The 69,006-nt window shown below is 56.5% G+C and overlaps 2 protein-coding genes across 3 annotated transcripts in view; one reads left to right on the top strand and one right to left on the bottom strand.

Moving 5' to 3' along the window:
* The window catches only part of RGS4 (regulator of G protein signaling 4), a 5,573-nt gene extending 518 nt beyond the window's left edge, over positions 1-5,055 (top strand). Inside the window, exons 2-5 of one of the 2 annotated variants that reach the window (XM_070396032.1) lie at positions 2,637-2,741; positions 3,024-3,085; positions 3,449-3,615; positions 3,898-5,055. In XM_070396032.1, coding sequence (XP_070252133.1) covers positions 2,637-2,741; positions 3,024-3,085; positions 3,449-3,615; positions 3,898-4,137 — 574 coding nt within the window. In that variant the 3' untranslated portion in view covers positions 4,138-5,055. The remainder of the gene's footprint in view (positions 1-2,636; positions 2,742-3,023; positions 3,086-3,448; positions 3,616-3,897) is intronic. The other variant, XM_070396033.1, reaches the window with a different exon arrangement.
* Positions 5,056-21,075: 16,020 nt separating this feature from the next.
* Positions 21,076-55,958, bottom strand: RGS5 (regulator of G protein signaling 5). The gene is made up of 5 exons (XM_070397440.1): positions 55,825-55,958; positions 37,332-37,442; positions 32,148-32,209; positions 27,283-27,449; positions 21,076-25,524 (listed from the first exon to the last, which is right to left on the bottom strand). Exons 1-5 carry the CDS (start codon positions 55,866-55,868, stop codon positions 25,363-25,365), a joined length of 546 nt encoding a protein of 181 aa, XP_070253541.1. The 5' UTR covers positions 55,869-55,958; the 3' UTR covers positions 21,076-25,362.
* Between the last annotated feature and the right edge of the window lie 13,048 nt (positions 55,959-69,006).

Genomic DNA, 69,006 nt, shown 5'->3' with positions numbered 1-69,006 from the left:
GGCACCGGCTGGGAAGGCTCTGTGCTGCTGTGTGGGCTGAGGGTCCCTCCCCGCCTGTGTTCCATGAGCAGATGCTACAGTGACTGCAGCTCCAGACCACACCCCCTGAGCCGGGTCACAGCAGGGCTCAGGCTCAGGCTCAGGCTCAGCGCTCAGGGCTCAGGCTCAGGCTCAGGCTCAGGGCTCAGGGCTCAGGACTCTGGGCTCAGGCTCTGTGGAAGGTCTCGCCCTGCAAACACAGCTTTATCATGTGCTGTGTCTTTAAAAGAGTCAGTAAACGCTTCCAGGGAATGCCTCTATACTAGCCAGCTGAAGTGCTAATCTTACTGCGAAGGGCAGGAAGCCGTCTGTGACAGAGCACCCTCTTCTCATCGCCCTGCAAATGGCAATCACCTTCAGTTCAAGTTGGGAATCTCCCAGAAGGCACCGTGTTCTGTGCCTTCCGGGCGCAGACTTTCCCCGGGCTCGGCCACTCAGGAGGAAGGAGATTCCCTGCTCACAGGCTCCGGGGGCTTTGACGGGAAGCAGGAGGGTCTGACAGAAAGTGAGATAGTGGTCCCCCAGCGACGCCTGACCCCAAGGAGCAAGACTCCAAGCTTCACTAACTCAGAAAACTGTGCAAAGCAGGGGGTGGGCGGCAGGTGTGGTCACAGAGGAAAGACTGCCCGGGGGGTGGGGGTGGGGCGGTGGGAGTAAACCCCAGGCAGAGGGTGAGCTGCTGGTCTGTCCTCTCCAGGAGCTGCAGATCAGCGAGTCCAGCACTTCATTCCAGCTCTGTGCCTGGGCTCAAGGTCACATTGCTGTGTGTGTGTGTGGGGGGGGGGGGGGGGGGGGGGTGCGGGCGGAGCAGATGCAGGTGTCCTGGCTCCAGGGAGCCATGGAGTCCTCAGGGCTTTAATCCTCGTGTGGCATGTGCTGTAGGTCAGGCATGGGCCACCTCTGCATGAGGGGACGGTGTGGTGATCGGTACCTGTCAGAGCTCAGCAGGCCGTTCTGGCGAATGCTTCCACTGATAGGGTCCCCTTAGCCTCAGTCCCACAGCCTCCTCGACGCCCTCTTCTGTCATTACGGAGGAGCCTGACCGGGACCAGGTGGGGAGGCAGAGGAGGGAACAGTCCTGTGAGGGAGGGAGGACACTGCTAGGGGCAGCCCCAGAACAGCGAGAGTCCCGTTTCCTGGGGAAACGCCCCTGGACACGCCCCTGACAGCACGGCCGTGAGATGCAGCTTATCACCACGGCTCCGCTTTCCTCCCTCTGATAGCCATGCACTTCTTTTCAAATGACACTTCTCTTATAAAGTGATTTCTGGGCTTTTATAATGAAGGAGATCCAAGCAAAGGAATATCTATATAATAAAAGCCTAAGCGACGGTTACAGCGCAACGACCAGAACGACCAGTCACTATGATATGCACTGACCAGCAGGGGGCAGACGCTCAACACAGGAGCTGCCCCCTGGTGGTCAGTGTGCTCCCACAGGGGGAGCACCGCTCAGCTAGAAGCCAAGCTCACAGCTGGCGAGCGCAGTGGCGGTGGCGGGAGCCTCTCCTGCCTCTGTGGCAGCACTAAGGAACAGTGAGTTGAGCAGTAAGGAGTAGTGAGCAGGTGGGCGGTAAGGAGCAAGGGGTCCTGGACTGTGAGAGTGATGTCCTCCTGTCGGCTCAGGCGGGCCTAAGCTGGCAGGTGGACATCCCCTGAGGGGTCCTGGACTATGAGAGGGTGCAGGCCAGGCTGAGGGACCCCCCCTTCCCAATGCACAAGTTTCATGCACCAGGCCTCTAGTTAAAGAATAAGAAGGTTGGGCTGGAAGGTCCTTGTCTCTGAGTCCTGTTCCTATGATTCTCGCTTGCTTCTCTGGGTTCTTTTGAAGCCCCCAGTGCTCTTTAGGGTGTAAATGTCCCTGCAGTGCAGAGAGTACAAAGGAAAGCAGTGCAGCTGAGGAGCTGGGGCTCACTGTCCAGCCCCTCTGCCAACGGCACACCTGGCGCAGGTGCAGGGCGCAGGTGCAGGGTGTAGGGCGCAGGTGCAGGGCGCAGGTGCAGGGTGCAGGGCGCAGGTGCAGGGCGCAGGCGCAGGGTGTAGGGCGCAGGTGCAGGGCGCAGGCGCAGGGTGTAGGGCGCAGGTGCAGGGTGCAGGGCGCAGGTGCAGGGCTCAGGTGCAGGGTGCAGGGCGCAGGGCGCAGGCCCACCTCCCTGGGCTGGAATCACAGGCCTCCTTCCCCAGTGCCTGTGCATCCAGGGCCAGCAGCCAGCGGTGGCAATAGCAACTTCTGTCCAGGAGGTGGCACCACAGGAAGGGACCCTGTCAGCCCCTGCAGCTTCCCAGTTCCTAATCTCCAAGATCGGCATGTTTTCAATGGGCTTCTGTTGAAGGTCACACCTTCTGTTGAAGGTCATACCTTGTGCTATTGGTGAAAATGACAGGCTCCTGGAGAGGCTGCTGCTGGTGGAGGGTCAGCCTCCCAGCACCTGGGAAGGGCGCTGCTGTCTGGGCTCTGTCCTGGGTCCCAGGCAAGAGCATGGGGGCTCCTTGTCCTGGGAGCTTGCGCACCTCCAGCTCCCTAAGTGCGATGGGCTCTCGCAGCCGGGCGTCTTTTAACGAGAGCCCAGGACCACTATGTGTTCCCTTCTGTGCAGCGCCAAGGACATGAAGCACCGGCTGGGGGTGCTGCTGCAGAAGTCGGATTCCGGTGAGCATGGCTCCTCCCACAGCAGGAGAGACAAGCTGGTGGTCTGTCCCAGGTAAGAAAGGTAGGGGAGGGCTGTGGGGGGAGGGGGAGGGCCCTGGGGGAGGGAGGAGGGCCACGGGCGGGGGGGGGCGGGGGTTGTCTTCGGAAAGGGTATGGTAGAGCTGTGGAAGTCACGGCCTCAGTTAAGCTAGATGTAAGTAAGAATGTCCTTGGAGGGGTGGCGGGGGAGTGTGCTCTAACCAACACCAGGCTGGGCTAAGGGCGGGAGAGAAAATACCTGCACTTTATTTAGGATCTTACGCTTCCTCCCGGCATTCAAATTCTTCTTCTCTAGGGTGAGCCAAGAGGAAGTCAAAAAGTGGGCTGAATCACTGGAAAACCTGATCAGCCATGAATGTAAGTCTGACCACCCCCTCTGGATACATGCATCTCACACAACACACGGCAGGCTTAGGGGAGTCAGCCTGTTAGGCGTGTGACCCCGAGCTTGGTCATCTGCAGTGGGTGGTTCATCGTGGGTAAAGGGTAGAGGAAAACTCCAAATATTGAGATTTCTTGCAGAATCAACTTCAGTTTCTCTTTCCCAAACCCACTGAAGCAGGGTGTGCAGCTGGGATCCAATAGAAACAGACAGATTAGGGTTACCTGGCCCAGGTGACCCCACAAAAGCGGGGTGTGGGGTGGCTCGAACCTGCCCTGTTCCCTCCAGCGCCTGGGCTCTGTCACCAGCGGTGACAGCTCAGCTCTCTCCGGTCACAGGCGGGCTGGCGGCGTTCAGGGCGTTCCTCCGGTCGGAGCACAGCGAGGAGAACGTAGAGTTCTGGCTCTGCTGTGAGGAGTACAAGCGAACCAGGTCGCCCTCAAAGCTGCGCCCCAAGGCCATGAAGATCTACGAGGAGTTCATCTCGGTCCAGGCGACCCAGGAGGTGGGTGCTCGCAGGAGTCTGGTGGCAGGAAGTTCCCTGGGGGTGGCATTCGGTCCTCAGCCCTGCAGGCCCCTGACTCAAAAAAGGAGCCGTGCACCCACTATTATCAGCTTGACCTCCACGTAGGTCGGCTGAGAAAGGCCTTTGTCAGAGGACCGCCGGGGGTTCTGCTGGATCCCCCCAGCATGTGGGAGAGAGGAGACCCGACCTGCCCACACGTGCGGGAGCCCAGCTCTGCTCCCCGCCCTCCCGGCGCCGTGCTAACCGCCCCTCCGCCCTCAGGTCAACCTGGACTCCGGCACCAGGGAGCAGACCCGCCGGAACCTGCTGGCGCCCACGGCCACCTGCTTTGACGAGGCCCAGAGGAAGATCTTCCACCTGATGGAGAAGGACTCCTACCGCCGCTTCCTCAAGTCTCGCTTCTACCTCGCGCTGGCTGACCCGTCTGGCGGTGCGTCTGAGAAGCAGCAAGGAGCCAAGCGCCCGGCGGACGGCCCCTCTCTGGCCCCCGGGAGCGCCTAACCTCGCGCGCGGGGCTGCAAGGCCGGACTGCACCGGGGCCGCGGCGCGGGCTGGTCTGTGGGCAGCGGGTGTCCGCATCGCAGCCTGGTGCCCACACTGCCTCCCGTGCCGCTCACTAGATGTAGTGTCTGTTCCACACTCCTCCCCGTCGTCTCCCGCATTTTCTTAGAGGCCCTGCGAGCGAGTGGAGAGGTGGTGGCAGCTCTCTCTGCTCAGCCGTTTGGCCTCAGGGTGGCAGGGGGGTGAGTCCACGTCATGTGACATTCACAGGCTCCAGGGATTCTGTGAGCCAGGACTTCCTCCATAGCTAGGTGTTTAGATGAGTTTGATCTATTGTGTATTCACGTGTGTTCACGTGTGTACATGTGTGTGTGCACGCAGAGACACACGTTCCTGTAGGATGGACGGAGAAGGCCAGGGTGCTCATCACTAGTGCGAGGTGCTGTGCGCCTCGGCTCTAAACCAGCCCCGGGAAGCGACATTTTAAAAGGGAGCTCATTTCTGTGAACCGAAAAGCCCGGGAGCCGCTCCTGAGTGGGTCCTGCTCACTGCGCCGCGTGGGGCTGGGGCGGCCGTTCCTTGGCACTGAGACCGGATGAGGCGCAGGATGAAAAGGGTCGTCATGGTCGGAACTGCTGCAACTTCGAGGCGCAGGAACTACTTGAAGATTTCTGTTATTTATGATGTTTTGTACGATGCTTTCACTGTCAGCGTTATCCACCGAGGTGCAGGGTCCCCGAGAGGGTCATGAGTGGCCAGGAAGCCCTGTCCTCATCCTCCTGAAACCACGCCTGTGAGCACCCAGGTGCCCCCTCCTGCCCGTCATACGAGTGAGCACCGTGTGCTCTGAAGCCACGGGCTCAACGTGAAGCGCCATGGTGGTGCCCGCGACGCCGTTGTATTAAAGATGCATGTCTCCGTCGGACCCTGCTGGTCTCTGGCAGTTTCACTTGCGTGTCCCGGGTCCCCCATCGTGTCCCCATGTTGCACACACTTCACGGTTTCTCTAGGACCCAAGCGCGTGACTTAGACAGTCCGGGGGTCAGGTGGTGCCGGACTGGCGGAAGCCGCCTCCCAGGCAGGTGTGCGGGCCGCGGAGCGAGAAGCGAATATCTAGGTGACGTTTCCCAGTGTGCTTTTCAATCGAGTGTGGTTTTATTTCGTCAGCATTTCACGTAGAGCACCTGGTCATGCCCTGCGGGCCAGCGCCCCACTGTGCCTGCCCATGTGCCCCGGGTGGGTGCTGCCCAGGAAACATGCATCTGTTTTTGTTTTTTATATTTTTACTGATTTCAGAGAGGAAGGAAGAGAGAGAGGGGAACATCGATGATGAGAGAGAATGATCGGTAGGCTGCCTCCGGCACGTCCTCTACTGAGGACTGAGTTGGCAACCGGGCATGCGGCCTGACCAGGAATGGAACCGGGGACCTCCTGCTTCCTAGGTCCACACTGAGCCACGCCGCCGGCAACACGCGCGTCTTACTAACAAGGGTCGGCACGCCCTGCACGCGAGCTACCTGCGTGTGCACATCGGCGACCGCGGGCCAGGAGGAGCCGAGGGCTGGGGTTGCTGGAGAGGCTGGCGCGCCCCTCCGTGGGCAGCGGGGGGAGAAGCAGAGCATGAATAGTGTGTGCCCCTCGGTTCCTGCCACCTCTGCTACCTTCGGCCACACAGCCAGGGCCATCGTGGCTCCAGAGGCCACGATGCTCAGCGGGTTTGCAGGGCGGAGGTCACCTCTAGTCCTGCCCTGGGGAGGGCGGGGGCAGCAGGCGGGGGAGGAGGCAGAGGGCTGCAGAGTCCCGGGGGCGAATCCCTGACACACGGAATGTTTGCCTTCACGTCCCGGCTCCCATGTTTGTCGCCACAAGCCCCGCTTCCTGAATTCTTGCTTCTCACCGTGCAAGTCACACGTGGGAGGCGGCAGGTGCGCAGGGTCTGAAGCCGGTTAGAGCAGTGTTTCTCAACCTTCTGGCCCTTTAAATACAGTTCCTCATGTTGTGACCCAACCATGAAATTATTTTCGTTGCTACTTCATAACTGTCATGTTGCTACTGTTATGAATCGTAATGTAAATATCTGATATGCAGGATGGTCTTAGGCGACCCCTGTGAAAGGGTCGTTTGACCGCCAAAGGGTCGCGACCCACAGGTTGAGAACCGCTGGGTTAGAGTAACAGACCCTTTTACGGATCTGATGAAGCGCTGGACCTTCTCCGGAGAAAAAGACACAAATAAACCCAAGTCTCCTAGTGTTGAGAGGAAACGTTTACAGTCCCAGCTCAGCACAGGTGAGTGCCGGTCCCCTCCCCCAGGACAGGGCGCCAGGTGCTCGGCTCGCTGGCCGCCAGGGGCAGACACCTTCTCTGGTCTTATAGGCCGCGCAGAGCCCTCGGCCCACCGGCCCACCCTCCTTCCTCTTCGTGTTTGGCCACAAAATAAATAACAAATACGTGCGGATGCTCCTCCTGAAGGCGACCAAGGGCACATTTAAACACTTTATTGTTCAAAGTATTGCAGACGCCCCCTTTCCTCCCAGTGACCCCTTCAGCCCACCCCCGGCCTCCACCCCGCTATTGTCTGTGTTCATGAGCTGTGCATATGTGCATACAAGGTCTTTGGTTCTTCTCTCCCCACCTACCCCTCTCCCCCCCACACCCTTCCCTCTGAGATTCGACAGTCTGTTCGATGTTCTATGTCTCTGGATCTACTTTGTCCATCAGTTTATTTTGTTCACTACATTCCACATGTGGGGGAGATCATGTGATACTTGTCCTTCTCTGACTGGCTTATTCCACTTAGCACAATACTTTCCAGGTCCCTCCATGCTGTCTCAAAGGGTAAGAGACCCTTCTTTATAATATTCCCTGGTGTAGATGTACCACAGCCTTTCATCCACTCGTCTAGAAAAACAATGCTGCCCGCTAAGTGCAGATGGTGTCCAGGCATAAATAACACCTTTCATTGTTATAAGTGTCATCAGTAACACATTTAATTCCCACACCAGCCCTAAGCTGCAGAAGCCGATCGCGGGTAATGCTTCTGCAAAGCCTCTCCTACGTGTACAGGAGGAAACTGAGGCACGGAGGAGGGAGGGCCTGGTCACAGTTGCCGAGTTGGGATCTGAACGAAGACGGTGCACTCACCTAAACCCACAGGTGGGTGGACGAGGGCAGGCCTCTGCAGACCCATGTGGTCAGGGTGGAGCCCAATGCCTTGGCCAGCTCGCCCTTCTCCTTTTGGGGCAGCTGTGGAGACCCCGGTCCAGGCTGTGCAGACACAAAGGACCTCTGGACCCTCCGGAGAACCAAGTGAACGAGGGATGAAGGATGGCGAGCAAAGGCAGGTGTCTGGTCCGTGTTTGTGGGGCTGCTTGTCGGCCTCAGGGCCGCACGCACTCTGAGACCTGCACTCACCATGCACTCGCCACGCCGGGCTCTGCCGCCTGGAGGGGGCCGATGAGAGAGCGTGGACTCAGGACTCACGGCGGTAACATCAGTTTGCAAACAAAAACTGGACTTCGGGAACACCCTTCCCCACAGCACCCCGGGCTGTTCTGGCCACTGCAGGTTAACAGAGCTTCGGTTTTTAAAGTTGGAAATGAGATGATAGAGGAGAAAAGAGAAAAAAAAGAAAGAAAAAAAGGACCTCCTACAAAATAGTCACGAAGATGTCAAGTCCAGTGCAGGGAACAGAGTCAATAATATCATAATAAGTAGGGATGGTGCCAGGTGGGTGTGGGGATATCCCAGGGGGACCACTCGGTAAGGGACATGATTGTCTAACTACAGGGCTGTGCACCGGGAACTCATACACAGTGATAGTGACGGGAACTGTACTTGAAAAAAAAGAACCACCTCCACGGGAAAGCCCTGCATCCGTCAGCCACAGGCAGACTGAGGGGCAGAATGTCATCAGAGCAACACCGGCAGATACACGCTCGCATGACCAGCCGAACCCAAACAGTCTGAAACAGCACGACTCCACTCACTTGATTCGGAGATGATTCCAAGCAGGTGTTTGCTGAGGCCATTAACCTACATGACGACCAACAAAATCGCTGCTTATTACTATCACCCGCTGTTCCAACGCCCATCGCTCTGTTTCTCCGGCATCTGGACGTCACTCAACATCTGGACGTCACTCAACATCTGGACGTGACTCAACAGTGTGCGGGAAAGGAGGGGCCGTTGCTCCTTCATGGGGCGACGCTGAGTGAGGGGCTCGGGAGGGCCTCGCTGGGCACAGAGGCTAACTCTTTGGACGTGTCATGCAAAGGGGCAACGCAGGAGCTGGGTGGTGACGGCTGCATCCCAGGCTTGTCCATGGAGGCGAAAAGCTTGAAGAGGGAACTGGGTTTCCAAGGAAACCAGAACTTAATGGCGGCATCTGATGTTTACGCTCACTGATTGCCAAGCCTCCGCTGAGCGCTCTACATTATTTTATTTAACTCTTAGAACAAAATCGGAACCAAATGCCTTAGTATCTGTCCACAGTAGGCGGGAAAGGTGGGATAAAAAAGCTCAGAAATGTACCCAAGGTCACCAGCGAAAGGTGTGCAGAGCAGTCAGACACGCCACCCGTGGTCTCACCAAGGAGCAGGAGTAGGAGGGACGAGGAGGGGGATGGGCTGCCAGGGGAGAGGAACAGGGAGAAAGAGAGAGGGGGGTCAAGAGGTGGCAAGAGCAGAGGAAGGCAAGGAAGGGAGAGGGAAGGGTGGAGGCCAGAACATGGAAGGGAGAAGGAAGGAGCATGAAGATGCAGCTGTGAGGAAGGACGGAGGCCCAGCTCCCCGGTCTGGGCGGGCCCCTCCCCACGTCCTGCGGCCTCAGTTCCCTCTGTCCCTCCTGAGCTGGGGCAGGGGCGGTCCCTTGGGGACTCGTGACAGGGAGCTGGCAGAGAGGGTAAAAGCTGGGCCAGGCTCCTCTTCAGAATCATCTTCCATCTCCTTTTCTTCCTGGGTCTGAGTTTGCCAGATCCGAACCATTCTCCAGAGCAAGTCCTTTTGTAAAGTAGTTTTTAATGCCGGAGGGAAGACAAAAATAGCCCAGCTCTTCTTCGGTCCCAGGCATCACTGTGGTGGGGGACAGTCATCAGCCACTCGGAGTCACACAGGGACAGGACCCCGGCTCGGGGACACGGGGTCCCGGTCACGTTGCTCCCTCCTCTCCTGCGGGAGGGACCCAGGCGATGACCGCAGGGCCTGGGTGAAAGGGGACTGTCCCACAGGAGTCTGGTCAAGGCAGCAGCTTGTGCAGATGAGCAGAGCTCGGCCGTGGGAAGGGGTGAGCGGTGACCTTCAGGGTTGACTGGGGACGTTGCTTCTGGAGAAAGTAAACCAAGAGCTTTGTTGATGTCCTTTATGAGTGTTATCTGCCAGACCCAGCTTCCTCCGTGCCTTCTGGCCTCCACTGTCTTCTCAGGACAGCGCCCCCCCACGTGGCCGCGAAGGCAGCGGCGCACGACAGGAAGCCGTTCCAGCTGTGTCAGAGCAGAGACAAGGCGCCGGCTTCCTGCCACCTCTGTGCCCAGAGCTGCTCCTCCGCGTAGAACTCGGGGTGCTTGCTGCCCCGCCTCGTCACTCATCATTTTGCCCTTCAGTTTCAGAAAGAAACTGTCAGGCCAGTTTGCAACTTCCAGGTCCAAGTCTCTTCGGGTCCCATCTTGGGAGCCTGAGCTGACCTGGTCCCTCCGATGGTGCCTCCAGATGCCCGGTGGTGCCCGGACTCCTGGAGGCGCCTCTGCAAGCCCCTCCCGCTCCCCCCGGCCTGCACATGGCCGGCCCTGGGTAGTGGCCCTGCTTACTGCCCGGGCCTGACTTCTGGTCGCTCAGCCTCCAGACTGGGACCCTCTAATTCCCTCCAGTAACAGCCTTGCACTCAAAGGTGCACATTGATCCCTCCCTCTGCTACCGGACACAGCCTGAGCCAGGCTGGAGACTGGGGTTCTGGGCTCGGGTGCTGAGCTCCCAGCAGCGTCTGGCCTCACCCTCCACATCCTCCTGCCATGCAGCTCTGGGTGACTGCCTCTGTGTCACCCTCTCCGTCCCCCTTCAGGGGCTGATCCGCTGGCGCTGGAGACCTACCCGCGTGGGAGCCTCCCCGGGCCAGGCATGGTTCAGATGGCGCTCCGGGCCTTGTTCCCCGCAGCTCTTCCCATTACAGCGCAGTCCACTTTCCAGTAAATACCTGAACTGTTTTCTGTTTTTTCCTTGTTTAAAATTTATTTTTCATTTACACTTGACACACAGTATTATAGTAGTTTCAGGAGCACAACACCTTACCAGTGATCAGCCAGGTACCCGCACTGTTTCAATCCACGGTTGGGAGTCCGAGAATGCAGAGGGCTGACTGTACTGGCTTTCTTATCCCCTAATTGGCCCATTTTTTTCTTCAAAATTCTACCTTCACAAATCTATAGGCAGTGGTTCTCAACCTTCCTAATGCCGCGACCTTTTAATACAGTTCCTCATGTTGTGGTGACCCCCAACTATAAAATTATTTTCGTTGCTACTTCATAACTGTAATGTTGCTACTGTTATAAATCATAATGTAAATATCTGATATGCAGGATGTATTTAGGTGACCCCTGTGAAAGGGTCATTCGACCCCCAAAGGGGTCTCGACCCACAGGTTGAGAACCGCTGCCATAGGGGATCAAGACCCATCAACATTCCTCCCTCCCTCCCGCCTTCCTTTTCTCCTTTGTCTCTTTGTCTTTCTCTTTTCCTCACTTTTTTGTTTCCCTTATTTTTAATTGCTTTTTGCATTCAGTGTCGCTGGATTCAGAAAACAAACATTTACTGACCACCTGGTCTGACGCTGCGTCAGCTTTTCCAGAAAAGACAATCACTGAGCAGCAAGAGCATACGGAGTCCTCTCATGCAGCGGGTGCTCACATGAGAAACACCTTACTTAACTTCGCATTCACAGTTCTCTGCATGGGAGTAAAACCCGGTATAAAGCACTTACTCAGGGCCCTCGCCCATGGCTCAATAGGTGGGGCATCACCCGGCTTTGCCAAGGTTGTGGGTTCAATCCCCGGACCAGGGCACACATATAAGAGTCAACCAATGAATGCATAAACAAGTGGAACAATAAATGGATGTCTCTCTCTCTTTCCATTCCTTTCTTTCAAACCAATAAATAAAAAGCATTTGCTAAGCTCTCATCTTTATGACTCAGCCACATCCCTGCTGGTTTTTATAGCCCAAAGTTATGGAAACGTCTCTTCCCAGCTCTGGAACCCTGGTGTGGGGTTGGGGTCCCTTGCTTCTCATAGGAGGCCTCCTCAGTCATGATATCCCTCCTGATTGAAAAATAACACCACACACAGGTATTGGACCAGTCTGTTCCATGCCTCCACCTCTCCTACCAGTCTCGGTGTGCTTTCTTTAATTCTCTAGTTGTAGGACTTCCATTCAGCCAGATTTCAGGCAGTTCTGGATTATGGTTGTTCTGAATTTTAGTTGTAATTTTGATATGGTTGTGGGAGGCGGTGAGTACCGGTGTTCATCTACACCGCCACCTTCCATTTGGCCATTCTTCACTTGAATGAGCTCCTCCGGAAGTGGGACCATTCCAAGTAACTTTCAGGCACATTGGGAAGTTACATCAATTTTTTTTCAGGTGACGGGTTTTTCCTTAGTCAGCTCCTTTTCTCCCTCAAGTCTGCTGACTCTAAAGTGGGGGAAACTCACCCAGGAACTTCGTCCTCATCAGCAAAAAAATGGCTGGTTTTTCAATCTCCCGTCAGCAGGTGACAATGACGAAGCCAGTATCTCACCACAAAGACCTAGGTGTATGGATCACCAGGATGGTTCCATTTAAGACTTTGAGGCTTTAAAATGTGCCTCTTCCCACCATCAGCATCAAGATGTATTGAGAGAGAAACAAAGAGAGTGGGGGGTGGGGGAAAGGAGCTCATTTCCCTTACAAGCTGCAATTGGAACTATGCTCCAATATGTCTCTTTTATTGCTGATAGTTCATCAGTTCTGAGTCAGACAGGGGTGAGGCCAGAGATAAAATGAAGATAAGCAGACCTTGTTTAATCACCAATGAGCCGCGTTTAGGAAAAAGTGCCTGCAACCTGGTCACTTAGCCATGAACAAATTATCATCATTCAGTTCCTTAAATAGGGACAGAAAGTCCTGGACATTTATATCCACAAAATTATAATTAAAGTGGAGACAATGTTCCAGAGGCCCCAGATGGAATGTTGATATCCTTATTCCAAAAATATAAAGAGCCCCTTGCCTGCAGCTTATAAAAAAATTATAGATAACACGAGTCATATTTTCCAGAGACTGGTCACAATTCATTAAGAAAAATATACAGAAATGGGCAGGGGATAGAGTTTTAAAGAATTTTTCAAAAATAGCTGTTCATACTGGAATGGAAGAAAGCAGTGAGCAGGGAGGAGGGATCAGTGGGGGGAAAAGGAATCTGTAATACTTTCAACAATAAAGATAAATTTTAAAAAAATCAAGCAAGCAAGAACTGAGAGGGTGTCTTGAGAATTAAGGTATCTATTGACTGTGAAATCCTAGGAGAGCAGCGGTGAGACACTTATATCAGGGACCATTGGTGGGCCTGTAAGTGTGGGTGCAGTGCTGGTGACCTCAAGTAAAGACACTCTGGAGTGTCCCAGGGGTGTTGCTCCTGGAGTGGAGCTGACAACAGTCAGTGCCCAGTGAACGTATGATGCCACAGGCCATCTTTCACTGGACGAAGAAATAGTTCCTAAGAGAAAACCAGGCACCCCCTGATGGATGTGATTTTGATGCAAGTTGAAACACAATGTCAGGTTTTACTACTGAGATCGTTGGAAAACTGCCTATGGAAAATATAGAGAATCCTATGTAATAAAAGCCTAATATGCTAAGTGTCCGGTTGACTGGTCGGCCGTTCAACTAATCAAAGCGTAATATGCTAATGATACCACTCACTATAACATGCACTGAACACCAGGGGGCAGATGCTCTGACCAGTAAGTGAACTTGTTGCTGGGGTCCGGCTGATCGGGACTGAGCCCTCCCGTGGTTCCTCCCCGGCTGGCCAACCTCCCACTTCTCTCCCTGGCCCCTATCGTGCACTGGTGGGGTCCCTTGCCTGGCCTGTGCCCTCTCGCAATCCGGGATCCCTCGGGGGATGTTGGAGAGCTGGTTTCAGCCCGATCCTGCAGGCCAGGCTGAGGGATCCCACTGGTGCACGAATTCATGCACTGGGCCTCTAGTAAGAGAATAAGAACTTATCCAGGCCTTTTGGATGTGAGCAGACTGTCCATGATCCATTATCCTTCCTTTGGACTGTCAGTCATGATAGCGAGGCCCATCCCCCCTCCACATTCCATGGCTCTGTCACTAACCTCTGACCTCCGACCTCTGACCTTGGAGCCAGGAATCCAGACCAAGGTCCTGCCAGTGGAATGGCACCAACAGAGCAGGCAGAGCTGGGGAGGGCGAGCTGGTGCTCTAAGGGCACCTTCTCCTGTGTTTATGGGCTCAGCGAGGGAGATGGGGCGCCTTCTCCTGTGTGGACAGGCTGCCTCGCTGCTGGTTAAATTGTTCGGTGCTTAGTCATTCTGCTGTGCTCGCGGCCCTTTTGCATGCGATGCCCAGCGCCACCTGTCCCTCCTCTTTTGTGGCTGGATCCTTTTCGGGCCTGGAAGCTCGCCCCTGACACGGGTTAGGTATCGAGAAACGTTAGGGTCTTAGACGTCAGCCAGTGACCACACGTTAGATGACACTTCCTTCCGGAGGCGGATGGATGGGATAGGGCTATGGCATCTTTTTGTTGTTGTTCAGAGACTCATTTGTCTAATTATGCAGCATAATTCTTCTAGAACAATGCACGTCACCATCAGGGGACATCATTTTACACCTGAAATGTTCACTGACTTGTATTTGTCAGTTTTATAGGGACCACCATTCATTTTAAACCTGCGTTACTTTTAGCAACACCTTTGCCTGATTTCTAGGTACAAGGCAGGGTTGCAGCGGCAGGGTGAGCTTGGCTCAGGGTCAGGCCTTAAGACAAAAGGTGGGTAAGAGTGAAGGGAGAGGGAGGTGTGAGCGATGGCGTGGAAGATGGAAGTGACTCAGGAGAGGCGGGAAGTTCTAACAATAGATGCTAACGATGTGGATGTTTGATGATATAAGACACAAGACAAAATTTCCTAAGAAAGAGTGACTACCTTCTAGAAGGCTCCCTGCAGTGGCGTTCCTCACGGCAAGTCCCAAAGAGTTTAAGAAGCTGAAGCCCTGCAGCATGTTTGGAAACCAAGACTCTGCTGCTGTGGCACTGGGCTCCCTCCTCCTGTGCGCTCGGTGGTTCCTGGCCTCGCCAGAGACGGGCAGTTTGGCCAGGGCCTCAGAGCTACCAGAGCAGAGGGATCCTGCGGGCACACGTCCCCCAGGGGGCGCCACGCCCACGGAGCGCAGGCTCTGCTCCCCTGCACCCTCAGCAGCAGCATCCCGGCCGCCTTTCCTCAGAGACGTCCTCGGCGGGGGAGGGGGTGCGCCTTCTCCCGTGGCCCCTCGGGATCTGGGAAGTTCGGCGATTGTCATTAAAGCTCAGGAGTGACTGTTCCCACAGTGGCTGGCCCATTGCCACCCTGAGGCTCTACGGGCCGCGGCCGTGGGGCTGGGCTGAACTGCAGCCGGGCTGGAGAGAATCTGGTTCCTAAACCCCGGGCCAGAGCCTCGACCGGCCAGTGTGCTGTGGGGAAGCAGAGCAGGACTGGCTGCCGTGGGCACAGCGCCTAGCGCTTCAGCAGTCCCCGAGGCCTCAGGGCCACGGGACGGTCCGTGGGCGAAGAGACAGAATGAGGGGGTTCTGCATAGATTTGGGGCAAAGTGAAAATGGGGGGCACTCTGCTTGCAGAATTACAGAAAACTGGGGGGAAGGACTCAATGGGAGGGAAAAAGAGGAAGGTAAGGAAAGGACAGGAAGGAATTCATCCCGAGAAAAACTGATTCCACTCACCCCAAATGGGGCGGTGCACCCCCGAAACAGAGCCACCAGGACTCCCCTGGGAGGGAGGCTGAACGTGGGAGCAACTGCAATATCGTGGGAAGGATTTAAAAATGTACAGGAAGACGCAGAGGTGAGACGCTGGTGAACACCAACAAGACACGAGGGCAGAGCGGCTGGCGGCTGTGGCTCATGGGCGTGAACGTCTGGCCTCCACGCGAGTCAAGTTCCAGCTCCCAGGGAAACGTGACAGGCGGCCCGGCTGCTGCCCCCCGAGGTCACACGGCCTTTTTTAAAGTTGAATTTATTGGGCTGATATTGGTTAACAAAATTATACAGGTTCCAGGTGGACAAGTCCATCACACGTCACCTGTACACTGTGTGGTGTGTTCACCACCCAAGTCAAGTCTCCTTCCATCACCATTTATCCCCCTTTACCTGCTCCTTCCTCCCTCCCTCCCCCCCCTGGTAATCACCACAGTGTTGTCTTGTCTATGAGGTTTTTTTTGTTTTTTGCTTAATCCCTTCACCCAGCCCATAGCCCCTCCCCTCCGACAGCTGTCAGTCAGTTTTCTGTGTGTCTGAGTTTGCTCCTGTTCTGTGTGTGGGAGTCTGCTCCTGTTCTGTGTGCGAGTCTGCTCCTGTTCTGTGTGTATGAGTCTGCTCCTGTTCTGTGTGCGAGTCTGCTCCTGTTCTGTGTGTCTGAGTCTGCTCCTGTTCTGTGTGTCTGAGTCTGCTCCTGTTCTGTGTGTCTGAGTCTGCTCCTGTTCTGTGTGTCTGAGTCTGCTCCTGTTCTGTGTGGGAGTCTGCTCCTGTTCTGTGTGTATGAGTCTGCTCCTGTTCTGCGTGTGCGAGTCTGCTCCTGTTCTGTGTGTCTGAGTCTGCTCCTGTTCTGTGTGTGGGAGTCTGCTCCTGTTCTGTGTGTGGGAGTCTGCTCCTGTTCTGTGTGTGGGAGTCTGCTCCTGTTCTGTGTGTGGGAGTCTGCTCCTGTTCTGTGTGTGGGAGTCTGCTCCTGTTCTGTGTGTCTGAGTCTGCTCCTGTTCTGTGTGTGGGAGTCTGCTCCTGTTCTGTGTGTCTGAGTCTGCTCCTGTTCTGTGTGTGGGAGTCTGCTCCTGTTCTGTGTGTGGGAGTCTGCTCCTGTTCTGTGTGTCTGAGTCTGCTCCTGTTCTGTGTGTGGGAGTCTGCTCCTGTTCTGTGTGTATGAGTCTGCTCCTTTCTGTGTGTGGGAGTCTGCTCCTGTTCTGTGTGTGGGAGTCTGCTCCTGTTCTGTGTGTATGAGTCTGCTCCTTTCTGTGTGTGGGAGTCTGCTCCTGTTCTGTGTGTCTGAGTCTGCTCCTGTTCTGTGTGTGGGAGTCTGCTCCTGTTCTGTGTGTGGGAGTCTGCTCCTGTTCTGTGTGTCTGAGTCTGCTCCTGTTCTGTGTGTGGGAGTCTGCTCCTGTTCTGTGTGTATGAGTCTGCTCCTTTCTGTGTGTGGGAGTCTGCTCCTGTTCTGTGTGTGGGAGTCTGCTCCTGTTCTGTGTGTATGAGTCTGCTCCTTTCTGTGTGTGGGAGTCTGCTCCTGTTCTGTGTGTCTGAGTCTGCTCCTGTTCTGTGTGTGGGAGTCTGCTCCTGTTCTGTGTGTCTGAGTCTGCTCCTGTTCTGTGTGTGGGAGTCTGCTCCTGTTCTGTGTGTGGGAGTCTGCTCCTGTTCTGTGTGTGGGAGTCTGCTCCTGTTCTGTGTGTATGAGTCTGCTCCTTTCTGTGTGTGGGAGTCTGCTCCTGTTCTGTGTGTGGGAGTCTGCTCCTGTTCTGTGTGTATGAGTCTGCTCCTTTCTGTGTGTGGGAGTCTGCTCCTGTTCTGTGTGTATGAGTCTGCTCCTGTTCTGTGTGTGGGAGTCTGCTCCTGTTCTGTGTGTATGACTCTGCTCCTGTTCTGTGTGTGCGAGTCTGCTCCTGTTCTGTGTGTATGAGTCTGCTCCTGTTCTGTGTGTGGGAGTCTGCTCCTGTTCTGTGTGTCTGAGTCTGCTCCTGTTCTGTGTGTGGGAGTCTGCTCCTGTTCTGTGTGTATGAGTCTGCTCCTGTTCTGTGTGTGGGAGTCTGCTCCTGTTCTGTGTGTCTGAGTCTGCTCCTGTTCTGTGTGTGGGAGTCTGCTCCTGTTCTGTGTGTATGAGTCTGCTCCTGTTCTGTGTGTATGAGTCTGCTCCTGTTCTGTGTGTGGGAGTCTGCTCCTGTTCTGTGTGTATGAGTCTGCTCCTGTTCTGTGTGTATGAGTCTGCTCCTGTTCTGTGTGTATGAGTCTGCTCCTGTTCTGTGTGTGGGAGTCTGCTCCTGTTCTGTGTGTATGAGTCTGCTCCTGTTCTGTGTGTGGGAGTCTGCTCCTGTTCTGTGTGTATGAGTCTGCTCCTGTTCTGTGTGTGGGAGTCTGCTCCTGTTCTGTGTGTATGAGTCTGCTCCTGTTCTGTGTGTGGGAGTCTGCTCCTGTTCTGTGTGTGGGAGTCTGCTCCTGTTCTGTGTGTCTGAGTCTGCTCCTGTTCTGTGTGTTCGAGTCTGCTCCTGTTTTTTCAGGCACCTTTTTAGAGGAAAGAATCAGACGGAGGCTTTGTGAACAGGCCTGACCACAGGCTAGGGACCTCTGCCTGTCCACACCCTGCACCTGCTCACACCCGCCAAGATAACCTGGGAGCCAGCCCATCAATGTGGGCTCTGGTGGGTGGGGGGAGGATTTAACAATAAAAGTTGTATTTTCCTATATACCCCCCTCCCCAACAGACACACGTGCATACTGTCATCCATGAGCTTCCATGAGGAGAGATCACCACTTTCTCACAAACCAGCAAATATGCTTTGCTGCTTAGTTTGTTGGCAATATCCCGCGGAGTCTGGTCCATAAGTCAGACTACCTGGGGCCGGAGACCCGACCCTGGGCTCCACCTGCGACACGCACTGCGCCACAGGCCGCCAGGCCTGTGAGCCTCGGGCTGGGTGCACATGAATATCTCCCCCCCACCCCGAGCGGAGTAGACCGCCAGGAGCACGATGCAGGGCCGCTGCGGGCAGAGGCACACAAGCAGCTGCTGGTATTAGCGCATGGAGTTTGAGGTCATTCGGTTTCTGGTTGACCAGTTAGCTGGTCAGGATTCAGTGTCAGTTGGTTAAATTCTATTCTAGACTCAGGACACAAAGGTTCTGAGAAATAAGACATGGTATTTGTCCAGCTCACAGTGAGGAACTGCTGGGCAAAGAGGACAGTGGGATGGAAATAAAACAGATTAGTGCTCACTCCCCAGTGATACCTGAGGAAATGCTGACCTCTGACCACACCCCTCAGCCAAACACTGCAGGCAAGGGGGCCCGACAGGCTCTGAGACAAACTGCGTATTTTGTAGGTCATGAAGTCCATCCGATCATCATCACTGCTGCATGTCATAGAAACTCCATGTAGCCCCACTTTTGCAGGTGGGCAAACAAGCCCAGGTGAGCTCAGGTAGGGAGCCAACGAGAGGGGAACGGTGGTTGTAAGCAGAAAAGCCATTTTTCGGGCTCTGAAGCCAACTATTACCCACACATGATGTTCCGAAGTCCACACTAGCTCTTCAAACAGACATTGATCTGGTTTTTATCACAAAATGCCCTCATGTCTTTGAAGTCTCATCTGCTTCTCTTTTCTGTGAGAGGAGCTAAGATCTGAATAAACCCTTTCATCTGGATTTCAAAAGCCCTTATCCTCACAGTGCAGGCGCTCCATGGGCAGCTGATAGCTGATAAATAAACAGAAGCTCCTCCCGCCGGCTAAAAATACATGCACCCGCCGGCTGCTCCTGCAGGTTCTCAATCATTCCAGAGGGCGGGCTGGGAGATTTGTCATGATAAGAGACCCCCAAATGCCATTAAGCCTTTTTAGAGGATGAAAGCGCAGTTTCAAAGGGGTGAGATGAGCCCCACCCCCGCTCACCTCCTCCTGTGAAATACAACGGTGTTATCATGAGCAGCCACAGCAGCCATGCCGTGAAATCAGCAAGAGTAATTCCGTCTTTTCGGTGGTTAGCAAATTGTCTGGGGATGCGCAGGGATGGAGGACCTGAGAGGCGTCTGACCTACTTACACAGGGAAAGAGCAGAGGCACAGCCAAGGCTGTGGGGGCAGGGCTGCCCGGGCTGCGGGGCGGGTGTGCCTGGCGGTGACCGAGGGCCGCGGGCCGGCAGAGAGGGGCTGGGCGGGGCCTGGGCGCTCGAGAGCATCTGTGCTGTCATGCATCCCAGCTCTGGTTTTCCTCTCCGTCCCCTCTGCTCATCGTCAGTAGACTTGTAAACACAGAAGCGGTGGGTTTGGTTGCTATTTAAAAAGCATTCAAAATAAATGCTCGGTTAAAAGAAATAAGGGAACACCAATCTAGCCAGCCTAACTTATTAAAGCCTCAGGGCACCCAGTCCTCTTCAAGTGTTTTTGATGTTTTCCCAGAATTCTGCTTGGGAGCCAGGAGGGTGAGGGCCTGTGAGGCAGGTGCCCATGTTACAGCCAGCAGCCGCCAGGCGCCCAGAGCACCTGGACAGGGCCTGGTTTGGAAACGTGACTCATTAACACGCACAGGCCTGCCCTAAGGCCAGGGAACTGGGGCTGCTCCTCACCAGCGTGGCCCCCTAATGAAGTTCTGGCCCTGCTTTCACTGTGGGAACAGTTCAATCCTGAGAAGGTAGGGCTTGACCAGAAGGTAGAAAAGCCTGGGATGTGGCCCAGGAGTCTGCCCGATGGGACTGAGTTGGTGCAGCGCACACTGCAGGCTGTGTGTGCCTGTGTGTGCGTGCGCACGCATGTGTGTGTGTGTGTGTGTGTGTGTGTGTGTGTGTGTGTGTGTGTGTTGGGGGGGGGGTCGGTTAAGGTCTTTGGGAAGCGATTTGTGGGCGAAATAATTCCCGAGAGACTGCTCACTGCGAACACGCAGCGCGGGGCGGGAGCTCTGAACGGCCGGCTCGGCGTGGCGCTGGCTCGGCCGGCTCTGCGTGGAGCCCTTTTGACTGGGGTCCAAGCCAAGCATCCCCGCCCGCTGCCCGGTGCACGGGGTCCCCTTGGGCGAGTGGACTGAGCAGCCTGGAGGGTATTGGTCTGACCTCTACGCCTGCTGCTGATTCGCACAGTGGCCTGAGAGCCTTGCTCCACTGTGGGCGACACTTCCTGGTGGAAACTCTCAGAAACTCATTCACGATCATAAAAATGAAAAGAAAAAGAAGAATAAAAATGATTCAGGGGCCCTGCATCATGGCAATGGATGAGAAGCTGTCAGAGACCAGCCAGACCCTTGGGTCTGTCCAGCCACCTGTGTCCACAGGGGCCTCGTGGTCCTTCCTCCATAGACCTGCTCCCAGCCCGGCTTCTTTCTGAGGAAAGATCTGCTCCCCACCCTCCCATATGCTCTCAGCCCTGCCCCTAGTTCAGAGGTTCTCAACCTGTGGGTTGCGACCCCTTTGTGGGTCGAATGACCCTTTCACAGGGGTCGCCGAAGACCATCAGAAAACACATATATAATTACATATTGTTTTTGTGATTAATCACTATGCTTTAATTATGTTCAATTTGTAACAATGAAATTGGGGGTCGCGGCAGTAGGAAGGTTGAGAACCACTGCCCTAGTCAGTCAGGGCACCGAGCCCAGGGCCACAGAACTAGCCCCGGGCGGAGGCGAGAGGATGGCTGTGCAGTGCCAGTCAGCACTGGAGCCATGTGACCCCGGGTGCTCCACCGTCCTGGCTGGGAACAGCAGGGTCCCCCGGAATCCAAGGGAAAGCAGCCAACGGCGTGGAGAGAATGGGGCACGTGGCGGCTCCCGCTCTAGCCTGCCTGCTGGGCCTGTGAGGGTGGCGAGGGCGGGAGCTGTCCCAGCTGGTGTGGGGCTCACCTGGCGGTAGAAGCACAGTGACCAGACAGGCCATCCACCTGAAGGGATTTTCCCATAAAGAATGCTCAGGAGTCAGAAAGAACTCGCAGGAGGCTGTGGCCTGGGTACATATTTAATTAACATATGTGATCGGTTACAAAGTCATGCGGTGCCTTATTTACCAAAAAGCAGGAGTCAGGCAGTACACAGTGTGTTAGATATAAAATCAGAAGATAAACACAGTTCTTCCTAAATGAAATCTGACAATGGGTTTCCAAAACCTTCACTTCCAGCCTTGCTCCGAGCTGCGTCTCCTGAAGGTGAGTTGCCAGGTGCAGCATTTTAAACATTTAGTTCCCCGAGTCCCGATACTGTGACTTAAATGTTCCAATTACTCCGGCCCAGTGACAAACCCCTCCGCACCCCCAGCCGCACGCTGCCCTGGGCGGGTTGGCGCTTTCAGGGCATCGCAGCTCCGTCCAGTACAACTTGTGCGACGGCCAGGGAAGGCGGTCTGCTCTGCGACACCCGTCAGGACACCTCGGACCTCACGTCCAGGACCTGCGTGTGGCCTGGGCCTTGGGTGTGGACACCTGGGTGTCAGAGTCCGCGCTCACCCTTTGCTGTTGATGGGGACAGTGGGCTCCAGGTCGCTTTTCTCTAAGCAAGACGCCCCAGGATTTCGAGTGGGGCTCCTCCCCGCTGTGCTGAGTCGTGCAGTGCCTTCCTGCGACCTGCACCTGGACCTGGACCTCGAGGGGAGGCTGCTTTTCAATCCCGAAGCCAGCGGCTCTGACCTGTCTCCTCCGTGGGCCCACACTCACTTCCTCACCACTTCCTCTCTCCTTCCCCTCTTCCCACGACCCTTTCTCTCCCACACCTGCTCCCTCCCAGGCACAGGGTCCAGGGCCTGCTGCAGGGAATGACTTCCCTGAGAAATGGTTAGCCTGCGACGTGACTCTCCAATGGTGGGATGTGTGAGGGGCGGGCAGCGTGGCAGAGCCCGGCGGGCGCTCGTTAGTTTACCCGACGGGCTGCTGGGCAGGCTTCCCTGAAGGTCCTGGACGGCTGGTGCTCATTCTCTGGGAGACGGTGGTTGGCTCCCGGCTGAACGGGAGTGTGTGCACACCAGCCCGGCAGCGCAGGCTGCAGAGGGTCAGAGTGGGAGGCTGTCCTCGCAGAGCTCTTTCTTTTTGCTCTAACACCTGGAACTGCCTTCAGCGCCCGCTATGCAGAGCGCCAGGCGCTCAGGGCTGCGGTGGGCGGGATCCTTCCAGACGTCTGATTGTATTGGTTTGAAGGCAGAGTGATGGCACTGCCTTAGTGAGCTCCGGATTTCTGAAGGGGTCTGTCTGGGAGAAGGACGTGTGTGGCAATGTGATTGAGTGTGCACACATGTATGGGTGTGAGTGTATGTGTGTGTGCGCATGTGTACGCACTCACGGGTGCATGTGTGGATGTATGTGTTGCATATGTGTGTGGGAGTGAGTGGCGTGTGTGTGTGTGTGTGTGTGTGTGGGAGTGAGTGTGTGTGTGTGTGTGGTGAGTAGGGTGTGTGTGTGTGTGTGTGAGTGTGTGTGTGTGTGAGTGAGTAGGGTGTGTGTGTGTGTGTGTGAGTGTGTGTGTGTGTGCGGGAGTGAGTGGCGTGTGTGTGTGTGAGTGAGTGTGTGTGTGCGTGTGTGTGTGTGTGAGTGAGTAGGGTGTGTGTGTGTGTGTGTGTGTGGGAGTGAGTAGGGTGTTCATATGAACAAGTGCTGCTTTAGTAGACAAACATGGAACACAGAATCCACAGTCTGAGTCTTGCTTCTGGTTCAACTTAAAACTACCTCAACCCAGGCAGAAAGACTCCGTGACAGCGTCCCTGGCCGAACCCTGTTCCCCCCAAGAAGGAGACGCGATGCCCCCGCTCCCCTGACCACTGTCTGCACCCAGGCTGGCTGCACCAGCGCCCTCCGCACCGCCCTCCTTCCCCAGGGGGTTCCTCGGGGAGGGGGCGGAGGGCGGAGCCACCGAGAAGCAGGTGGTGCACAGTGTCTCTCCTGGGAAGCGCTTCCCGGGTTGTCTAACTGCCCAGAATAAAAGAATGTGTTGTCTTTGTTACCGTGGGGATGTCTAGTAACACAGTTTTTTCTTTTTTCTCTTTTTTCTAAGTTTAAAAATACTTCCGAAAGATTTCAAAGACATTTTCTAGGGCAACTCTGATGTGTTTGCAGTTTTTATTAGGGGTGTGATATCTGTATTCCTCATTGTATTCATACAGTGAAGAGCTTCGTGTGTGTGTCGATGACTTGAAATTTTAAGTCGTATGTACATGTATGTACCCATGTCACCGTGTGCCTGGAAGGTGCTCCTTTCTCTAGCCTCCACAGCTGCCCTCGGGGTCTCCCGCCTCTGCCTCCAGGGGTCAGCGTGTGCAAGGTGAACGACAAGTCCACACACTGGCAGGGCAGGGCTCGAGGTCCACCGGGTTCCGACAGCCCACGTCTGTCACTGGGAGCCTCTGGGCAAGCCCTATAATATCTAGCTGGTTCTCTGGGCATTTTCAAACATGTGCATAACATATCTGAATTTTTAAGTAAATTTAAAATGTTCTTAAAAATGTTTTGGCATCCAAGGGAAAATGCCTGGCCTAGCCCCTTGGCTGCTGGCTTCCGGCTGCGTGAGAAGGTGAAGGGCTGGGATTTAACGGCAGGTGTGGGCGCGGGGGAGGAGGTGAGGGAGGTCCCCAAGCGGCTGCCCTGCTGTGCGGTCGCCTTCATGACCGAGGCGTGGCCTGGCCCTACTGTCCAGGGCTGTGACAGCGTGTCCTTGAAGGGGCTTCCTGGACAAATGTGACCATTCACCCCACCGGGACGGGGCTGGCAGTGGCCTGCGCCGCCCGTGCAGCCTGGCAGTGGGCAGAAGGCTCTGGCCGCGAGGCAGCCTTCGAGGGGACAGGAACAGGAGGAACCTCCCTACACCCTCCAGCAGGCAGATGCGGTGACATAACGGCTTCACGCTCCTGCTCTGAGGAAACAGCTGCAGGAGCGAGAACGACACGGGAAGGAGAGGGGGGCGGGCGCCAGCACAGAGCAAGGGGACCCTCTGCGGAACGGTCAGGATTTTGTTAGCCCTTCCCAGCACGTTCTCGTGGAATTCACTCAGTGGCCTCCCCTGGTCACCCTCTTACTGGGTTTGCTGTGATTCTCCTTATCACTCCCTCAGGTAAATAATGACTCATCTAATCAGACCTACTGAAGCGAAGACGGCCCACCCAGGACTCACACAGTGAAATGCGGAATGAGGTGTGAACTCAGCAGGCGGCACGGGCAGCGAGGCGGGGCGGGGCTGCATTTACTGTGGTGGCAATTCACTAACACGTTAGAACAGGGGGGGGAATGGGGCAGCTAAAGGGGTGTTATTTGACAAAACACAGGGTATTTTAAAGCTCTCGCTCACTTACAAAGCCCCACATCAGTCAAGTCCACTTTCCAAAGACAACGGGGTGTTGTCATCGGCATTTACCAAACAGACAGCGACCAGGACGTCAGTCGCTCCAGGGGATGGGATTTCCCGATTTCCTATCCAGCCCTCTGGACGTTGGGGTGAGAAACAGCAGCTGCTTTAGTTTGCGGTCTGGTGTTGAAATGTCAGAGTTTTATACGGGCGCGGATTGGAGACAACGCGAACATGGACTCTGTGGGCCCGCACGCTGGAGAAGAGATGCAGCTATGACAGAGCCCGTTGCCGATCTCAGGTCATGGATTTCATACAGAATTTGGAACTTTACGGGGGCGTCTGGGGAGGCATGGGGAAGAATCGGTATCGATTGTGCTCACATAGATGATGTACAAACACAACCTATTCCTGATTGTATCTCTTGCTTATAACCTCCAGCTACATAAGGATTCTCTAAGGGGAAGATCAACATTTTAAATAACTTGCTTAAGAAATTGGTTAGTGGCTGCCTCATAAAATTCTTGCCAGCTTTTACTAACCAAGGTCAGAAATGATTTGGCGGGTGACGCCCCGGATCAGAATTCAAACAAGACCCGTGACCTCGTGCAGCCAGCCTCCACCCGGTGCTTTGCCAGACCAAGGTGGGGCGGTCCCTGCCTTCCCAACGCGGCCGCGCTCAGCGCTGCCGGCGCTTAGGATGGTCCCTTGCCTTGGGCAGAACTTGCCTGTGCTGATGGGGTTTGGCAGCAGCGCCCTCTCAGGCATATGATCTGCGTGGCGCGTAGTGAGGAGTGAGGGCAGGACGAGGAAGTGGGAAAGAAGCCTTTCAGACAATGCTGGCAGAGCATGTGAGCCGCCGGGCCCGGTGGGTGTCAGGGAGCAGAGCCCGGAGGGAGGGGAGTCGTCTGCTGGGAACGCAGGGGTCGTGGAGGAGCAACTCACAGGACGACTCTCCCGGCCGCTGCGCGGCTACTTGATGAACTCCTGATAGAACTCAGAGCGCACGAAGCGAGGCAGCGAATCCTTCTCCATCAGGGCGTGCACCCTCTTCTGGGCCACGTCGAAGCTGCTCGGCGAGGGCTCCACCAGGTTCCTCACTGTGATGTCCTTGGTGAAGTGGTCGATGTTCACCTGCGGCAGCAGACAGGCCGGTCAGGGCGGGCAGGGGCGGGGATTTCCCCTGGAGAGTGAGGAAGGTGCTTCTACTTCCTAGGTCGTGGGAAAGGCTGCTCGGGTTAGGACGCGGCCAGTTAGACACGCACAGGGCGTCAGGCCCCGCCGCTGCGCGCCTGCCGCGGAGAAGCCTCAGGCCCAGCACTCAGCCTTTCCTCTGCGGGGGGGTGGGGTGGGGGGGTGGGGTGGGGGTGCCTGTCTGTGTGAAGGTGAAGTGGCTTCTTCACAGTCACAGAGCTAAGGGGTGTGCTTGAATCCAGGTGCCCACGGGTCTCGCCTGGAGGCAGGCCATTTAATGAGGCCTCGGTCTTTAGACGGGGCCACCACCTGCTGGTGCTGGTAACTCAGCCAGGTCCTACCCATGCTGAAACTGCATTCCCAGGGCCTCGTTTCCCTGACAACACCCATGTTTGAATGAGGGACTTGAGAACGTTTTCCAGGAGCCCTCGCCTGGATTCCATGAAGAGGAACGGAGTTGGTGGGAAGGAAGGTTGGGGAATCCTAGGAAGTAGGGAACTGTGTGTCAGATTTAACACGGAACTCATGTCCGTGATGACATCATGAAGAGAGACTCATGCTGGCAGGGAAAGTGTGGCCAGAGCCCTGGCTCCTCCTCACAGGCTGGGAGGCTGAGGGCGGAGGGGGAGGCCTGCAGAGGAGCCCAAGCTAATTTCCACCGCAGCATGGAACCCCGTAATCTCCAGGACTCTCTCTTCCCCCTCTTGACCCACAGGTCCCTACACACCGTGCTCCTCCCTGCAGCTCCTGGAGGGGCTCACCTGTGGGTAGTAAGGTCTACGCTTGGTCCATACATTCAAACATCCGCCTCTAAACAGGATTAGTGATGACTAATTCATAACCAGAGTCTGGAGAAGGTATGGAGGAAAGGGATATCGGGGGAGCCGCTCGCATCACCTAGAGAAGATGGCTGCCCACCTACGGGGCTCCTCGGACCACGCGGGGCTGGCTGCAATCCCCGACTGGGTTAAGGAGTGCAACGTGGTCCTAGATCTGACCAAGCACCGAGCACAGCTGTGCTGTGGCGTCCTGAGCCCACACAGAGCAGGTACCCGACCCCAGAGCTTCTCTGAAATCAACACACATCTGGTTGTTGGTGGCCAATTGATGGTAGCCTGTCTTCCAACTGTGCCATCTGGCGACAATCTGACTTCCGTGAGCAGGTACCCTGCTGCCCCGACCAGAGTATAAATGCATAAATGGGGGTGTAGACAAAGGGATGGAGGAGGGTGGAGGGGAAAATGAGTTTACATGGAAAGAAAGGGAAGGGAAGGGGAAGAGAGAAATGATAGGAGGTAGGAACACTCACTAGTGTTAACTAGTTGGGACTCTGACGTGTGTGCTTTCACATCCACAGCCTAATGCCATCCTGCCAGCCCTGCCAGTTGTCTTCACTCCCCGTTTTCGAGAAGGAGGGCACTAGGTTCAGAGGGACCCGCTGACTCATTCGAGACCACACTCGGGTGTCATTGCTGCTGCTGCTGAGTGCGGCCACGCTGCCTGCGCGTCGAGGCAGGATGGTCCCAGCTGCTTGGCCGCATTGCTCTGCCCCTGCACCCAGTAGGTGCCCAAGAAAGGTGGCCACGCCCCGTCAGAGTGGCCTCGGGCTGCAGACCGTTTCCTAGGGGTGACCCCTTCCCGGGGCGTCGCTGAGGGAGCCTCACGGACCACGCTCACCCAGAGCCCCCCAGGACCCACCTCTTTAGGGGCCTCGGTCTGGATGAACTCTTCATAAATTTTCTTGGCCTTCTCGGCCATCTTGGTCGCTGACTTGGTCTTCTTGAAGTCCTCACAGGCCATCCAGAACTCCAGGTTCTCCTCACTGAATTCAGACTTCAGGAAGCTCTTGAAGCTGGCGAGTCCATCTAGCAAGGAAGAAGGTCATGGAGGAAACGGATCGGGTGCCTATCATCTCCCTGTCCTCTGCCTCTCGCCCACCTGTCACCTATCTGTCTGTCGCTGTCCTGCTGTGGCCTGGGCTTCCTTACTACCGATCTCTGTCACTTAAGGAGGAGCCTTACAAATGTGAACGCGTGGACTTCCCATTACGAACCCAGGAGGCAGGAGTAATCTCCTATCTTCCGGCTGAGGCCTGAGCGGCTCAGTAAGGGCCCTTAGTGAGCAGCTGGCAGGTGGCGGAGCTGGGGTGCCAGGCCGGTGTCCGTGTTGCAGAGAGGCTGACCAGTGTACGCATCCAGGATGCTGTGACCTGGTGCACTTGGCACTCGCTCGCTTAGGATTCCATTAGAAACTGCATTGGAAATGGATTGGCAGTGAAAGTGACAGGAACACTGACTACCACCCCGTTTTCTCTTTCTACAGGTGATGTCTGCGCAGTTCAGGCGCTAGGATGAGTCATTATAAGTAAACAGATGGTTCTGCCAAAGGGAGCGGGTGGAATCTGGGGAAGTAGGAAAAGATGAAGAAACACAAAAAGCATGTAACAATGAAGGGGACACCAGGAGGACGAGGAACAGTGACAGAGGGGCCTCCCCTGCCCCCGAAGGAGGGGCTTGCGGTTCAGGCCTGAAGGGGGTGGGAGCGGTAAGGAACGTGCCACCGAGTAGTGACTGGGCCATCAGTCACACATCGATCTTTAAAACGTGTTAATGGTACAGCCACACACAAACACGGGCCCGATGCCTCCTCTGCTGGTTTGTTGCTTGTGTCCTACCCTCCAGCTATAACCGCCACATGGTGGGCAGCAGCCTCGGTGAGGGAGGAGGCGCCAGCACGGAATAAAGGGACGCGTGTCTTCATGATCCTCCTCCTCTTTCGAGCTGACCGACTCTCTCTCTACAAACACAGATCTCAGACAGCGATTCTAACAAGTCTGCATAGAGTCCACGTCCATTTATTACCTCAGGAAGGTCCCGAAGGGAGGAGCAGAGGTGCCAGCTGCATCGACCGTTCCCAATGGCAGCCGCCGTGACACGCGGCCCTCCCGGCGGAGCGGGAGTGACTGTCCCAGGACATCCGGCCGGTTTCCCCCTCACTTGCCCCATCAGCAGACCTTCCGAAAGCTCGTAGATCTAGCTGGGAACGTTTTCCTACTGAATTCATTTCCTTCCACCTAATTTCATCTGTTTCCCGTTCCTCGAGTTGGTCTCCTCCTTTTCACAGACTCTGTCCCTGCGTTAGTCGCTGGCAGGCACAGGGATTTCTACAACAGGCTGCAGCTCCGTGAGGGTTAAACCAGGACAGATGGGGTCCTGCTGTCAATAGCGTCTGGATACGTTCGTGGTCTCCGTGCCCTGCGAAGTCCCTGCAACCGCGTCCACCTCTAAGGAGGCGGGATGGCTCCATGACAGCGAGCCTGGGCCCGGGCACCATGACCTGGATTTCAACAGACACTTGCATGTCACCCCCTTCCTGTGCTGACCCTGAAAACAGCTCCACTGAACACCTGAGAATACGCCTGGCGAGGGCAGCTCTGATAAGCAATGTCCTCTAGAAGCCTGGCTGGAAAGTCACTTACAACCACCTCACACGGTGCCCCGGGCAGTAGGCGGCTCCCTCTCTTCCTGCCACATTGCCTGCGGCTCGCTGCGGCCCCGGGCCGTGCTGTCCCCCTCTGTGCTGCGGGAGCCAGGCCCCGCTTCTCCCCTCACCTTCACCTTTTCTCTGTTTCCTTTTTGTTTGTTTGTTTGTTTGTGTTAATCCTCACCTGAGGATATTTTTCTCAATGATTTTAGAGAGAGTGGAAGGGAGACAGAGAGAGGGAGAAAGATGCGAGAGACACATGGATTGGTTGCCTCCTACCTGCACCCTGACCAGGGATGGAACCTGCAACTCAGGTACGTGCACTTGACTGAGAATCGAACCCGCGACCCATCAGTGCGGGGCTGACTCCCTAACCACTGAGCGTCCCGTCCAGGGCTCATGTTTCTTAAACAAAGGTGTCAGGTAGTCCCTGTGGGAATGGGAACCTTCCCAGGCACTTTCCAGCTGCCAGGAAGTGCGGACGGGACAGCCCGCTGAGTTCTCACAGGATCTGCTCTGAGGCCGGAGGACACAGCCTCACTGAGTCTGCGGCCAATTTCCTGCCGTAGCTCCATCGGGCACTCGGAGTTATTCTGCCTCTTTGTAAAAGGGAGAGAGAAAATTCCAGTGCCCCACACACCATTCATCCCGAGGACAGCGCCAGGATTCCCAGACGATGCTCACAGCGGAACGAGCTGGAAATACCCGTCTGGGCCTGGCGCTGACGTCGCGGCGCGCACTGAACCCCACGATATTATTTCAAGGATTTTTGTCCATAGACGCACTTTAAGCCCAGAATCATGAAATGGCTTTGTGCTCTGTTGGTCTGGGGGTGTTTGAAGCTGTTCTTTCCTTATCTGGCTTCTGAGGATTCTCTGGCGGCCCCTTACGAGGACCCTCTGACACCCTCCCCCCGCGTACCTTTCCCTCTTTAACCTGTGGCTCATTCCTCAGAGATGCTCTCTGTTACTCCTGGGGAAGTCCTGGTGGGTCTGACTTTAACAGACTCCAGACCACATGTCTCTATTCTGCAAGCAACACACGTGTCTTCTTTGCCTATCCCAGCCCCCGGCCCACTCCACACCCCAGTAGTGTCCCCTCCCCACATTCCTGACAATCTGCAGGCTGTTCTCTGCTGAGCTGCACAGCCTCCGACACCTCCTGGCACACCTGGTCAGGCATCACTGCCAGAAAGCCCAAGACCCCCCGGGTCCTCCCCTGGGAACCCTGGGCTGTGAGGTCGGCGACTATCCCAGAGCCGCCCTAATGAGCGGGCCACACACACATGCACATATATGTTCCCCTCTGAGACGTAGAAACTATCACTGCAGAATCTCTGGCCTTAAGCTCTCACCGGTTTGCAAACTGAAAGACTTCAGTCCCTCAGCGGATGCTGAGGTGTTATCACCAACTGCCTCACTCACCTTCCCCATCTTCTCATCCCAGGAGCTTCATCCCCCGAAGCCTAAACCACGAACTTACCGCCCTCGGCATCTGCATGGCTGAAAGGGACCGTGCGCATAAATATACACCCTGCTCCTCAATGGTTTTGACAACATGGAAATAGTTCTGCTAATTCTCAGGTTTCTGGACACCAGCAATAAAGGCCCGGCCCCAGGGTACTTAGCTCACAGTGCATCACACTGCCGCCTGCCAGCTGGCTCCCGACCCAGAGCCCCTGCCGAAGACAGCGAGGAAGTCAGCTGATAAACATAAATGTTTTCCTCTTCGTTGACCTCGTGGAATTTTGGGTTCCAGAAGCAACAGGATTCATTATCACCCATTAAGTCACTAAACATTTATCGGGCACTCTATAGGTCAGGGCAGGACGCTCTGTTTAGCACAAACCGTAAAAAGAATCAACAATGATTGAGAAAGTTCCAGATTAGAAGAGTTTGTGTTTTGCCTTGAGATGTTGAGCTGGTAAGCAGAAACTTTCCCACCCAAACAAGACAAAATGTCCGTATACAGTTGAACACACATTATTTGTTATGTACTCTGCCCGTTAGTCATGAAGATCCTGTTTAGAAAGGTTTTTTAATCCTTGTTTTTGCAAAGCATCAAACAAAATGTCACATTCCATTCTTTCGGTGAAGATGGGGAAATACGGGTTCGATATCTTAGGTAGAATAATGTCTAGAAGAGTGAACTATTCAACAAATATTTATTTTCCACATACTGTGCACTTCCTGTTGTAAAATAATGGGGGTCAGAAGGCCAAGGCCTGGCTGCCCAGGAGTTTGTACTCTCTAGGAGGAGGGAAACGACTCTAAACAGAACACAGAGTAGCACAGGTGGAGCTGAGTGGCCAGCGTTAAGGGGCACAGACAATGTGCAGACAAATGTGTCTGGAGGCTCAGAGGCGGTGGGAAGGGCAGGCCCCGAGATGCACTTTGACAGGAGAGGGCGGTTCCCGCAGGAAAGATGTGATGCAAAGCAGTGCCCGCAAAGGGCTCGCCCGTGGGAAGCCGGGAAAGCCGGCCGACGGGGCAGGCGGTGTGATGGCAGACCAGCCAGAGCGCCGTGGAGAGTCTTGAACATTGGAAATGGCACTCGATCCCGTCAGCCTGGGAATGCGCGGGATATGGGTCGGGGAGGTGTGCCCACGTGCCCTGGCATTGCCTGGGCAGCAGTTCTCGCTGACACCTCAGTCATGCCTGGAAGGAAGCTCTGAGAGGCATGCTGCCAGCGGGGAAGCCGGGCTGGGCCACCACAGCCCCGGTCAGAGGGTCACAGAGCATGAGCAGCGCCCGGGCCCCACGTCCATGGGCTGACCCTGCTCTCAGTCCTTATCAGCCCACCACAGGCTCAGCTGCAAGGACAGGGCCTCCCTTCCTGATGAACATTCGAAGGGGCACACGGCCAGGACACGTGCACACAGGGCAGCGGACAGGACATGAACGTAAGCTGGCTCTCGGGACACTCACCCTCCCGTCCTCACCACACCCCTCGGCACCCTCCCTTGCTGAGGTCGCTTTGGAAATTTTAAGAAACGACAAAGTCAGGGGGAAGGGAGCGGCCTTGGGAGGCGTCCCCTCCTCCGGCCCTAGCGGCTCTGGTCAGACCCAGTGGGGACTTACAGCTGCTCTGCAGGAGCTTGTCCAGGGAGTCGCGCCACTGCAGGGCCTCCTCCGGCGACGGCCTGGGTCGGGGAGACAGAACGAGGCGACGCCGTTAGTGGGCACAGACTCCAGCAGCCAGGCCCGTCCACAGCACAGGGAGCCGGAGCTGCTCTCCTGCCCACACTGCGTGTGCCGAGGGGCTGCCCTCAGCGTCTGTCTGTACACATTCACCTCTTTTTGGACAATTTGGTCAGGTTGTCCCTTCTTAGAGGTGGAGTCTATTCATCATGGAGCCGTGTGGTGGTTCGTGTACATTCACGAAAGTGTTTTTTCCTAAACGTAACAATGAAAGCCTGGGTCCACGCAGGGGTGAGCCTGCGTTCTCGTCTCACCGTGCCCGCCAGCCACCTGGCTCAGCCCGCGAAGGGCACGGCCACCACAGCAGGGCCACCGCCACTTCCTCGGGGCCTCTGGACGATGGAACGTCTCTGTGGCAAGTCCACACTTTAAAAATCTGGGTGCATTTTCCCTGCCCAGTGAGGACAGGGGCCCCTCAGCACAGTACCTGACTTCCCCTCGGGGCTGGGGCCTTCTGGCTGGGGCCTCCTGGACTCACCTGCTCTAAGGCTCAGGTTACAACGTGACTTCCTCATCATCACATTGCATCAAGGCAGACGAACCAGGCCTTCATGAGCATAGTGAAGCCAGTTAAAGGCGTTTTTCCTAAATAGGAGTTTCCTTAGCTCTTGTGTACCTATTGTTCAGACAGTCCAGGAAAACTCCTGCTTCTGGTTTTAAACCCAGAATCTTAGGGCTTTCATTGTTCAGACTGGCAGTGAGGTTAATGAGGGGAGTGCTACCACTCGCTTTGCTGCCTGAGCTAAAGTGCTAGAATAACTTGTTCGCATCTCGCTGTCAACCGGCAGAACATGTACAGATTCGGAGTCATAATTCTGTGACTTTTCATAGAGTTTTAAGTTTTTACTACTGAGAGTAGCAATTCTGGTGAAATACCGTTAGGGGTTTCTTCTTTTTTCCTGTCAAGAAGCTTAGGCGTCATAGATAAAAAATGCAGTGCTCATTTTGGGAATTTAATTCTGCAAGCGACCCCCTTCCCGCCCCGGGTGCTGGAGCGCAGGAGGGGACGGGGTGGGAAGCGGGCTTGCCAATGTGTCCCTTTATTCTTCTGCTTCATTTTTTTTCTATCCAGAAAAGGACCTGGTTCCTAGTGGCCTGAACCCTCCTGGCTCTCTGTGCCCCCCCACCCCCCCACACCCCCTGAGAGCCTGTCCTGTTCTGCTTGATTCACACCGACATTTCTGACCGAGGCTTCCACTCCTTCCCTCCCTCCACGGTGGGCGAGGTGTTGCATATTCTAGAAGCCCACCGAGCCTCCGTGGATCGTGGGTAGATACAGCAGGACATGAAACCATTGGATGAAAGGAACAGGCCTGCCTCACACCCGGATCCTCCTGATTATGTGAATATTCTCGTGAAGCGACATCACCTCCCCTGTCCTTGTTCATGTGATTAAATTCTTGGAAAGGACACGTGCACAGCCCACTCAGGGGCTGGATTAGTGCAAACTGATCTGGGGACGCAGCCAAGTAAGACTCATGCCCGTAGCCCGAAGCCCGGGCTGTGATGAGCGCGGGGGAACGCAGGCTCGTCCTGCCTGATTCTCAGAATCTGCGGCCTCGTTAAGCCGGACTTCTTTGGAAACAACATGGATGCAGCTCTAATGACCACCGAGGGCGCTGGTCTGCAAGGCTGTGGCTGAGCGCAGCGCTGGAGGTGCGCCTCCTGCGGGTGTGGGCGGGGGAGCTGGTCCCAGGGAAAGAAACAGGCGTGAGAGCCAAGCGGCCGGCGAAGGCCACGCTGTCCTCGTGGGTCTAACAGCCAGGTGCGCGCTGCGGGCAGGTGTGCGCTGCCCACGCTGAGAGCCCCCCACCCCCGGGGGCCTGCAGCACTAGCCTGCCCCCGGCCACTAGGACATAAATGAACAAGGGTTCCGTTTGCCTACAGGGAGTCTGAGCGAAGAAAGCCACAATAACCCAGAACTTCGACAGGAAGAGTTTTAGCCGAGAACTATCCTGCAGCTCTGCACTGAGGAGGGGCGCCCTGCAAGGCCTTCCCCCTCTCTGAGCACCAGGGCTCCTCTGGGTGTTCCACATCCACAGCCTCTCACCTGCCCAAACCCGTCTGGCAATGTCCCCACAGGCTCCCGCCCTCCACAAGGAAAGGGCCTCGGCTCACTCCCAGGCACTTGTCAGTGCTCACCCTGCTCTCACATGGCCCCGCAGAGCGGGCTGCGCAGGACTCGTCTCTCATCCGTGAACAGTGACCGAGCCCCCCAGGGCCGGCAGCGACCGGCACCGAGGTCGGGGCGCAGGTGAAAGCGCCGGCCACTGTTGACGTCAATCTGGCCGGCACAGTGTGCGGACGGACACACTCCAGACCTGTCCACAGGCCGGGAGCCCTCTGTGCGTGGGCTCAGTCTGGTGTTACTAAGCGGGAAAACAACAACCAGAGAAACGGAATTAAAATGAGTGACCGGCAGGGAGAGAAGGAGCCTGGAGAGTATAACCTGAGCGGCGGGAACAGTCACATACAGTGGGTGCTGTAAGCCACGAGGAGAGACACGAGGTGCTGTAAGCCACAAGGAGAGACACGAGGTGCTGTAAGCCACGAGGAGAGACACGAGGTGCTGTAAGCCACGAGGAGAGACACGAGGGCCTGCAAACGGCATCTATGCGGCTGTTCATCTGCGGGCTGTTCACGGCGAGGACCCGTGGCCAACACTGAGGGCTACTCCTGGAGACAGCGGGTGGGAGTGGGGCCTCGGGGGAAGAGACACGGGGCCCGGGGGCCAGTGAGGGAGCTGGTGCTCAGGCGGCCCAAGTGGGCAGAGTCAAATGCTGGGGGGCGGGGGGAGCAGCCGGCGACTTTAAACCTGACGAGGAGGAGTCAGAGGGGAGGCTAGAACAGTGACCTTCCAGGCCCAGAGGTGCCCAACAGAAGAGAGAAAGGGCTGGCGCCGAGGGCGGAGGGCAGGGGGTGGGGGGCGGAGGGCAGAGGGCCGGCGCCGAGGGCGGAGGGCGGAGGGGCGGGAGGGCATTGTTCAGAGTGGACGGGCACCTGTCCCAGTGGGAGGGTCCGGGGGACAGAGCAATTAGCCAGTCTGAACCCGGCAGGGGAGCTGGCTTGGGGGTCGGGATAAAGGCAACTTTTTTCTATTTTTTCCCATGATTCAATATTCTTTTTCCTAATGAGAAGAATAAAGATATGTCCAAAAAATAGAAAATGCTTGTTTAAAAAGGTTGCTTTTTTTAGTAGATGAGGGGGTTAAAAATACTTTCAGGTTTATGTTACCCTCTGAGGTTTATTTCTTCTCTGGGAGAAGAACATGAGTGAAAAACAATACAGAGGAATGTTAAAGTGGGGGCGGAGGTCCCGGGAGGACACGGAGCAGTCCTGTCCCGTTAGCTGGGAATGCGCCCCCTAGGAGGTGGCGGGTGGGCTGGGCCGGGAGCTCAGTGGGAACGGTCTCCGGGGACAGGACGGATTTTCCGAAGCAGTTTCAACTTCTGCAGGAAGAAGGGGAGGAAGACAGGAGAACAGCCCAGCAGCAGCTCAGGTTTTCTCCCAAAGCTGCTCTGCCCGGGCCCTGGGCACCGAATGGTTCAGTGGCTGCGGACGTTAGAGCAGAGCATGGAGGCGGGACTGTGGTCCGGGGCTTATTGTAAAACGAATTCCAGAGGCCAGTGAACACCACCTCGCTCGCTTCAAAACAGACTCTCTGGCCCCAGCCAGTGTGCCTCAGTGGATAGAGCGTCAGCCTGAGGACCAAAGGGTCTGGGTTCGATTCCAATCAAGGGCAGGTGCCTCAGTCGCAGGCTTCTCCTTGGCCCAGGCCCTGGTCAGGCGCGTGCAGGAGGCAACCAGTCGATGTGTCTCTCTGGCATTGATGTTTCTCTCTGTCTCTCCTCCCTCTCTCTTCCGCTCTCTCTAAAAATCAATGGGAAAATATCCCCGGGGGAGGATTAACAAGAACAAACAAACCGGACTCTGACCAGCTGCTGCTGTGGAACGAGGTGCCCGCTCACGGGACTAGCGCCCCTTCCTAAACGCGGGAAACTGCCCCTCCGTGGCTGGGAGCTGGGAAGTGACGAGAACAGGAGGAGGGAAAGGCCACGCAGGGGAGGGAGAAGGATGAAAAAGAAGGACCTGTCGGCCCCCACCAGGCCAGTTGTTCAGTCCAAGGTCATTTGAACAAAGAAAAGCTGGACCAGTGGATACAGTTGATGACGTTAAAAAGAAAGGGCGGCTGAAAGGGAGGTCTGTATTTTTACACGCGGCTGCGGTGCCTCCGGTGTCCAGGCAGAGGAGTGATGGGCTTCGAGTCCATCTGGCCTGCCTCCTCCGGGCTGACCTCCTACATGGCCCCCTCAGGGCGCTCAGAGGGCAGGTGCTGGGTGTCCCAGCAAGACAGGCCGCGGCTGCAAGGCCAGCGCGTGAATGCTGTCCTGCTGAGCTATTGAGCCAGTGCCGGGGGGCGGGCGTCCCTGCCAAGATGTCTGTGTCTTTAGACCTACACCGTGTGTGTGTGTGTGTGTGTGTGTGTGTGTGTGAGGTGGGGGTGGGGGGCCGCCGGCAGAAGCCCAGGCGGGGATACTGGGTTCGGGCGGGGAGAGACTGCTTGCTGTGCAGTACATGGAAAGAGCTGGACAAGTGCACATGCCTCCAGCAAGGAGCAGTCTGTGCCCCTCCGCTGGGCCTGGCACTGTCTGCCCCTCCGCTGGGCCTGGCACTGTCTCAGAGAAGAAACTAAGAGGCTTCAGGTGTCTGCCTGGTCGCAGCCTCTTCCTCAGGGCAGCTCCGGTGTGTCCCTGGGAGGGCAGCACCAGGTGGGCGCCCGGGCCCAGCACTAACTGGGTCACAGAGGGTCACCTGCCCCTGGAGGCCGGAGAGCGGGTGGCGAGGGGCGGCACCTGCTGTATATAGGGCTGAGCCTGGCTCCCAGCAGGGTCCTTTGTGTATAACCCTCCTGCCACCTGCACACTCACTCCCGGCTCAGACGCCCAGAGAGGCGCATCACAGGCAGCTCTGTGGCCCCGGTGCCAGCGAGTGAGGGGCCTGGGTGAGGACGGGGAGCACGCAGCCGCCCTGCGGGGCACGCGGGGACCCACACCCACGACTCACTTCTGGGTCTTGGCTGGCTTCTCCGGCTTCTCGTTGTAGGGAATGACCAGGTCGGCAGCTGGGTCCGGCTTCTGCAGGAGAGTCCCCAACTTGATCTTAATCTCCTTGGCCCTGAGGGGAGAGACAGAGGCTGAGAACGGCCCCGGACCTGACAAGGGCGCTGCTTTCTGTGTCGGAAACACAGTGAACAAAGCCCCCCCCCCCCCCCCCACCCCCGACTGCTGTGGCGGGAGGGACACTGTGCAGACCCTGGGACCAGGGCTCATGGCTGACGTTCGAGCTCTCCCTGCCCTGCTCATGCGCTCTCTCACCCTGATCTTGTTTGTATATGTGTCCCTCACACTGCACGTGGCGGACACTGTAGCATGACTCCCGTTTCCAGGTGAAGAAACTGAATGAGACTTTGATAGCTCACTCCGAGGCCACCGTGAGGGATGGAGGAGGCCGCGCTGTCTGCCTCGGGCGCACTGCCTCCCGGCGCTGAGGGTCCTCCGCCGGGCGCTGCCATTAATTAGACACGTAACTTTTGAAAAGATAATCACGTTTCACGGCCCGAGCTCAGTTCCTTCCTCTGTAAGATGAGTCAGTGCAGACGTGTTCTTCAGCCATTGCAGCTGCCGACGTACACGACCGCCCGGCCGGGCGCCTGTCTGCCACGGGGACTGTTTACCTGGCTGGCTTCCCAGCCCCGCCATGTTCCCCAAGGGCCGTCGCAGTGTCCGTTTCACAGTGAGCCCCCACCGAGCAGCCTCCGAGGCCGCCGGGCAGCCCTCAGCACATCCTGCCCCTTCCATGCCCGCGCGTGGGTGAGTCTTGTGGTCGGGGTTCTGGGCTCAGCTCCAACCCTGTTCAGGCCGTTTCCAAACTGACCTGCTAAGTTGTCCATTGTTTCATCACGAGTCTGAACTCAAAAAGGCACCCAGCAAATCTTGAGCAGGGACCCCGAGACCAGCGTGTGTGCTGGCGGAGCCCATGCCCCGGCCCTGCCTTTGGCACCCCTGCTGCCTAAGGGATGGAGTTTGTCGTATTGCGGGGCGGTTACTGATTTATGTGTCTGTTTTCCAAGCTAAAGGGGGAAACTGAGTCTTAATACCTTTTAATTCCTCTGTGTAGAGCAGTGCTTGGTAACAGAGTCAACATACAAAAATATTTGCCAAAGTGAACTAAAAATATCTCGCTTCTGTTGTTCACAACGTGCTCACATTCATCTCCCGGTCGAGGCCATCACAACCAAAGTCTTAAAGGGCCGGATGGACCACGCTGTGGCCAGAGAGGCTTCGCCATATAAACATTCCCTCGCCCGTTCACACGGAGGTGGCAGGGAGGCGTGTAAGTGAATAAAATGCATAAGGTTAGCGATGATGGGTGTTTAGGAGAGGAAGATAAGAAAATCCACTGTAATTTACAAAAACTCCGTGACACTGAATCGCACCATCGTTGCCTTTACGGTGTAAACATGATTCCAAACTATGACTTGGAGCCCGTCGCCTCCACCCCGTCGGCCCTTTCCGTTCTTCCTGGTCTGTGCTGCCCAGGACCTGCTCGTGGCCGAGCCGAGGGGCCCACACCGCAGCCGCCAAGCCGAGGGGCAGAAGACAGACCACGGGCCACTTTGATTCCAGGCTCTGCGTGTGGCTTGCATTAGCCGGTGAGCGTTCTTCTCTCCTCGCCACTGGGACTGAGGAAACGGCCGTCCTCACAGAGTCTCCGCATGGGGGGCACCGGTTCTCCGAGCCACCCCACGCCGCAGCTCCAGCCGCAGCCCGGCTCCCGACCAAACTCAGCCACGTGCGCCGTCAACACCAAGTTAAAGCAACCGAAAAAACCCCCCAGTCACCAAGGATGTCACCCACCACTCCCCACATGGCCCCTCTGGAGAGGAGACTCGCCACGTTTTATACGTGTCTAAGATAGGCAACATCTGTGCCACACACACCGCGGGCAGCGTGCAGAGCGGCCGGCCACAGCGCCCGCCTCTGGGGGAGCTCCCTCGCCCCGCTCCCCGGGCTCCCCCCCCCCCGCTCCCCGGCAGGGGTGCACCTGCCTTCACTTCCAGCCTTGACCGAGTTCACTCTCCAACGTTTAAAGAATGATCTGCTACTGAACATGTCCTGTGGGCTTGGCCTCGGGGGGCTGGTCCTTCGGGTTTTCATTTTGCTTTTCCCCTCTGTTCTCTCTCTCTCTCTCTCTCTCTCTCTCTCTCTTTGAGCCGATGGCTTTTGTGAGGGGCAGAGGGATATGTGTGCCTCCTGCTGGGAAGGGAAGCTGGGAGACTCTGAAACGCGGGCTTGCTCTGTCGCTGCGCAGTCAACGAGGAACCGCACAGCGCTGTGTGCCTTCAAGGAGCTCAGTGTCCACTGAAGTCTGCGACTTACGCCCCGGCTCATGCTTCCACGGGGCATGTCCGCAGGGCAGCGGAGCACCGAGGGGTCCCCAGTGTCCCCAGCGCAAGTCGGGCTTCTCAGGGGAGGCAAAGCTGGAGCAGCAGGTGGCTGGGGGCAGGTGGGGATGGGCCCTCCGGGCAGGAGAGGGGCCAGGCCCGAGGTTGGGAGGGATGCAGGAGAGATTCTGTGTTGTCGCTGCCGCTGAAGGGGCGGGGCCGGGGACCCGGTGAGCACCAGCCTACAGAGTGCTGGCTGGAAACAAAGAAGAGGAAAACTGCGCCCGCTGCCTCCGAAGTCTGCGTCCACGGAGAGGCACCGACTCCACCTGCTCAGGATTTCCGGGGCCACTTTCGGGCACCATGTCCCCTCAAAACAGTGTCTGTACGTGGTGATTAGGTGACAAGACGGCCCAAAACCTTCCCACGCGGAATGAGCCGCGCGTGGAGCAATTCTCCTGCCACTGCTCAGGTGGGTTTAGGGGTGACCTGTACACCCACTGGCACCTGGGGCTTCACTGACAGAAGCCAGAGCCCCGTGCCCCCGCACAGACCCCACAGCCTGCCCGGGGCTGGCACCCAGGAAGGTGGTCCTGGGAAAACCTCTCTCAGGGTCACCTCCAGGTCAAGGTCGGCGTTAAGGGGGAGCATGTGCGTGGGACGTCCATGAGGAGTTTGCGAGGATACAGAGTGAGTGTTATTACTGCGTCACACACAACAGGAAAACTTAAAGGCCGAGGAGCTGACAGACGCTGAAGCACGTGAAATATTTTGCTTTTTTTAAACAAGGATTAAGTGTCACTGCCTTTCTTTGCTGCTCTAGAGCTTCTGGAAGGATTTCATCTCCCCCCCCCCCCCCCCAACCCTCCTCGCACCCTCCCTGACCACGCAGGGGAGGAACCACCAGGGAAGGTCAGACCAACAGCAGCTCACACCGACCACGGGGTTCCCCTCGAACGTGACCTCGGTGGGTCTGACGGAGGGAACGTTCAAAACACTCCCTCCGCGCAGAGAGCCTCCCAGGGAGTTTGCGCGTTAGCAGGTCGGCAGGTCAGACACTGCCTGGCGCTTTCCACGCAACATCGATGCTTGTGAGCAGCAGGCGGTTCCCTCCCCTCTCGTCTCAGCCGCTCCCTCTGTTCACAGGGAAAGCTTGTTTTGAAGTAAAATCAACTGCAAACGCCTGGGTGGGATTTTACTAAAAGGTCGGAGGACGATGCTGCTTTCCCTGATGACCCACAGGAGGGGGTCCGCACGGCGCAGGGCGTGGATAATTGCAGGCTGTGCCACTTTAAGTCCGAGCCCCACACGTGCCCGGGCTGTAATCACATTTCAGAAAGTTCTGGGCCGCCTCACTCCTTCCTGCTCACGGCAGACTGAGTGCATGTGTGGGAGAGTCCAGATCGCTAAAAGCAGAAACATGGCTGAGCTGTTAGAAACATTGTTAGTCAAGCAGAGCTGCTCAACAACCAGCTATTCATAAAGGCCTGTCAAGGGTACGAAGACGCCCCTCGCCGTGGAGAGCTGGGAGCACCGGATGCGGGCACACACGTGCGAAGTGCATGGCGGCTGTTCCCTGTCATTGATGCGAGCGGACGGGAGACCTGCTGATACAAAACAAGGGCCGGCCGGAGCTCCAGGGCTCAGGCACACACTCTGGGATGACCCTGCCGCGGGACAGCAGCCCCGCTGTCCCAGCCCCTGCGCTCCTCCACCCTCCCGCCCGGCTCTCACGGGCGCACTGCCCACCTCTCGCAGGAGAAGGTCCCGTCCCCGGGAGCACAGGCAATGTGGGTTCTGTGCACCATTCTAGACGCAGCCCTGGGCCTGGCATGAATAGCTCCACAAAGTCTGGCCCTGAAAACTGATGAATCAATAAATGAATGGATCGAATTGCCAGGTCATAGAAAAGCTGCATCCTGGGGTGGGGCATGAGACATTGGGGTGCCGTCAAAGACAAGGTGTCTCATCTGGGACAGGCTGGGGCAGAGTTTCCAACAGACAAGTGGGCTCCCACTGGGCGTCTGCCTCGGTGCCTCCCCCAGCAGGACGGCTCTGCTGGGAAGAGGCCGGAGGGTCCACACAGTCCCGGACCCTGAGACCAGGCTCAGCAGGACTTAAGCAAGAAGCTCCGAGGCGCAGGTGTCCCCTGAAACCACCTGCGCAGGTCTCGCCTGACCCCAGCCACGTGGGGGGCAGGCGGGAAGGAAGACAAGGAGGGCAGCTGGAAGCTCAGGACGTGGACTCTGTAACCATTCCCTGAGGAGGTTCCTGACAGGGCCGCCGGGGACCACCTGACTCCATCCAGTCCCACCGTGCCCGGGCTGCGGGGAGGTTGGGCTGGATTGGACCCGATGGAGGACTGAATCAGTGGGGAGGGAGCTGGAGAGCGGACCTGCCCGGGGCTGTCTGCCTCAGAGGAAACCTCACAAAGCTGTTCCCACCGGAGCACAAGGACTGTCCTAGGCTCCCACAAACATAATAAAGACCCAGGAAAGAGAAATGAGATGAAGAAAATGCAAAAAAGTGTATACAGTATTATTATTATTAATGTACTATGACATAACTCTAGGAATGATAGCGGTGTGTCCAAACAATTAATCATAACCTGGTGGTGTTTTAGGCTGGGAAAGTAAGTTGACAATGGCAGGTGTATCCACTGTGTCCACGGAAGGCACGTTGCTCTATTATAACCTCCCAACTCTTGGTATCTCCTCACCTCTCCCTTCAGCCTGAGTAGCATCTCCTTTTGCTCGCTTATTTACTCAACAAATAAAAATATGTTTATGAAATACTTGTCAGGTGCCACACACTATTACAGGTTTAAAATCCCATGAGACAAAAAACAGGGTCCTCTAGTGGAGTTTATATCTTAGTTGGGCAAGACAAACAGGAAATAAAGGAGGGAAGGAGGGAAGGAGGGAAGGAGGGAAGGAAGGGAGGAAGGGAGGAAGGGAGGAAGGGAGGAAGGAAGGAAGGAAGGGAGGAGGGAGGAGGGAGGGTAGCACAGGAGTCCACACGCTCAGGTTTATATCCCAGCTCTTACTGACCAGTTGAGTGACTTTGGTGAGTGACTTCAATTCTAAGCTTCCATTTCCTATGCAAAATGGTGTGTGTGGTCTGTGTGTGTGTGTGTGTGTGTGGTGTGTGTGTGTGTGTGTGTGTGTGTGTGTGTGGTGTGTGGTGTGTGTGGTGTTTGTGTGTGTGTGGGTATGTGTGGGTGTGTGGTGTGTGTGTGTGTGTGTGTGTGGTGTGTGTGGTGTTTGTGTGTGTGTGTGTGTGTGTGGTGTGTGGTGTGTGTGGTGTGTGTGTGTGAGGAGGCTAAAGGAGAGTGTGATTAGAGTGTAGAAGAGCAGGTGGCACAGTCGACAGGCTACAGATGTTCCCTATGCATGACTCTCAAGTACATTGGTCCTACTATCCCCACCCCGGGGTCTTGCCCGTGGGTGGTGGTTAATGCATGTTTATGGGATGTATGGATAAATATATAGAACAGAACAGAACACAGATCTGGGTGGCGGATCCCGTCAGTGATTGTGAATGCAGAGAAGACATGTACATCACTGAGAGACCTGCAGGGAGCGAGGAGCCCTATGCCCGCCTGTGCTGCTACTAAAAATGAGGGGGAAAAACAAAAATGAGTCTTATTGTTTTTTCAAGCACAGCCACTCCCCATGCAGGGGTTCCCATGGAAATGGCGCTGTTTCCCATGGTGCTGTGGCCTGTCTCTCACCCCGTCAGTCAGGGGGGTTATGGGGGTGATGAAGGAGAGAACGAGGAGACAAGACAGATGGGACAGAGGCATTTGTCCTTTGACCTTCAATTCCCTGTCTTATCCCAGATATTGTTGGCAGCGCTTCTGGGTTTTGGTAATTCCATTTGGAAGGCGGACAGTGACCAGTGGGAAACGGTCCTCACGCTGAGGAAGACAGGACTTTGTGGTTTATTTTGAGTTCCTGAGGCGGAGGGGCAGGAGGCGTTCCCACGGGAGCCCGGTGGACGCCCCTGCCTCAGTCCCAGAGGCTCTGCCGCCCTCGGCCCCTCATGTAACCTGCTTTCTATTGTACAAAAGCAGGGCAGGGGAATAAAGGTGTCAGAGAAGGAGCGGAGAAAGGAGACCAGCATTCACTGAGACGTCAGTTGTCGTCGGCGTGGCTGAATCTTAGTAAAGCGAAGTCCCAGGCAGTCACGCGTCCTCTCATGAGAACGTGTCTAACAGACACACTCACCACCTCCGCCTGCTTGCAAACATCACCTTTGCCAAATTTCTAAGAGGGTTTGTCGATCCCAACAATGACCTATGCTGACTGCTTCTTGTCTGAAGGGCGGAATTCGATTTCAAACCATCTCGTCTCTCCCTGGTCTGGTAGCAGCATCCCCTTGTCCTGAGATGCCGGTCCTCACGGTCTGCCCGCTCACTGCTCACGCATTTGTTTCCATGTCCACTCCTCTCAGACTCGAATGAACTGCCCCTGGGCCAGCACCGCGAGGGCTGGGGCATCGCTCCCGACCGCACGCCGCTGCCACCTCACAGAGACCGTGTGCCTCGCTTCCTGGGCGGGGCCCCCCGGGGGTGGAAGGAGCCCTTGCCTGGAAGTTAGCTACTGAGACTCGGGATGCCAAGGGGACCGTCCAACCTCGGGCCAGACGTGACATTTCCTTCTCTGTGCTTCTTCCCCGGTGAAGCAGGGATGCAGGGGTTAGCTAAGAACCCAATTAGATAATATCAAATACGCAGCCCAGGGGAGTCTGAGGACCATTGGGCCAGAAGGGAGATGAGCTACAAGGAAGACGAAACGTTGTGAGAGGTCGCACGACGGGTCGCTTCCCGAGGGTGGGTCCTAGGGGGATCTGGCCAGGCCCCGAGGGGCCGGGAGGAGCGGGTCTTGGTTTGGATCCCAGCTCCCAGGGCCCTTCCCACAGCTGACGTAGAGCCCACATCTTCCTCAGACATTTTCTGAAATCACCTGTCGCAGGTCATAATCCTGGCACCTCCTCACCAGCTTTCTCACCCAATCCCCCTCCGGTCGCGCAGCGCAGTCTGCCCGCGGCACCCGCGCCTCCGGAGCTGGAGGACTCGGGCTCCCGAATTCGGGGTTACTGGGCAGGAGTTAGAGGTCTGGGCTCGGGTGGAACAAGGCCCAAGGGCCCAGCACATGGTCACCCAGCGGCAGCAAGAGGATGAAGCGCACAGAGACCTGACAGGTGCACATGCAGGTCCACGTGTGGGACAGGCAGTCACGGCTGGAGGAGGGCAGCGGATATGAGGTGCGACCAGGGAAAGGAGAATGAGGACTGGGAGCAGGGCCAGAGAGGGGCCAGGGACACCACGGAAAGAAGGGAGAAGTGTCTTCGGAAGGGAAAGCACCCACTTAAACCCTTGGGATGCCGCCTGCAAACAGGAGACAGGACAGCCCGCGAGGCTCGGCGCCGGGCAGGAGGCGCAGGTCCCAGGCAGCAGCTGCGTCCCCACCGCTCCCGGGGGGCCGCTGGCAAATGACCCTCACGTCCATGTCCTCACTTCTGGACACAGTTGCCTCATGGGCAGAGGGGCTTTGCAGATGCTGACAAGTGAAGGGTCTGGAGCGGGGAGCACCCCAGCTTTCCTGGCTGGGGTCCATGCCCCCGAGTCCTCATAAAAGGAGCCAAGAGGGTGGGAGTCTGGAGGTGACGGACAGTAGAGTGGGGCATGCGGGGAGCTGAGGGTGGGGCCAGGAGCCAGGCCGGCAGGTGCCTCCACGTGGGGGACGCAGGGAAGGCTTCTTCCCTGGAGGCCGTGGGGGAACAGAGACCGACTCATTGCCCCGCCGTCCCCGGGGCCAGGCGGCCAGTGTGTGCTGTTTGGGAACCACTGGGCCTGTGGCGGCTGCTCCACAGGAACCAGAAACCAACCGCCCTCCGGCTTTGGCTTTCCAGACGTGTTACCTGGCCACGCTGACAGCGGCCACTGTGCTCCCATGTTTGCTCGTCACTCGCATGTGTAGGAACAGACGGGCCTAGCTCTGCAGCCTCTCCTGAGTGCTGCCTTTGCCATGCTCCGTCTCTGACCTCCCTCCCGGGCCAGCTGCTTGCTGTCCTGACTCCTCCTCCTCGCCTGGCCCCCATGCACATCGGGCTCCAGAAGCTCAGGCCTCAGTCTTCCTCTTTGCACGCGGAAGGGGCATGTGTTGGCTGTATTCACTGGCTTCAGCTCACAGCATGTGCTGAGCTACCCTGGAGTCATGCCCATTACAGTTATAGCTGCTGCTTTTTTATCAAAGCAGTAACTACAAACTGCCCCGGAGGTCAGGGGAGGGGTTCAGGTGTGACAGCATCGAAGAAGCCCTGAAGGACAGGTAGGCAGTGTTCACAGGAAGAAGCTCTTCTCCTCCTGAAAGGAATCGCCCTCCGGGCCCCCAGATTCTGCCACAGTCCATTTATCCTGTCCCCAGGCTAGGTGGGCTCTCTGTGCCCCCTCTCTCGGGCCCTTGTCCCGGTGTCTCGTTTACTTTCTAACGTCGCTTGCAGAGGGCTGATCTGTTTGAGTCCGTCTGGCTGCCAGGTCTCCCAACACGAAGGTAACAGGAAAACCACACGCAAAGAGAAAGCACGCACTACCGGCTTACTCAGCACGCAGGAGGCAAACCTTATGTGCTCATGTCAATCCAGTGAGGCAGGTACGCGTTACCCCGTCTGACACGTCGAAAAACGGAGTCACAGAGGAGTTAGGGGATTTGCCCTAAATCAGCCAGGAAATGACCGTGGAGGAGCCCACCCAGCCACTTCCAGCCCCTGCTCTCAGTCCCATCACAATCGCCTCTCGGGCATTGGGACACTAACTGCAGCTCATGCACAGCAGGGGGAAAAGTCCTTTCTTCTTAATGACCGTAGTTTGGTCACCAAAACATTTTGAAAGAGCCCTGGCTGGTTTGGCTCAGTGGATAGAGCGACGGCCTGCAGACCGAAGGGTCACGGGTTCAATTCTGGTCAAGGGCACATGCCTGGGTTGCGGGTTCTATCCCCAGGAGGGGGTGTGCAGGAGGCAGGTGATCAATGATTCTCTCTCATCACTGATGTTTCTATCTCTCTCTCCCTCTCCCTTCCTCTCTGAGATCAATAAAAATATTAAAAACAAAACAGGAAAAACTTTTTGAAAGATAGAAGAATAAATATTTTAAAAGACACACAAAATTCATTAATTAAAGTTCATCAGATAAAATAAAATGAAGGGACATGTGGAGACCTTGCCTGACTCCTCGCTCACTGTGGTCTGGACCTGCTTTCATCTGCAGGAGGAGGAGCTGCTCTGTGACCTGCTCCTCTTAGTCTGTGAGTCTGAGCTGCTCGTGGGGAGGAGAGGACACGGGCATCGCGGCAGAACCCATCGGTTCCAGTGGTCAGACTTTCACTGTGTGCCCGTGTGGGACCAAAATGGCGCAAGATGCCCATGTGTACATGGTCCCGATTGTCAATTGTCTCTGCTATTCTTGTCTTCTATGGAGAAAGGAGCCATGTCTTGAGCCAGCATCCGTTTAATAAAATGTGTCCCTAAGTGGCTGACCAGAGCTGCAGTCCAGCCACCCATCCTCCCATTCTGGCCTCGTTACAACGCCATCTGTCTGGACACAGCTTGGCTGCTCCCGGTGAACCTGGAGGGTAGGTGCCAGGGGGCAGTTAGAAAGTTCTAGGAGCCTTTTTGAGCCCGTGGATGAGAACGTTGAGAAAATCCCCGCTTACAAAGAGCTTTTCCCAGGAAGCCCAGCTACAGAGAAAATGCAGAAGGCGACCGAGGATGCCGGAGACAGCCGGGTGTTCGCCTGGGGAGAGGGATTCCTCCCCCCGCTCCGGCCCCGTGGAAGGAAACTGCTTCCTCAGAGCAGGCTCATCCTCACGTGCGTTCCACTTGTCTGCGTGGGTCTTAATCCATCTTTTTCCACGTCAAGAAAGTAGCAGGTGCGCGTGTGGGCAGATGTGTGTGAGCATGTGTGTGTAAGCACGTGTGTGTGAGCACGTGTGTGTGTGAGCACGCACATGCATGTGAGTGTTCAAGGACGTCTGTGTTGGTGACTTGAGGGATGCAGAAGCAGAGTCCGACTGGGAAGCCCCTGCCCAGACCTCAGAGACCGGCTCTTCTGAGAAAGGCCTCGGTGTGACCTGCACTGTGGCCTTGCACTGAGCACACGGGCCAGCTGACTCAGGTGTGTCTCATAAACTATTAAAATAAGTTGCCAAAAGACAGTCAACGGCATCATTCATGAACATCCCAATTCTCCCCAAGCTTCCCGAGTCCCCCCAGACGGGTGTCTCATCAGAAGACACATGCTCTGTACAAGCAAAGGTCAGGGAGGAGCGGCCGGCCACACGCAGGCCCAGGGCAGAGCGCGCCCTTTGTCAGGTGTGTTCACCTTGTGCTGCAGCTCTGGCTGCGAGAGCTCCGGCATCTTTCTAGAATGTAGAGTCGTGGGACCTGAGTGAGATTGTCCAGTGGGGCTGGGTGTTCCTCTGAGCGGCGCCTGGGGAGCCGTGGGGAAGGAGAGCGACCCCTGTGGGAGGCAAGGTGACCTGCCCTGCAGTTCAGGAAGCCACATGCTTACCAGGAATCTACTGTCCGAGGCAGTCATACTTCTCAGCTGAGTCCTTTCCACCCCGAACGGCTCCCTTGTGGAAGGGACAGCATTTCAAGCCGAGCTATTTCATCTGGACATGGCGACTGAGCAGCCTCGCAGAGAAACCCCTGTCGGGACTTGGCAGGAGCACTGTGGTCGGGGGAGTGAGGCCGGGACGTGTGAGCGTCAGCTGTGTGTGTGTGGACACTGCCTCCTGCGCAGAGGCGACTGCCCCACAGAATTCCCTGGAAGGACCTGCTTCCCAAGCCTGGTCTCGAGGCCTGTGCCCTCCTCCAGGCGGAAGGAGCTGCTGGGGTTACGGTGCCTGGCGTGGGCTCGTGCCGCCAGAAGCAGTCTCCTGGACGTCAGGGGCCCCCCTTCCCGTGGGGTGAAAGCAGTCAGACTGTCCGTCCTCACGTCACCTTTGTCCTCCTGCCCACAGGGAACTTAGACTCTTAAGAGGGAACTGGAGTAACTGTGAGCAAAGCGTAAGACTCCCGGACCGTTAGGAGCCCGACGTCTGAGCCGATGGGGGCCCTCTGAGAGTTACGGGAATCCGAGGTGTCCCTCCCTTTCACAGAACCCACCAGAACAAGGACAGCCGCGCCCACCGCATCCACACCTGCACTGTTCACCAACTGGGAGTTGATTCTGCACTGTCACAAGTATTTTTAAAAAATATATTTTCCTTGACTTCAGAGAGGAAGAGAGAAACTTCAATGATGAGAGAGAATCATTGTCGGCTGCCTCCTACCCCCACTGGGGATCGAGCCCGCAACCTGGGCATGTGCCCTGACTGGGAATCTAACTGTGACCTCCTGGTTCATAGGTCCATGCTCACCCACGGAGCCACGCTGGCCGGGCCGTCACAGTATTTTAAAGAAATATGGGTTCCTGGTTTAGTTCACTGGGTTCCAAAGAGCTGGAAGGAAAAACGCACGTTTAATTGAATGGCGCTTCCAGTCCGCATGTCAGTTCCCTGGCCTCCCTGCAGGCTGTGGGTGAGTGCGGACTCGGAGGAGAAATGCAACCTTTCCCCAAACACGGTGTCCCAACTAGAAACAACAGAGTGGGCAAGCTGCGCGCTCCGGGGCCGACGCGCTGACCCCTCTCTGACAGGTGGGTAATGAGCCCGGGCAGGCCGGCCAGCACCACGCCCTGCAGTGAGCGGAGGCCAGGTTCCCACCAGGACCCCCGCCTCCCCCCACCCCCGGGGCCCTTTCCCTGTTTATGGAGCCAGTTACACTGAGAGGTCTGTTCTTCAAATAAAGACAGAAGCCTTTGATTGGGGGAGTTAAGGGACTCTCAACTCATCTCAGTGTGAGCCCTGGGTTTGTGTGAGTCTGTGCCTGAGGGGGTCCTGGGCCGCCCTTCCAGTCTTGGGGTGGGGTGAGTGCATGGGTGCCAGCTCGGCGGGCCCCCGGGCAGAGGGCTGGCCCCTCCCTGCTGGGAGGCAGGTGCGGAGCGAAGTACACAGATTCCTGTAGAGAAGCTGGGGGTCGGGGGCGCTTGGTGAGGTGCTCTGTGCAGTCAGTAAGGGGATGTGAAGGGTGGGGACAAGCACTGGGGACAACCCCTCCGTCACACTGTTGGTGGGAGTGGCACCTCCCACACCCGCTCTGTCAAGTGCTCCCACTAGGACGGCGAACGTCCCCGCGCAGATGAGCACGACCTCTCCCTCTGGGTCTTTCGCGTGTTTGCATTTGCATAACCGCAGCCAGTAAACTGCAGAAGGAACGCTGGTCAAGGGCTGGGTTATCAGCCTAATAGTAACAGCAAAAGCACGCGGGGCCCCGTTTGGATCCTGGTTCAAACACTCCGAATGCAAAGACCATGGCGGGTGTTTGGATGCCGGCGGATGGTTACTGATATTAAAGAATTGTTAACGTTTAAGTATGGTCATGGCTTTTAATGTCTCCTCATGTTTTATGACGAGCTGGTATGGCTTTTACAAACAGACGCCTGCCAAAGGAATTATGGATGACACGGTGAACACACTGTACTCTCTTACAAATTCACCTGCTATTTAAAAAAGATGAGGTTATGATGAGGAAGCATAAAAAGAAATAAGTCTTATCATTATTTCACTTATTTCTTTCAGCACCTCTCCCAACAAGATACACCCCTCACTTACAGACGGAAATGAAGCTGGGGGAGGTGGGGTGACTTTAGGCTCACCCCGCGAGGAAGGCGCAGGCAGCGTCCCCACCCCATGTCCCTCCTCTGCCTCACTGCTGCCGGTGGCCTTAAGGCAGCGGATGGACTGGGCCACAGCCCTCCTTGCTCTGGGTTTCTTCAACATCCCCAACACTGCCCTCTCCGGAGTCACCCTCTGGGCAGCCAAACGCGAGCCGCGGCCCTGCTGTCTACCGCCGGGCACTCAGCCGGGCAGTGCAGCCGCCACCTGAGCCGAGGGCAACTGCAAAGGCAGGAAGACAGGCCTCTGGTCCCTGTTACCTGTGAGGGGCCCTGACGGGGCTAATGAAAGTTGAGGTCCTTTGCCTTCTGGCCAGCAGGACAGACAGAAGCCCTCAGCACGGCCTCAGAGGCACCAGCCACCTAGTGTCATCTCCCCTAACAGTGTGCAGTGCTCGCTAAGGAAAAGCAAAGCAGAGGGCCTTCCCGGGGCTGCCAGGCCTGGGCTCTGGGATCTCAGGGTTCTGAGTGGGGATCTGGGATTCAGCCCAGCCCAGAACACAGGACCCGCCCGGACCACAGGCCTAGAAGAAAGGTGAGGACACAGGGGCTGTGTGTCAGGGGCCGTGTGACAGGGGCCGCGTGACAGGGGCCACATGACTGGGGCTGCGTGTCAGGGGCCGCGTGTTAGGGGCCGCGTGTCACGGGCCGTGTGTCAGGGGCCACGTGACAGGGGCTGCGTGTCCAGGGCTGGTGAGAAACAGCAGTTCAGTTTGCTGACGTCCGCCAACAGCTGCAGGCCTGCCATCCTGGATTATTCAGTGCCTACTGCGTGCCAGGCACAGGCAGGCTTCTGGATAATTACATTTTTTAGGCAATAAAACTCTTTCCCCTGAGCACCTCTCTTGACTCTTGAGCTGTGCCTGCGGTCTGGGCCGACAGGTGTCCGGGAGGGACCGGCGATGGGGAAGCTGGCCACCCCCGGGGGCTGGGGAGAGAGTATGGATTGTGCAAAGATGCTGAGCAGCACCCCACGCTGGGCAGCCCCCCCGACCCCCGTCTGCACATGGCTGCCTTGCCGGATTCGCTCCCTCTTTCGGGCCAGACCTGGCTGACTGCCCAGCCTGTTTGGGGCCATCGTGAGCCTTAGGTAGGCATCACCCCCTGTAACTCGGGCAGAGTTCTCCCTGAACTGAAAGCTCCCTGAGCCCCATGAGGTCCGCCCCCCCCACCCCCCGCTTTCTTAGCACTGGGAGCCTTTCCTCCTTCACAGGGATCCCAACACAGAGGACGAGTTCTTCTTTTTCTCCCAAACTGGGCCGACATGTCCTTGCAGGGCCTTCTGCCCTCATAGCTAAGGCAGGTGTGAAGGTTTGAAAGGCGAGCCAGGAAAATCATCAACGCCATTTCATCAATAAGGATGGAAACAAAGGTTTTCTCAGTGACTCCCCCCGCCCCCATTTCATTAAGCAGCCCACCACGCTCTGCACATGACAAAGTGGCACTGAAATATCTGCACTGTCCTACGGCAAGGCTCCCCCGGCTGCTGCCCGCCTCACACTCACTGCTCCCGAAAGGGTGACGAAACCCAGCTAGACTTTGCCACTCTCTCGGGCCTGCGCTTCAGGTGACCCCGAGGTCTGTCCGCATGACCTTTCCTTGGCCCCAGTTCATGGCCACAGCCTTTAACTCAGCTCAGCTGCCTGCAGGACTCGCTCGTGCTGCAGAGAAAGCAATGTGTCCAGCCCCACAGCCCAGGAGCCTTGGCGCCTCTGCGGCTTAGCAACCTGAAAAGAAGGTTCCGTGAGGTGTGGTCCTGCTGACAGGCCCTTCTCCGGTCCAGACCGTCCATGTTAGACCGCAGACGTCAGTGAAGAGGGAAACGAATGTTTAGTGAAACGAGGGAGCAGCGTCACCTGCCCCTTTACTGTGCGAAGCTCCCGACTCTCCCCAGGTCACCGCACGCGGCCCAGCAGAGGCCCGGGTGCACCGGGGACCAAAGCACCCACCCAGCAGCCTCTGTGGTGCCACCTGCACAGGTGGAGGGGGTGGCCCTCCGTCAGCATCCCGGGGACATCCTTTGTCCGGAGCTGTGTCTTCGTTATCCTTCACCGCCCTGTGGGCTGAGACTGAACCTGGCAGAGGACTTGTCCACAGGCGAGGACAAAGGCAGCCACAGGCACCCGCCGCTGCATGTTATGGGTATGTTTTGGGGAACACTCTCATCTTTTCCCCAAGAGCAACGTTCACTTTAGAAATTAAACTTCTTCAGAGAAATTCAAGAGACTCTGGAAGTAAAATGAATGTTCAAAAGAAGGCTAAGTCCGAAGCTGAAAGTCGCTGGGAAAGGGAGACTTCAGCTCGCCCAACTCCGTCCTCCCCCAGCACACGTCCCAGTGCGCCGCAGGGAGCAGCTGGGGGCCGCCCTGGTGGCTCACATGCTTGGACTCTTTAAATATTTACAAATATGTGAGTTCAACGTTGACTTTAAATAGGCAATAGTCTCAAAAATCTAAATGTGTAAAGAAAGAATCATTTCCATAAATACGCCAGGGCTGACTGGGGGTTGGCGCTTCTCCACGCGCCAGGACGGGAGGGTCCTGCAGGCTACAGCCCCCCACGGCATGAGACCCACCCCGTCCATCAGCATCGGAGTCCCTGCGGCTACAGCCAAGACAGCAGCAGGTGGTTCTTGGCCATTTTTCGTTAATCGACTCTTTGTTGCTCCAAAACTTTTAGAGAGAAATTATTTAGGAAAATGTCCCTTTAATAACATCTCTTGCCAGTCACTGGGTGTTTCTCACTTTATTTAAATGAAGTTAGAATTGCCCGACCGGCGTGGCTCAGTGTTGAGTGTCAACCTAGGAACCAGGAGGTCACAGTCAATTCCCCATCAGGGCACATACCTGGGTTTCGGGCTTGATCCCCAGTGGGGGGCAAGCAGGAGGCAGCCGGTCTGTGATTCTCTCTCATCTTTGATGTTTCTATCTCTCCCTCTCCCTTCCTCTCTGACATCAACAAAAATATTTAAAAAAATAAGTGAAGCGAGAATTGGAAAGGACATTAGGGAACAAGTGACCAAGCTTTCCTTTGTTGCATCTGGAAACAGAATCCTGGGAGAGAATAACTGGCCCGAGGGTGCAAATTCAGGTCGTGACCAAACTGAGCCCGTCAGTCTGCTCCTCACCAGCGCACTTTCCACTGTGAGGAATGACGAGGTACTCGGGCTTTGTAAGCGAATTCTATTTCCAAGGCAATGGAGAGCTCCCAGTTGAATGCTTCATGGAGCTTGCCATTAAAAACAGGCGGTTTTGTAATGCACGTACGCTGTCCTGATTTGGCTCATGTGGGTTTTAAATGCCTGTAAGCACAGAGCCTCACCGTGTTCCCTTCGAGAGAAGGAATGAAAGGTGGGAGCATGGGGGTGTGGGGCGGGGAGGCGGAGAGCGGAGCCAGGAGAGGCAGGTTGGTTGGGAAGCATTAATTCAAATGTGGCTTTCCCGTTAGGATACACGGTCTCGGGTTCTCTTCAGGAGTACCGTGTGCTAAAGGCTCACCACCTCCATGTTTGCCAGCCCCACTGAGGCAGCACTGCGATCAGAACGGTGACTCCATTTACAATGTTACCAGATGCTGAAAAAGACATTCAAGGACTAGGACAGTGAAGGCAGAGAATCGAAAGGTTCCGGAGGCCCGTGCCAAAGGCACTTCTCCTCTCGCCTCCACAGGTCCTGCGTGAGCGTTAGTCATGTCCTGGACTCAGAGCGGACTGTGCACTAAGAGGGGCAAGAAGCGGTACTGAATGTTGAGTGAATCAGACGTGAGGTGAGCGGGTCAGTGAGGGAAGCGTTCCGTCTGCACGCCCCGGGGAGTGCGGTGCATGCTGACAAGAACATCAAGGCGACATCAGTACCACGGCCAATCGTCTGCAGGCAGCTCCCGGTGACAGACCGAACGCCAGGCGGGCGCCACGGCCCACACAACGCCCGGCACACCGATGTCCCAACCACTCCAGAGCCGACCACTCCCCAAACAATACGGGGCGCTCTAGCCACTACAGGAAAGTACGAAGGATTTCAAACAACAAGTGGGCTCTAGGCATCTGTTTAAAGTTGTGACAGGCAGGTTGCGATTCTCAGATTTGCAAAAATAGAAAAGGAACTAATGAGGCATCATCTCATATTCAGGGAACTTGGGCGCCTCCCTCACCTGCCCGTGTTCTCCTGTCCCCGCCTCTCTAGAGAGAGGGACAGGCGGGCACCGCCAGCCGCCAGCACTGACACCTGGCCAGCACCACCCCTGCTTACAACCTATCTACCATGGCAGCTCGTTACTGTTGCATGAATCTCTTTAATCATAATCTGTGCTTCTGACAACAGCAAGTAAGAGCAGGTTTCATTCCAGTCCCAGTGTCGTTGGGGACAAGCCCTTTGCTATAATGCTTCTCTTTAAACAGCATCTGGAGGTTATTTCTAGGGTAAAAGTCATCAAAAAGAAGGCTTGAGCTGAGAGACAAGAAGTCCCGGCGGGGCGGCCCCCTGGACTGCAGGGCCTTCCTAGCCAGCGCCAGGGACGACTCAGGGCGCACAGGGATCACCTGGTTCCCTTCAAAAAACGGAGGTTGGCCCTCCTTACTCAGACCCACTCCTGGAGAAACGCCCTCCTTGTCTGCATCGGCCAGGACAGTGGGTTAAATTTTCCAACAAGTCAGACTGGTGCTCTAACTGCTGCGCCCAGACATGTAGGATCCCCCAGAAAACTGTCCAGCTTAAGGGAGCCAGGGGGGCTCACACGCGTCTCCATCTGCCAAGAAGAATGGCAGCCGATAAATGACCTCCATGGCCAGCGCCTTCTGTCTGCAGCCCTGCTGCTTCCTTCTATGGAGAGTCAAAGGCCTGGGCCGCGCAAGCCCCTGCCCCCCGCCCCGCAACCTGGCGAACGCAGACGGTCACGGTCACGGGGCGCAGGCGGTGTTGCCTTTCCAGTCACCAACCCTCACATCCAGACCAGGCAGGCAGCTTGGCTCCCTTTCACCCAGAGGGAAACTGAGAAGCAGAGAGACTAACCCTTAGTCACTAAGGGAACTGCCCGATTCACTCGGAGGGGATGGGGGAGCCAGGCTTGGAGCTGGGCAGTGCGGTGTGAGTCCTGCCGGACCTTGAACGCACAGCCTTGCCCGCGCGCGCAGCAGATGCTCCAGGGCACAGGGTCCCCGGGTGTCCCTGTCCTGGCTCCGCTCTCTCCAGCCCTCGCTCGCTCACAGCGGAGACAGCTGCCCCTGCACCAAGCACCGTCCACCTGCTCCCACCCCCCCCCCCCCGCCCGCCCCAGGGCTCTGGGTGCCTCCCCAGCAGACGCCCTATCTCCGCGCTTGAGCCGAGCCAGCGCTCACCTTTCCAGGCAGGAGTGGGGCAGGGCGGCCAGTCCTTTGCACATGTTGCCGGCGGGCTCTTCGCTGTGAGCAGTCTCAGCAGATGCGTCTGCGAAGGAACTTCACTTCGGGAGTGACTGGGCCGGCTCCCCCTCGACTCTAAGGGGCCCCGGCGCCGGCAGGGCTGGTGGCCAATCCAGAGCCCGCAGGGGCGGGGCGGGGCGGGGCGGGGCCAGGCGGCCTGCAGACCCCGGGCTGCGGATCCGCAGCAGGGTCCCCTGTTCCATGGGGTCTGGAGCCCCCGCAGCTGCGGCCTCGGCGTGAAGCGGTGAGGAAGCGCCTCTGGTCCATCCAGGTCGCGCCCTGGCAGGACCTCAAGGGCCCCGTGGACACAGATCCCACGATCCCGGGGATGAACGATAAAAACGTAGACTAAGGCAGCAACACCTGGACACCTCCCTGCTATTTCCTTATAGTACCTTCTAACCCAGCGGTTCCCAACCTGTGGGTCACGACCCCTTTGGGGGTCGAACGACCCTTTCACAGGGGTCGCCTAAGACCATCGGAAAACACATATATAATTGCATATTGTTTTTGTGATTAATCACTATGCTTTAATGATGTTCAATTTGTAACAATGAAATTGGGGGTCACCACAACATGAGGGACTGTATTAAAGGGTCGCGGCATTAGGAAGGTTGAGAACCACCCATGACTAAAAGATCGGGGGTTTGTCTTTGTAGCTTTCTTCGGAGAAGTGTAATTTTTAAAGGAAGACTTTTCACTGTGAACCTGCATTTAATTGCATTACAGTTGAGATAACGTGGTCTGGAAATTTTAAGTTCTCTTGAAATAAATTTGTTGTGTTTTTGGTAAATATCCCTTATGTGCGTGGACATGTATGTCTTTCTGTTGGGGCAGGCATGGCCCTGCACATCTGTAGCTACAGTGACTATTTCTGTGTATCAGTTACTGATAGAAATTCTTTAATATTCCCAATGAGATGATTTTTCAAGTTCCAGTCACGGGGACAGTGTTTGCTTTGTACATTTTGAAGCTTTATTGTTAGGTCCCTACAAGGTCATGATCTTTGTACCTTTTAACTGAGTAGGCTTTCTAAGAATCTGTATCTAATACCTATGATTGTCTCTTTCAATGAATTTTGCTCTCAAATCTATCTTGTCTGATATGAATATTTCTACCTCACTTGTTTTGATTAGTAGTGGCCAATGTTAGTAATTTCTGGGTATTTTTTTAAAATTAAAGAACATATCTCCATGTTTCAAATCCAATAGTCTATTGTCCCTTCATAATTGGTAAGCGTAATTCCTTTTCCATTTGTTGACCAGGCATGTGGTTATACTCTGCGTGAACATTTTTATCCTTTTTCTAAACATGGAGTTTATTTACTCCTTTCTATTAGGCTTGACTCATTTGATGGTTACGCATCCTATTATTTTAATGGCTACCCATACATTTTAATATGCTTATTAAATTCATTTTAAGTCTAAACTTTACTTAGTAACTCTCTCCTGGCCCCTGATAAAACAAAAGCTGAGCTCCCACACTGCCTCCTCCTCCTGCTGCTAAAGAAAACCACCCGCACAACAGTAACTCACTGTTTCCTTTCTCACTGTCTCGGGGCTGGTCCGCGGAGCTCGTCCTCGCCCCTGGGAGTGAACCTCTGGCGCTCTCTGTCTCCCACTCCACTGTCTCCGTTTATTTTCCCTCTTGTTTCAGTGTTTCTGTCTGAGAGGACCTGTGGGTGTGGACTTCACAAATCATCGTATTTCTAAAAAAAAGACTCTGCTGGTTGCAGTCCTAGTTGCAGAATTCAGTGCCTGTTCGCTGAGCAGTGTGATTTACCGCTTTCTCACATCTGTGATTTGCTAACTGTCCCGTGGGCCGTGGCTGCTGGGGGTGAGGTCTCTCTGGGACCCCTTGGGGTTTCCTCCAATGAGTAGAAAGGGCCTCGTGTGTCTTGGTTTCTAACCCTGCCAGGGTCTTTCTTCGGTGAGATTTTTGGACCAGGCTTCATTTCTCAGGTCTCTGTTCTCTCTCGGAGCTTCCAGTGGGCCAGGCTGAGTCACTTTCTGCACCATTTCCTGTCTTCACTTGATGTTTTTCATATCTTTAAGCTTCTGAGTGACATCGAAAGGGTTTTCTCAATGTTACCTGCCAGGTCACTGATTCTGAATTCAGCTGTGGCAATTCTACCCTTTACCCTTAACGTGAGGTGCTTACTTTCTTAAAATTTAGAGAGCTGTAAATTTAATTTCTTAGATTTCTACTGGACCTATTTGAATAACTATCCTTGTCCCAGTTTTATGAAGATAACGTGCTGCTTTATTGCCTTAACTTTTTTTTTTTGCATTTGATACGTTATCTTCCCCCAATTACACTTGACATTCAATATTATTTTGTGTTGGTTTCAGGTGTACAGCATACTGTTAGGCAATCATCCGCCTTACGAAGTGCCCCCTGATACTTCCTGCACCCACCTGGCACCGTACATAGTTACTGCGATATTTTTACTATATTCCCTGTGCGGTACGTGATGTCCCTGTGACTGCTCTGTAACTGCCAATCCGTACTTCTCCATCCCTTCACCCTTTCACCCAGCCCCCCTCCTCGCCCCCCGGCAACTATCAGTCTGTTCTCTGTATTTATGAGTCTTTTTCTCTTTTGTTTGTTCATTTATTTTGCTTTTTAGATTCCACATATAAGTGAAATCATATGGCATTTGTCTTACCCTGCTGGCTTATTTACTTAGCATAATGCCCTCTAGGTCCACCCACGCTGTTACAAATGGTGAGATTTCATTCCTTTTTAGGCCAAGGCATGTTCCGTTGGGGACATGCACCATTTCTTTATCCAGCTGCCTGTTGATGGGCACTTGGGGTGCTTCCATAGCGTGGCTAGTGTTAACAATGCTGCAGTGAACATATGGGTGTGAGAATCTTTTTGAATTTGTGTTTTGTGTTTCTTTGCATAAATACCCAAGGAGTGGAATCGCTGTGCCTTCCATTGTTAAAAACACGCACCTGTATTTTAAGGGATGTCGCTAGCCTTCCAGGAGGGCAGTGTGACACCGTGGTTATGAGCACAGACCAGAGACAGAAAGGACCTCCTTTGGGCAATAGCTCTGCCACTAACTCTAAGCGGAGTCCTCAAAACCTCGCAGCTGGGTGCCTTTTGCAAAGTGGAGCTTAAGGGGATGACGACCATGACATGTTTGTGCCCGGGGTGTGCAGACTCACTATCAGAATTCCCTCCTTTGTCTCTTTAAACTTTGTCTTCCGTGACCCTGAGGTGTCCATGGCCTTCCATTCCGTCCGGGATTTTGAGTTTTGTGGAATTGCCTCCTGTGGCCGAGCTTTCTCCCAGAGGTCCTGCTCCGGGTTCCGGACTCTGCCCAGGTTTGTGCTGTGTCATGGCCAGAACCTGGGGGGCAGGGGAGAGCCCAGCTAAGGCACCAGGGATCCTGAGCCGAGGCCGGAGGCAGTGGAGGAAGAGGAGGGACTTTGGGGGCTTATTCCAGCTCGTTGACCAAGAGGATGACGTAAAGATGACGATTTCTGCGACGTGTGGGTGAGAACTCCAAGTGTAAGGAATTTGCTAGTGAGTGGAAGTGGAGGACGTTGAAGCAATATGTGAGGACCAGTCTTTCGGGAAGTTTGGGGCGACTGGAGGAGAGCAGTGATACGCTGACTTGAGCTGAGCCGTGGTGCCGCTGAGAATTCTCTTAAAAGCGTGAACGAGAGGTGAACGTGTCTGCGGGGTGGAGAGGGGCAGGCTGACGTCTGAAAGGAGGCCGCCCACCTGAGGCCCATGGAAGGTCAGGACAGGCTGTGGCTCTAGGGAAGCTGTGGCCATGGGAGCAGAGGGGCGAGGGGAGTTCCCAGCTGAGGCGATGCGGACGTGGACGCTGTGGAACTCTCACGCGCTCCCCACACCGCCTGCTCCCCGTGTGGTTCAGGAAGAAGAGCTGGAGACCACATTTTGTTACATTGCTACGTGTTCTGAAGGATGGACTTCTCCTTAGGGATGGCCTCCTGCGTCCAGGCGCCACCAGGTGCAGGACAAGGTGACCCAGGGCCGTTCCCAGAGCCCCTCGCCCTGTGAGAGGCCGGCGGAGCTGGGTCCAGACTCCACCCTTGCTGCTTCTACAAGGAGCCCTGTCTCTGATGGGGACAGACAGTCAGCAGAGGCGTGAGGTCTGGTGCGACTCCCAGGCCTCGTTCCTCCTCCTCTTCCGGGCGGTGCTGCGGGAAGGCGCGCCCCGGAGAGCACGCCGGTGTTTCTGCCGGAGGGGCCTTCTGTGAGTCCCTGTCCTCGCTGCGCACACCGTCCACCAGGCACGGGAGGGACTTTAAAAACAGAGCTTTTCTCGGTCTTTCTGAGCCAAATGCTTGGACCTCATTCCCTCCCGCGGAGTGAGCAGCCTCGGGGACGGGGCTGGTCTCTGACCCCAGCCCGTTTGGCCCATCTAGGTGGTTTGGCTCCCACCTGACGAGGGGCGGGGTGCCCTCTTCCCCGCCGTGTCTAACAGTGGGCTCAGGTGATCACAGCCATGTGTGCCTTCAACCCACACGTGGAAGGTCAAGGACAGTTTAGCTTAAGCTTCTTGAGGCTCCATAGGGATCACGTTTGCCTTTGGGTCCCCAAAGCCTGTAGAATGGAGGGCTTGCTCCAGTAACCCTGTTCCTGACATCACAGTGAGAGCATTCAATAATGGCAATGCCCCCACACACTGTCCACCCAAAGGCCACCTCCCAGAGGCCCCACGGGAACGCCGACCGCCTACCCGTTGGGGCCCTGGCTGGGGCTTATGTAAGGTATGACTTCCCATGAAACGTGGGAATCGGGCCCCCAAAGCCCCCAGCAGGTGCCTGGGCCCTGAGGGAACAGCTGTCCTGGGACACCCCCCCCCCCCCCACGCCTGGCTCTGGCTCCCCAGGGCAGCTCGCTCTCCCCACCACGCTCCCCACCTTCCTTGCCTCCCCACCACCTCCCAGACCCCCAGGCGGATCTGCTCCTCAGTGAGAGGCTTTCTCTATGTTGTTTGTTTCCTCCTGTCACATCCCAGGAGCAGGAGGTGCTGCATTTCCCCTCCCGGTGCCTCTCACTTCAGGAAGAGTGAGCGTCCTAGCTCGGTCACACGTCGCCTTCCCCTCGGGCTCTGCTGGTTGCCTGCATGTCATTCACTCTCTTTCTAAAATAGAAAACTGGTATTGAGTGGAGCAGCCATACATGCCCAGATTTTTATAAAGTTAAATCTCCCTCGGAGCTGCAATCAGTCACATGGCTGATCGCGTGTGGAGGAGGCGGAACCCCGTGGGCAGGACGGTGGGAACTGCTTCCCTCCTCTCCCTCTGCCGGGACAGGGACAGCCTCAGCGTGGGAACTGGTCTTGGTAGCCAGGAGGCAGGGGCGTGCAGGCCAGAGCCACAGGAAGGCGGGTCTGTAGGAGGGAGCCTGCTGGGAGCCAAGGGCGCACGTCTGATCCTGAGATGCGAGAGGACATGGACCCCGCGAGTGCCTGGCCGGCTTGGGGCGAAGCCACCCTGGACTTTCCCTGTGTCTCCTCCTGATGCTCCCAGGGTGTCAGGGCGTCGAGTTCAGGGTCAGCCTTCCTCCAGCTCTGCTCCCAGGTCCTTGCCACCATCACTGTGATGTCAGCGGGGGGTGGGGGGGTGTGTCACCGCTGACACAGAGCGGTGTTGTCAGCTCATTTCTAATTCGTGTGGTTTCTGTCCCTCCAGGACTCAGTTCTGTCAAAACCAGAACTTGCACCTCCTCCAAAATCCCAATCCGCACCCTGTTCAGACACCGACTCCTGTCCTTCAAGATCAATCGCTCAAGGAACCCATAACCCATCCCGTCTCTCGACTCTCCCGTCACCGGGCAGCCCTTCCTCCAGGGACCGCCCAGGCGAGACCCCGGACTGTCCACGTAAGAACATCCAACACCACACACGTGACCTGATCCAGAAATCCCTAACCGTCCTATTTTCCCAGGTTCTTGCCTGTGCTGTTGTCTGGACATCGTCACGGGGAAGGGAAGCTGGGAGGCCCTTGTTGGTTCCCGGACACAGCTCTGTCCGTCCCAAGAAAACCCTCAGGACGCCCCACATCACGGCTTCTTCTTTATCACATATCAATGTCTCTTCATTTGATACATTTTACTACATAAGTGTGTGCATCTCTGAAAACAAGAAACCCGGTTTTGCATATTTATTTAGAATCTACATAGAACAGAATGATCCTGTCTACGGTCGTCCACGTGGGCTCCTGTCTGTCCGCGTCGCTCACTGGAGATGCTGAGTATGTTCTGTGCTGAGGGTTCAAGGTCCTTCATCTGAGGGGTGCATTGTGCGTGGATTAGCAGCAGGGCCTGGAGCTCAGCTGCTGGGTTTAATCCAAGCCCTTGCCGCTCACCAGCAATGAGACTATTCGATCTCTGCTGTCAGCCACTTTACCTATAGACGTGGTTGATGAAGGAGCTGCGTGTTTGGATTCACTGGAGATTAAACAGTTAACCTATGTGAAGCGCCGGACACCACCTGGCCTGCAGGGAGCAGCACACGAGGCCTCCATAGGAGAGCAGGTGCCAGAGCTATGAGGAACTCTGAGGAGGGCTTGCTCTCAGGGACCAGTTACCACAGTGTAGGCACCGGGGGGTGGCGGGGGGGCTCCTGCACAGCAACCCAGGCCGAGGCGGGGTGGGGCTGTGAGTGGGGACAGGGGCTGTGAGCAGGGATGGGCTGGGAGCAGGGACAGGGGCTGTGAGCAGGGATGGGCTGGGAGTGGGGACAGGGGTAGGGAGCGCCCTGGGCCCAGCTGAACTAGCTGTCACCAGCACAGGCCTCAGCCCGAGGGGCTCCGCCTGCCCTCCCGCGGGCCACCCGCCTTCTCCCGGAGCACTGCCCAGTGTTGGTGTGAACGCAAACGAGACTTCAAAACTTTATGCACACAATTTTCAACATGAATAAACCAACACTCTTTCAGGGTGTTCCTATTTTAAGCCCACTCTCAATTGTTTTGTGAAGATTTATTTTTCAGCTAAAGAATCTAGGTGTCTGAACGCAGGTTTCTGGTGATGACATTGTAAGATACAATAAGAAAATGAGGTGGGTCCCCCGTTTCATCACTGGTGGGATGTCAGGCAAATTCTTCACTGTCACAACCTGGCAGTAAAATATTTCTCTGACCCTTGCCCTGGCCAGTAGTTGCTCAGTGGTCAGAGCATTGGCCTTGGGTTCGATTTCCAGTCAAGGGCATGTACCTGGGTTGCTGGTCTGATCACCGGCCCTGGTCGGGGCATATGTGGGAGTTAACCAATCAATGTGTCTCTCTCACACCAATGTTTTCTCTCTCTCTCTCTCTTTTCCTACCTTCCACTCTCTCTAAAATCAATGGAAAAATATCCTCAGGTGAGGATAAACAAAAATATATGTATATTTCTCTGACCCTGACCCCACCTGTGGTCCTTCAGCCAGACCGCGGCCTCCTGCCCAGCCCACTGCGCTCGGCACATACGACAGTTTGGAGGGAGCACATCGGTTTTACTCTGATGTAGGAGCATTTCAGAGTCCGAGCGATGTAGCAGTGAGGTCAGGCCTCCGTCCGGCTTTAGCTGGCAGGTCAGGGGGAGCACGGCTCTCGGGCCGGATGTCCTGAGGTCCCGCCAGGGCGGTCTCTGTCCAGGGACCTGGGCCGTGAATCATTCTTCAAGTGGTGACAGAGCTCAGATGAGGAGCGACAGACGGGTCAAGCCATAAAGAAGTGTCGCTCTCAGGAAGCAGGAAGCCTGGTCTCGGGCAGGGTAGCTGCTGAAATGACCGTGGCCTTCGTGCAGGCTGGACGTCGCGGTGCGGGAGGGCCGGCTCCGGACGTGACAGCCGGGCAGTTGCAGCTCCCACCGCACAGGGGTCTGGCGAGGCCCGCCCCATCCTGCACGTGAACGGCCCCAGCGCCTGCTGCTCCAGCCGCTTCTCACAGGCATGTTCGCCACTGTCACAACCTTGTACAAAACAGAAGTGCCTGCAGGGTCGCCCATGAAACCTCGGCACCACAGAAACATGTCTGTCCTTTAAAAGTATCCACACATGTCCTTGTCTTTGTTTAACTGACTTTTTCCACTCCCAAACCTGGAGTCCAGATAGAATTTAGTTCTCCCAATTTCCTGAGAAAATTTCCAAAAGATTTATTACTGTGCCTTGAATGTTTTAGAGAAAAACAGTCATAAGCCGTGTACGAGCCAATGAATGCCAGGACCGTCTTGGGGCGGACGGAAATGAGCACTCGCCACCGAAGAGGAGACTGTGGAGGTCAGTGCTCTTCCTGGCTCAGTCCCAGGAGACCCAACAAGTCCCCCTGCAGGCCTGCCCCCCCCCCCCACGCTGAGTCCCCCTGCAGGCCTGCCCCCCCCCCCCACGCTGAGTCCCCCTGTAGGCCTCCCCCCCCCCCCCCACGCTGAGTCCCCCTGCAGGCCTGCTCCCCCCCCCCCACCCCCCCCCCGCACGCTGAGTCCCCCTGCAGGCCTTCTCCCCCCACACGCTGAGTCCCCCTGCAGGCCTTCCCCCCCCAACGCTGAGTCCCCCTGCAGGCCTCCCCCCCACACTGAGTCCCCCTGCAGGCCTGCTCCCCCCCACGCTGAGTCCCCCTGCAGGCCTCCCCCCCACACTGAGTCCCCCTGCAGGCCTGCTCCCCCCACGCTGAGTCCCCCTGCAGGCCTCCCCCCCACACTGAGTCCCCCTGCAGGCCTGCTCCCCCCCCACACTCCACGCTGAGTCCCCCTGCAGGCCTGCCGCCCCCCCCCCCACGCTGAGTCCCCCTGCAGGCCTCCCCCCTATGCTGAGTCCCCGTGCAGGCCTGCTCCCCCCCCCCCACGCTGAGTCCCCCTGCAGGCCTCCCCCCCTGCTACGCTGAGTCCCCCTGCAGGCCTGCCCCCCCCCACGCTGAGTCCCCCTGCAGGCCTGCCCCCCCGCCCCTCACGCTGAGTCCCCCTGCAGGCCTGCTCCCCCCCACGCTGAGTCCCCCTGCAGGCCTGCTCCTCCCCCGCCATGCTGAGTCCCCCTGAAGGCCTGCCCCCCCCCCCACGCTGAGTCCCCCTGCAGGCCTGCCCCCCCCCCCCCCAAGCTGAGTCTCCCTGTAGGCCTGCTCCTCCCCCGCCATGCTGAGTCCCCCTGAAGGCCTGCCCCCCCCCCCACGCTGAGTCCCCCTGAAGGCCTGCCCCCCCCAAGCTGAGTCTCCCTGCAGGCCTGCTCCTCCCCCCCCCACGCTGAGTCCCCCTGCAGGCCTGCTCCCCCACCCACGCTGAGCCCCCCTGCAGGCCTGCTCCCCCTCCCCCACGCTGAGTCTCCCTGCAGGCCTGCTCCCCCCCCACGCTGAGCCCCCCTGCAGGCCTGCTCCCCCCCCCCCACGCTGAGTCCCCCTGCAGGCCTTCTCCCCCCCCCACATTGGGTCCCCCTGCAGGCCTGCTCCCCCCCCACATTGGGTCCCCCTGCAGGCCTGCTCCCCCCCCACATTGGGTTCCCCTGCAGGCCTCCCCCCCCCCCCCCACATTGGTTCCTGCTGCAGGCCTGCTCCCCCCCCACATTGGGTCCCCTGCAGGCCTGCTCCCCCTCCCCGCATGCGGCTTCACACAGAATCTAATATCTACTCGCAACCTCGTTCCCTGAAACGTGTTTGTCTTTTCAAAAATACTTATCTCCTCAGTCCCGTTCACTGTTATAAAGAAATGTTTCGCGGGTCGTGTGACCATCCTTTGGGACTCCGTTGGCATCTGTAACACCCGTCCGTGTGGGGCTCCCTGATCGGGGCCACGCCAAAGACAAGTCCAGTCCCTACTTCTGGGGAGCAGGCTCCCTGGAATCGCCCTTTAAAAGGGTCCCTGGCCCTTGAAGTCTTAAATACAGAGAACACCTTGCCCTGCTGGACCCTCTGTTGACACTTTCATTGACCTCAGGGATGACGCGGCACAGGTGAGGCCTAGGGCCATGGTGCCCCAGCTTGAGGGCTGGCGGGAGTGCGGGTGGCGGGCGGGTTAACCAGGCCTGGTTATCTGTGTTTATGCTGATTTTTAGAGATTCCTTCTACACGATGACTCACAAGGTCATGAATTCCAGTTGTATTTCTAAAAGTACCATTGGATTTTCAACAATGTTTATAGTGTCTTTTCCTCCAAATCTCTTCATGAGTCACGGATTTTAGCCTTTTTGGTTACATTTTCTGTCGTGGTGTAATGCTGCCTTTCTTTTAGCTCCTTATATGGTTCACTCCTTCAGACTTGTATTTGCAGTTCCTCTGGTATTTAAAATATTTTGCCAATTACCTTCACAAAGTAAAAAGTAAATGATCATATTAAACAAAATCCACATTTTAGATTAATATTTGGACACACCTATGCGCATCGTGAGGGTGTGAGATGAGAACGCTCTGTGAGACGTTTCCTGAGTGATGTGTCCCTGGGGTTTTTCTTGTGTGGTTTTGCCCGACGCCTCCATCCTGGGACCCACGCCTGGCAGAGCTCACTTGGGGAAGTGACAGTGGGAGCAGACAGCCTGGGCCCTGGCGGTGGCGCTGGGCTCCGTGAGGTAACCCCGATGCCCGGGCCCTCCTGTATGTGATTGACTGACTCTTCCTGTTCAAGACTGGACCAGGGCTGTGCTATCCGTGATACAAACCACAAGACACAGGGATCGGTGGCTGGGAGGTGCCGTGGGGACAGACCCTGCCACGCGGAGTCGGTGTGAAGGGCTGGGCGTGGCCATGAGGAGCCCACGTGTACGGTGTTGGCAGGTGTGGCCCATTTGTTGTGACCTCACACGAGGCAGAGCCGCACACGCTGAGGGTGGCCGGTCTCACAGCGGAGGGGGCGAGCGGGAGGTGGCCGGTTGCGGCCCGCTGACCACCTGGACGGAGAGTCGAGGTTTGGAGCCGTGCAGAGCTGACAGGAGGAACCTGGCCCACGGGTCTGTCTGTTCTCCACGCATCTCGGTGCTTCGAGGCTCCGTCAATAAAATTCAGAGCATAAGCATATGTGCACCCGGATGGGGGAAATTTACATCGTTCAGTTCACTAGCCCCTACCTGAAATCCAGCGTTTCCTTTCATTCCACATGTACCCAAGCAGCCGCCCTGCCGCTGGACCTGTGACCACCTGTCACAGTAGCGCTCACAGCATTTCACAGTGAGAACCTTGTGGTTACTACAGGCGTCTCAAATATCATGGAATCCATGACTGCTCTGGGCTCTCAGGAGACCCACCGCTAGGCACTGAACTGGTTGTAAGTGTCTTCAGTGTGAATTCCACGAGTGAGTAGCACCTGGGGCATCACACAGGTTTGTAATGTTTCACACCCGCCTTCCCCGACTCTCCTGTGACCTGTGAGTCTCACGCACTAGACACGTTATTCTGTGTCTGAGCTTCACCAGGTTCCGCGGGGTCCGGGCATGAAAAGGCTGAAACAGTTACCGTGGCACCGAGAGTGGGTGTGTGAGGGGGGGCGGTGAGGCCCGGGAGGGGGTCGAGGACCAACGCCCCCGGGACCGCAGTTCGTGTTCTCCGCCCACAAAAGGGACAAAGGTCTTCACGGCGCAGGAGCATCCGGGGAGGGGGGTGTGCCCACTCCACAGCTGTCGTTTATAATCTCCCTCTGAGGTCCCCAGCTGAGCCCGGAGGGTGGCCACGCCCACCTCCTGCTGGGGGGACCGGCCCCACACTCAGGGACACGTCCGACCGGACTGAGGGCTCGAGTGGAAGTGACAGGCGTGGCACACCAGGCGCTGGGTTTCCGTGTGTTTCACACTTTACTGAAGAGAAATGTGTGCACAGAGGAGCATCACAGGCTCAGACTGCTTTTTCACAGACTGAATCACCCGTCAGCCAGCACCCCGTACCCGGCACCCCAGGCAGCCGGCACCCCGGGCAGCACCTGGCACCCCAGGCACTGGCACCCCAGGCACCCGGCACCCCAGGCACCCAGCACCCGGCACCCGGCACTCTGCACCCGTCACCCGGCACCGCGGGCAGCCCCCGGCCACGCTCTGGTCTGACTCCAACAGCGTAGCATCGTGTGGCCTGTCCCTGAGCTTCCTAAACACAGGGGGCCCCTGGGAAGGACTCGGGGGGCCAGGCTTCCCCGTGAAGCTTGGGCAGGAGCCCACATGGTTGTGCTGGGGACTGTTCAGTCCCACGGTCAGGGGAGCAAAGCAGGGACGCCTGGGCCCGGCCGGTCCGGAGTGTCCACGAGGCGTCAGCATCGTCGTGGTGACGCTGACACCTTTGCCTTTTCGGATCCTTCTGTGCTGGGCGCAGTGGCGGCTCCCAGAGGCCCCGCGATGTGAAGGGCACTCACGTGTTTGTTTTTAAAATTCCTGTTTCCATTTCGGATGCGGTAAAAATTAACAGCTGTAACTCACGAACACAACGCCTGGTCCACCTCCTAAGTCCCCACGGCGTGGTGGCCCCGGAGCGCTCATGGCTTGACTTCGCCAGCACCTGAATGCCCACCGCGTGCCCACTGCGTGCCCACCGCGTGTATGAAGAACACGGAAATGGGCTCCGCCCTCTTCCAGGTGACGCAGGACACGGGACGTGAGTCTGTGGCAAAGACAGCGGCCAGGCCCAGGGCACGGGCTCCACCAGGTTCCCGTCCCGAGCAGAGGATGCCGGTCGCTGCTGGCTGCCTGCAGCTGCCCTCAGGCCAAAGCGGTTTCCCTTCCTCGTTCCTCCGCTTCCTTGGAAGTCACCACTGTGAATGGCGGGCCTTCATTTCAGACGTGAGCGGCAGGAAGCAGGCCGGGCCTGAGCAGCGCTGGGTACCTGCTCTCGGCCCGGCCGCCGCACCTCGCACTTGGCGGTGACTTGGAGTCTGACGCCCCCAGGTCTGCACAGGCACGTGCCGCGATGGCTCTGACCCCACCGCCAGGTCAGGGGCGTCACTCTCTCCAAGTCGCTGAGAAAAGGGGAAGCCAGGTCACAGCTTCTCCCTCCGTCGGAGCCCAGCTCCCACCTGTCCCCTCCCCCTCACTCTGTCCTGCCACATGGACCCCTCCTGCTGCTCACACTCAGGACACCTGGCCTTGCCGGTCTCTGTCCCAGACCCGCCCCCAGACACCTGCACGGCCTTCTGAGCCTCACCCAGCATCACTTTCTCTCAGTGACTCAAGTTCCCCACAGACGCGCCCACCCGCCC

The sequence above is a fragment of the Myotis yumanensis genome, unplaced genomic scaffold (genome assembly GCF_028538775.1).
Source record: "Myotis yumanensis isolate MYYU_CA2020_CCGP unplaced genomic scaffold, mMyoYum1.0.hap1 SCAF_17, whole genome shotgun sequence".
In the NCBI taxonomy this organism is placed as follows: domain Eukaryota; kingdom Metazoa; phylum Chordata; class Mammalia; order Chiroptera; family Vespertilionidae; genus Myotis; species Myotis yumanensis.
This window is presented reverse-complemented; position numbering and strand designations above follow the sequence as displayed.

Coding starts and splice junctions, on each gene's coding strand:
- RGS5 (XM_070397440.1), bottom strand. CDS start 55,868: ATGTGCAAAGGACTGGCCGCCCTGCCCCACTCCTGCCTGGAAAG. Junction 37,443..55,824: donor CCCCACTCCTGCCTGGAAAG/GTGAGCGCTGGC, acceptor CTCTCCCCTCAG/GGCCAAGGAGATTAAGATCA. Junction 27,450..32,147: donor CAAGCTCCTGCAGAGCAGCT/GTAAGTCCCCAC, acceptor CTTCCTTGCTAG/ATGGACTCGCCAGCTTCAAG.